Here is a 72089-nt window from a genome sequence, read left to right as displayed (position 1 = left end):
GCACAGTTGTCATGGTTGCCAAACTGATTCTAGTAGTAATCATTTAAGTTTGACTAAAAGAAGCCGTGTATCAAAGGGTGACGTCATACCCTGTATGCTATAATTACACATTCTGTAATTTGGCACATACTATTAATTTTAGGGCAGATGGCTTGAATGTTGATGAAGTCATATCTGTCGCCCCTCAGGTCTTTCTCAATCTATATCAATTCGAGAATGAATTATTTCCATTCTGAGTTGAGATTAGTAAAATTATGGTATTAATTGATTTCGTATCAAATTCATCCATTTCCTATGAGTTTTTCACCTCAAAATCACATGCCTGTTCATGTTTTAGAGGGATTGTATAGTTTTGGTTGAGACCTCATTTCAGGTTCCTAACATTTTTTTTGGTGAGATAGTGAGAAACCTTCTATGAAATATGAAAGAGCATGTAATTTAATGAGGAATTCAACGTTTATTTGATGAAAATTGGTTTTGAAATGCCTGAGAGAGCCAAAACAGAGTGATTCTAATAAAGTGTGGGAATCACCTTTTATTACGATTGCTTTCTTTTACTTTTTTTTTTGATGTTTCAATCATTCCGAACCCGATTTTCATCAAATAAACGTTAAATTCCTCTTAAAATGGTATGCTATGTACTATTAATAAGTGTCTTCTTGGTATCTCGCAAAGAGTGAAAAGCCCAGTTCTCATCTCCAATACTGTACCATCCCTTTAAGCCTTATTCTATTGTCGACAGTTACTTTTCTCTACTTTTCATTAATGCTTGCTCTATTAGAAATCACTTGTAATGCACCGAGTGAAGTGTGTGAGAACTTTGTCACGTGACTTGGCGGAGGGTATGTGTTTCAGCCGTGCACTGCGTAAAGTAAGACTGTGGAACTCACAATTTCACGTGGAATTCTACAGGATCCTCGGCACAGAGGCTTTAAATTGTCAGGTATGACACTATCACGATAGTCCCACAACACGTACCTTACGATAATATACAGACAAGACATGTAGTATTACTATAAAAAAAAAACAAACGTTATTTCAAAGACGCAATATATTAAACTATTGAATGATAAAATCCTTAACATCGAAACAATATGCCATTGCCTCTGTAAATTATACAGGAGCAAGGAAAAGATTCGGTTTTATATTATTTAGAAATGTTAGTAAGAAACATAATCATTTAAAGGAAAAGCAATGCTTTACTCTGGAAAATACTTCTCAAACAGATAATCAATAATTTATCTGAAAATATATGGACACCATCAAAATGTTTAATTTGCCTTTTGTGTCCATGACCACTGTGAAGTTACGCTTAAGAAGAAGATCTTAATCCAGACTTCAAGTGGTTACAGAGAACATAATTGTGGCGAACCTAATGTATTATGCAAGTTTGAGGCTATTTTATTGATGTCAATTACACGGCATTTCATGTGCCTTAGCATGGTCTTCAATGAAGAAAAAAAAGAAGAAGAAATCACCTCACAAAGCAACTACTGTACTTTGATTACTAAGTAGCCAGTAGTCTTACTAAGTACGTTAGGCGCTCTACATGTACACAGTACTAGACAAGTAACTTTCAGTGAAACATGCTGTGCAGCCGATCGACAATTTGCGACCCTACAGACAGCGATGAATAGTGAACCTGGATGGACACGACTAAAATCATAATCATGAATGACACTGGAGCGGCGGTGCGACACATGGGTTCAAAGGGATTTTTATCCAGTACCCTCTCCTTCCCTTGAAGCTCAACGTTTCTTCAGAGGATTAACTGTGCAGATAAGCTGTTAAGCTGGCAAGACAAAAAGGTGACCTAAAACCGAGTTAGGTAGTGTCTTACTCGGGATATCTAGAAGGACTGAATTCATAACCTAGGTCAAATTAGTTTGTCCGTCAAAGCACAAGCCGAGGAGAAAACACTGTCTTGTCAAGCGTTTTGACGTCATTGAAGAGGAATGATCTCAACGCTAATAGATGATCACGTGTTGTTAGGGTTAGAGGAAATTGAGAAGTATTACTACAATGGTCTCTGCCTTGGATGCACTTGTGGCACATTATGGGCATTACTTATCTTGTTTTTTTTTTCCTTTCTTTTCGTTAACAAAAGGAAATAATACACATTTCATGTCAGTACCCAGTCTGAACATCTAGCATTTCTCTCTCTTTATTTTATTTTGATTTTTTTTTTTTGGTGTCAATAAGGGAAACTGGGACCGTATTTTCAACAGCGCTATGCAATAAATCCGTGGATTCTCTGTTTGCGACATAGCTACATTACAAGTTTATCATGTAGGTTCCTTAATTGAAATTTCCAGCCCGTCCTGCAACATAACCCTCTCACCTTAGAAGCCAGATCTGACAAACATTAATTCCCACGAACACCTGTACTTGTGAGAATGCCTTTATCTTTTCAATACAATAGTTTCACTCTTCTAAGTACTCGTAAGAGTCTGAAAAACAATGTTTGAACGATCATCTTGTAATGCTGGTTCTTGCCCCCTACCCCCCCCCCCCCTTTTTTTTTTTGTCCATTAGGGCCATCTTTACTCTTTGAGCAATTTTACCCTCTTTTTTTTTGCACACGTGGGTAATATTATTCTGGCAATATCTGAAAATAAAACACCAAGAACTTAAGAATAGCAGATTAGCCTACTCTGAAGTATGATGGTCAAGGAGGGGAATGATAAAAAAGAAATGTGATAGTTTCCTTTTACCACTAGCTCACCCAACTAGATGGGTCTGTATGAATACACCCTTTTCCCCTATATAAAACAAAAGTAAATTTTGTGCTATTATCAATAATTTTTTTATAACGTCATTATTACTATTATCGCTACACAATCATGTAAGTATGTTAAATGTGATATAACCTACATGCCTCCTCTCTGAGCCTGGTCGAGCTACCATATTGCCACTGCCACATTGGCATCCCGTTTTCCCCCTATATAAAACAAGAGTAACTTGTTTGCGACTATAATAATTCTATAACGTCATTATTACTCTTATCGCTACACAATCATGTAAGTATGTTGAATGTGATATAACCTACATACCCCCTCTCTGAGCCTGGTCGAGCTACCATATTGCCACTGCCACATGGGCATCAGTTCCTTACAGAAAAGTATTATACGGCATTGTTTTTTCAAGACATGATCAAAATTTACAAAGGTAAAATAATATATTATCCTACATTACAAAACTAATAATAGGAACTTACGATATATACATACATATATTTTATTTTTATTTATTTATTTATTTTTTTTTTTTGGGGGGGGGGTTGTGGTGTTCGGTCCCCTGGTTTGATTTTATGTGATATTGGCTTTAAAATGCCAATTTTACATGACACATTCAAGCCTTCCACCTTTACATTGCTTGCCCCTATTTCTATTTCTTCTCTATCTTGCCATTTTCACACCTCACCTTTTTTTTTTCTTTTCAGGTCTTTAGTTTTCTTAACATTTTGTCCCTCCCCCCTACAGATTGAAGAGCTTGACTTGACTTTTGACAGCTTTGATAGCGATTCCCTAAATCAGTCATCGGTGGGAGAAGACTTGGCCCGGTGGGTTTGTACTTTGCCATGTCTTTCGATGTTCACCATGATGTGCCCCTGCTTACCCGATAGTTTCCTTTCAACAGCCGCCGCCTTAGCATCATCCTGCCAGGTATGTAATGTTTATATATTGATATGAGTCATAATTATGAGTCATTAATCAATTATATAGAAATCATTTTCACTTTATCGGATAAAAAAGTAATCTGTCAAACATAAATCCTCTTCAGATTTTACTTTTTTTGTACCGTATAACAGTGTGTTTATTCTCTCCTTTTTGTATATTTACCCTATCCTTCGTAATATAAATATAGGGTGCGTCTTATCATTACACTTGAATCATGAAATCCAGTTTGCTTGTATCCACGATGGCTCGTGTACATTGTAGTTTCATTTTTCTTTATCTTTTGTCTTCTTTCTCCTAGTTTTTTCTTTGCTTCCTAAGTTGATTTCATGTCAGGTGACATTGGTTTCTTTGATTTTGTTTCATATATCTGTTTGTAGCTTCATTAAGTCGTTATTCGTTCTCTTGTGTATATTCTGAGGGTCTCATACCGTATACAAGCTTTGCTTTTTAGTGGGACCCTCCATTTCCATTCCACTCCTTGTATTATGCATATGTATAATTATACCTTAAAAAATGAATGTATGTTGTTACTCGTGATCACATGTATTTTGTTAATTTACATTTGTCAAATTATTCCAAATGTGTTCTGTTAATACATTGTATAATGTGAAAAAAAAAATCCCTGTTTATTCAATGGTGGGATAAAATCTCACTGTAGGCATACCCACTTGCGCAAATATGACGACAAGTGCCTCCGCTACGGTTGTCGTGTCGATATTAGGCAACGCTGTTGCCACTTGATACCGTGGTGCGCAATCTACATCAGTCAAGATATATTTTCATGCGTGTCGTGATAAGATGGATTGGCCCTACTAGATCTATTGCTAGTGTCTTCAATGGTCTATCAATGAAATGCATCTTACTTAGTGGGAATCGAGGTACCCTACCTCTGGGGAGAATCCATATCTGGCAAGTATCACACGATTGGCATAATCTAGTGACGGCTTACACCAGGCCAATAGAAATTGAACAACACTTTGTCACAGGTTTTCTTACTACCCGATGTCCTCCCATCAATTCTTCGTGAGCTAGTTTCATGACAAGTTTATGGTGTGGATGTGGGATAACAAGTTGTGTAACTGTTTTATCTCGACCGACACATTTTGGTTCAAACTTCCGATTTCATTCTTAATTTAAAAAAAAAAAGTGCGACTCACTTCTATGGTCACTGTCAGGACTATCCGTACGTGATTCATCTTGCTGCGGTTCAGCCGTGGGAAACTTGCGATGAAAATCGCTAGCCGACATCTGAAATCTCTTCAAAAGAGCCTCTTTCAAGATACTATAAACATGGGCATCATCTACTGTACACTTCCCTCGGTTCCCTCTGTCTATCCTCTTCCTGCGTTAGCCCTATCTTCCCTGACTATTTTTCCTCTTTCATTCACAAAATTTAGCAATGCCTTGCCTGTTAGGCTTACTTCCGGACCTAAATCAATCAATTGTTTAGTTGAATCCATGATAGTTCAATATTTTCATAGCCAAAACCGGGGGATTGGCAAAATAATGCCAACCGCAAATATGTAACAATGTAAAGCACACCACGTACCACAACCAGATATCTATCATAGCGACAGGAAACCAGATTTGTCTTGCCTGTATTTGTCACAGAACAAACTCGTCGTCAGATTTTACAGTATTGCATACAGGTTTAACTATTTAGAGTACAATGTCTGAAGCCATGCATTCAATCAGTGCAATTCCCGGACAAGCCCCCAAATTCCACAGCCGAGAAAAGGGTGTCATTGCTTGTTGGTCCAGTATTGACCAGATAGATACAGTTCTCAGACAAAGTAGCACAAAACACAATGATCTGAAAATATGAGTTTTCTTCCGGTCTTCCAAAGTCAAAAATCCTGAGCTACCACTAACAAACAAACAAACAGAATTATCGTCACCTTGATAGGAACATATTATGCCTGTGTATAGAAATCTGGGGAAGCAACAACACATTTCTGAAATACCAAAATGCAAGACCGCCAGTGAAGAGCAGCACTGTGCTGCAAAAGCTAAGTACATTATGTATATACATAGAATAATGCTAATCATACCCCAGTCTATGAAATACATAGGGACAATAACAACTTATTCGGACGTCATGACAGTGACCTCCGTGGCAGCACAATATGAATATGAATAAAGAGCAGGCGAGTTATAACCTCTAACAACAATAACATTGCATTTTTGCCCATAATGTAATGACATACATCGTTAGTTTATGTCAGGAGTTTTGCATCTTTACGGTAAAATTATTCTTAAAAATAGTGCGGACGCTGTGGAATAAAGTGATAAGACTACTGACTCCAAATCAGAGGGCGCGATTGCGATTCCCGCCCACTGCGCGTAGGTCCTTGAACAAGATGTTTCTACCCACCACGTCCCTCTCGACCAAGGTGTATAGATTGGTACCTGGCAACTCTAGGGTAGAAATAGTAGCAGGGCCCTCTGGTACAGCAGTGTCAACACTGAAGAGGCTATACCCTTGGTAAAGAAGACCTTGTTATTCGTAATGTTCAAGGTTGTGAAAGAAGACCTTATTATTATTAATGTTCTGTTAATGTATTGTATATTAAATTTCTTATTCAATAGACACGATAGAAATGTAGATAAAGTTTAACATTGAACATTATTTAAAGCAACCAAGGACGTCAATCATTATCATCATTTAAAACAACCAATGGCGTCAATTGAATAAAAGTGCATTTAGCCTAGAAAAACGGGCAAAACTCGTTTTCAATGAGATGCTCGCCACCACGAAATTCTTCTTGTGGAACTAAATCTTGGATGCTCCCAAACTACGTAGAATGTGTACCAATGTGTACGACTATAGTCTTGCCGCACAATAAGTCCCACTTTATCGATGAAATGCAATAGATTTTGAGAGTAAAGATACTAACATTCTGACCTGGAATGACGCTGGACCAGTCTTTATGTCATATTTGAGATGGGTGTTTGTGATCACTTCCTCACTCACAAAGACCGGAATAAGCAAGGTGGTGAAGTATTCATTTGCAGTCATAAGTCACAAATCACTATAAGTAGACGGAGACGCAAACGGCACACTAAGCTTACTATCTATGTCTTTAAGGGGACGCCGAGTCATCAGTATCAATAATAATCGAGAGTGCAAACGTACCAATGTGGTACCTTCCTGTTATCTTTCAAACAGTGTATTCTCTACAGAATTTACAATTATTTCATGTCATTGACCAGACAAAGAGAATGTCATATTTGGTACAGCTTTATGTCGAGTAGCCTCACTCCATTTACTAATTCAGTAATTCAATGTCGTTCTTTCTGATAAGTGACGATTCCTTTCTGACTGGAAAATGATAATTGTTTAATTGCTGCAATGTGTTTTACCGCAAAGAGCGTAACAAATACATGATTTATGCAATTTATTTTGTTTTCTTCTTCAACAGGACATCGCTTTACTTAATTTGTAACATAATTGCACAGAACATTGTTATAATTATGATACATTATCCATACTCAAAAAGTTACAAAATGAACTTGAGTCAGAAAAAAACAAAACCGAAAAATATAGGTATGCTTGTGCTTAAACGTTTGTAAGTGATTTATTTTTTTATTCTTCCTTTTGCAGATCCGCGAATTTCACATATTTCCTGTCATGCCAGAGGAGATATTTATTTCAGAGTCAGCAGCAGCAAGTTTGGCTGAATTTCTGTGTCGTATGCCTCACCTGGAACGTGCCGATCTCAATTGTGAAAAGCTACCAAGGGCATTCGTCGCGACGATTACCTCGCAGGCTTCACGCAGAAATGTAAGAATCAGTGTTATTGTCATCACAGTGGTCAAAACTTGTTCAACATAGCGGAGGGGAGAGGAGGGAAGTTTCACATTAATAGCCGAGAGGACGATATCAACATTTATCGCGCCATATAATGCATTCTATAATGTCTGATGAAGGAATATCACATGACAAGAAATCAAATGACAAGAAAAGATAAAAACGTATTGGCATTACACTTAGAGTGGAAATGCTATATTCCTTCCCAATAATCTTAAATCAATGTATGTTTTTTTTTTTCTTTAAGGAAAATAACATTATCCATCAAAATGCAATGGAGGTGTCTGTGTTAGTCCTTATTAGCAAGAACAGTTGATGCAATTCCTGTACAGTCAGTTGCCATGAAGCAGTTTTGTTCAGATAAAATAAGTATTGATTTATTCTGATACACTGTATAAGATGTATTTTTTTTTTTCGTTTTGTGTTCATCGTGCTACAGGTGGGATGCATCACCATTAATGACAAGCCGTTAAACGAGTTGCTCAGTGAGTATCTAAGGCACACAGGTATAGGTCTACGTTTTGTTCTTGAAAAAAAAATATTATATTTTATCATAGTGTAATAAGTCATGACGCAAGGGAGTAAAAATCGCTATGGTTCAGCCACCATAACCTAGTATGACAAGAGCTGGCGACCACTCAATTTACCCCATCAAGCCCAAAAAGGTTTAATCCCTCATTACCGCAGCCGCCACCCTCATTAACAAAATGCGCGTTAGCCTGACCCTTGAGGCTGGCCGGGTTCGTCCCCAAGGAAAAGGGCCCTCAGCGGGTATAATTTACCCAGTGGAACCAATGGGCCAAACTTGGTCTAAAAGAACGTCTTATTGGTGTACGTCATAAAAAATGTATATAAAAAAGAACTGACAAAATATCTGGTCGGGAAAGTGGTTGCCAGACCGCTAGTTTGCAGGCACAAACTCTCGTTGGTCGTTAAGGGAGTCTTCGCCAAGACTTCACTTTCCCATAGGCCCTGTGCTGTAGCGTCTCCCAACAGTCTGAGGACAGTGCCAGTTTAATTCATCTACTTAGTAGTTTCGGCGCAGACACCTTTATTCCCAACATGGATTTATACCTGCAAACTACCCGGTATACCCTGGGACCTATGGTACAGTGTAGGTTGCATCCGCAAATTGACCAGGTAAAATAGAACGCGCACACACACACATACATACTCACTCACACACGGGTTAATAGCAATCATAATCTATGTTTGCAGTATGTTACATCATAGATTGAGTTGTGTTTGTGTGGAACTGGAGAACTGAAGTTGATGTATCTCTCTAAATAAGGAGTTGGCAAAATTGGTGATATAAAGAGAAGACATCAAGTTAACACTATCTGCCTGCATGCTATATTTAAATTGAGTTAGCACTTAATCAAAGTGATGTTTCAATGTTTCAACTTGGTGTGTCAGGGTCAGTGACAGTATTTGCAGTATGTGATACCATTAAGTTTCGTTTGTATGAGGCTGGGAACTATTTTAAAGTTAAAGTATCTTCAGAAACAAAAACTTGACAGAAGTTGTGAAATAAGCATTCGATTGTGAACCTTGTTATTTGCTGTTTCAAGGAAGTTCAGCAATATGTGTACCCAGTTTATATGGAACGCCATGATTGGTTTCATTACTCTTGTAGATATTCAGATAGTTATTTAGTCCAAAACTAAGAGGTGACATGCACTACTGAATAATGATTGTTGGAATATTAATGAATATCATTTCTGAAACCATTTCGATTTTTTTTTTCATGTTATGCACCTTATTCTGATTTTGGATTTATTAGAGTGAAATAGATGAAATATTGACGTGAATGTTGTAATCCTTGTCTTATCTATACATAAATGGTGGTTTTCATCAGCACAAAAGCTATATAAAAAAAAATTTACATTTTGAGGTTTTCAAAAGAATAATGTAGGGATTGAGACTGGGTTTTAACATTTTAAGCGCAAAAGCATGAGAACAAGAATTATTCCAAGCTATATCCGACTTTCCTTTCTTGACATGAACTTTATTAATGCTATATTGAATGCACTGTTGATGATATCGTGTACTTTAATGTGTTATACAACATTACTGATCTTCATAGTGCCTCTGTGGTTGGTCTGAAACTGAAGTCTCCTCATCCACAACAAGGGTATAGTGCAGCATTTTCTGAAAAACTATATTTTTGTCTCATAAGAAAAACACACAATAAAGGATAAATAGATGTTAGGGCCAGTATACCATAATAAAACTTCACACAAATTTTAAGTAATCTTTAATGTTAATACTTAAATGTCCATTCATAGCATCCATTTAAAACATTCATAAAGTTTGAACTTCTTATAGCTCTGACCAGGGAGGTGGGAAAGGACCTCCCTGCTCTGACATTTATTATGTGTAAGGTATCATGGCTGTAGAAACCTATGTGACATGTTTTGTGTACCGGTATGTATAGGTACACGAAGGATTGTGTGAACGTTTGTGTGTGTGTGTGTGTGTGTGTGTGTGTGTGTGTGTTTGTGTGTGTGTGTGCTTGTGTGCTATATTGGGCCTGGTCACAATGTGCCTGCAAACTATCCTGGGCCCCACGGTATACCGGGAAGTTTGCAGACCGTACAAACCCTTGTAGTAAAGGAGTAAAGGAGTCTGCGCCAAGACCATACGTGCACTGAACTGGCACTGTCCCTCAGACTGTTGGTCCATGGGCGAAGACCCCCAAAATGGGTTATCAGTACCACCTGAGGTGGCTAGTTCTAGTTATGCATTTTGAAATGACATTATATCAAATGATTATTTTTTTTTTGTTACTATGATTGCATTCCTAGAGTAGTAGCTTATTCATAGATTTCAGCCATTAACCCGGACAATGCCATATATTTTTGACCTACCGTGACCAAAGACAGGCACAGTTTGCCCCATGATAATTTCCAGATTTTCAAAACCAATCCATATAAAATTTGGCGAATATGTACAGTTTATAACGTTCTTCTAATGTCACCATCAAATTTCACTAAACACACCGGACAGTCAAAATACGCTGAAACAAAGATCATTTTCAATATGATATTCAATTGATATATTCTAAATGATGGATTGTGCATGTGGAGTAAAAACGAATCAAATCGTGGTGTTATTTCAAATCTAAAAATACGACGGAACATATCTTTAGCCTTGTTTGACAGATTTAGCGCATTTAGATATCCAAAGCTTACAAGAAAATAGTGCTTACCATATCATTAGAAATAAAGACAAACATCAATAGGGCGCAACATCCTTTAAAACAATCCTTGTTATGGTTAGGCTGTACATACAATATTGTTCTGAAAGAGATTAGCAGGTGGTATAACAACATTTATGGAGAGGCTTCTTAAAATAATATTGATTAGGCAAAAAAAAAATCACTTCGAAAAATGTAAAACAAAAGCACAAAACTTTCATTGATTGATTGATTGAGGCCTATTTAGGCCAATTATTCGGCAAAATAAAACACAAAGACATATAATAGTGGCGTTCACAATAAGAGCCAGGTAGCCTTGAATCATCTTCTGCTTGTGTTTAGGTTGCTTACACATGAAAATACTATACTCTACAATGCAACATATATTACAACTGATTCTATGTGAAATCACGTAAATAAACATTAACAAAACACCATCACATTAATACGTACATACGTGAGTCATATACACTCACACACACACACACACACACACACACATGCAATAAACTTAAGGATAGCAGACAGGAAAGATAAAAGAATATTGTCTATTCAGTCATGGCTAAGTGTTCGAAGAGAGAACGCTTCAGTAAGCACTTAAATCGAGAATGAGTTGTGCTGCATTTCACAACTTATCAAATTATGTTTCTTATTTGACGTGAAGAAATTGTATCGAGCCATGCTAGTGACTTTCCCAATTATACATAGGTTGGAAAAGCACTTTACAGTTTAATAATGACCACTTGCTTTTGTATGCTGGTTGCAGTGATAACCAGGATGTTTTAAGATAAACCCACTTTGTTTAAAATAATTTTGTAAGGACATTTTCCAATCTCATCTGACAAGAAATTTAGCAAAGGACGTATGTAGAAAGGGAGCCCCTGACTTCAGTCCCATTGGCTCAATAAGCATTTACACATTCTTTTAATTTCGCTTTTTAGCAAGCGACTGTCGTAGTACAAGATATCTAATTATATATCGATAAGCAAGAATGATTACCGTGTATGTCCAAGAAATTATTGACTGTAACTTTTGCTTTTCATCTAAGATTTCTTCCTCATGATCAGCAATAGTTGCTTTAATTATCCATTTTCTTTTTTGTCAAACAAGTCTTTTCACCATACAGTGTTGAATAATCTCATTTTTACATGTTATTCATATCTTTATTTTTTAATATTCATCTGTAATTGCATTGTGAAGTTCATAATTGTGTTTATAATCTGAAATGGCATCTTTAGTTTGATTCGGATAATCAAATGCCCTATTTGGCAGATTCATTGAACATACTTATTTGCATCATGTGTTATCCACGTGTAGACTTGTCAACATTCAATTTAAGTTTCAGTAATGCAATTTTGGATGGACAAGTTTAATGTGAATACTCTTTTTAAGAATATTTTTTTCACGCATATGCAAAATGGAATACTCGGATATAAGTGTGGACAGGTGCAGAATGAGTTACGTAACCTTTGCCGAAAATTTACGAGCATTATGCCTCCAATAATTTAGAGTGCTCAAATCGGATAACAAATAATAAGTTGATTTGAACGACGACAAACGATTTTGAATGACGATACTTTTTATACTTCAGCAAAAGTAGCAACATTGAATGCTCAGTCTAATATGAAGTGGAATGACAAAACAGTGAAATTAGCCACAAAAAATAACAAACAAACAAACCTATGTCATAAAGGAAATTTACTACCAGCTCATTTATCCTCACTGAAATAGGTTTAACATAAAACTTCCCTGTCAGCAAATGTTGTCCTTGAATTAGCTGTAAAACATTTAAACTATTTTCTGAAATCATTATTGAATTATGATATCTGGCATAAATGATATGAACCAAACATACAGTGAAATGTACCAACCTCGTCTTATCTCGGGGACGACTCCTATACATGCCGTTCGGCCTTGATGTACTCATTTTTTAGGACCCCTTTACCCTTTACTAGCAAATTAGCTGAATTCCAACCAGAAAGTGTTAAAAAATAATTAAAAAATCAGTTCGGTTTCAAAAGGCACTACACCCATTTTAGTTCGGTTTAAAAAGGTGCTATGTTCACTACAATGACAATTATTGGGACAATGACCAATCGGGTTTCAGTATTCACTTGACCCTCTACCAATGTCTACTGACTTAATCTGTAAACAATAGAAGTTGGTTTTGTGGTTTTTGGATTTCTGTTAAAATCACCACGCAAATCTGACAACTATCTTGAAAAAAAAAAAAAGTACATCACATTTTCGCCAAGCATTGGAGGTTAATAAAGAAGAACTCATTGACAACACAAACCATCCCTGAAAAAAAAAAAAAAAAAACTATAATGCAAAATGAAAATGTGCATAATTGCGTTTCATATTAATGAAAAACTGGAAATTTCAAAAATTTATGAAAATCCTTTTAGGAAAAATGTGAGGGAATGACATGCTCAGTTTGTCATCCCTATATTCATACTGACTGTTCAAGAAATAGCGAAACTGCAAAATGTCAGAACGTCCTTATTTTTTATCCGATTTCGATCAAAATCATACCGTTGAACTCGTAATATTTTACTCTTTCTTATCAGACTACCTTATATTGGGACTAGATTTACCATTTAGAGGCATACACTGAACACACTGAGACCGCGTCTTCGGGAATATAATTCCGCATAATCTATATCGACTATGTAGACAAAAAAAGTACTTCCTCAAATATGATATCCAATCTAGTATACAGTTTTTCACTCTTCATTTAATGGCCACCAGTTCTTTTACCACTGCTACGACACAACATGACAAACTTAGTGTTCAGTACCCTTATATACACGCTGAATTAGTCGGTTTACTTCAATTTTGGATTGTGCAGGCAGCGTACATATGGCAAAGAGTTGTTCTGTGAGCAAAAGTAAGTGATACCGCAATACGCACGTAGCGCAGTGTGTAGCCGCAGGACCTCCTTGGCTGAATTGAGGTATTGACAGGTAAGCTTCTAGTGGACACCAATTCTCAGGATAAGTTTTTGTGTAACCAAGGTAACATAGTTAGGTCTCAAGAGAATTAACCAGTCCTGCTATTGCCTGACAAAACTTCAAAGTTGTCAATAATTCAATTTATTCTTACTCTAGACAATCAGTAACACGTACACATCGGAAGGCAAGGGAAATCGCGAAGCAAGCCAAGGTTCTATACAAGAAAACGTACAGGCTCTGGACGAATCTGAGACCAACAGCTATGGAATAATGTTTGTATTCTAGGAGTTGGTTTCTTGAACGGACCAGGAAAACAAAGGACAGAAGCACTCGGAGAAAGAGAACAAACAAGAAAACGAAATCAAGGCAGGAGATGAGAGCAACCACGGCTAGACGTTATCAAAAGAATAGTCACATAATTCTTCAGAGATTGATAAACAAGACACGAAGGAGGGGTGAGTTAAAGAAGTGGTCAGAGAAGGAAACGGAAACAAAACATGGAGGAGAAGGAAAAATGCACTAGAAGAAACAGGTTCAAAGTTACGGACAGCAAACAAGAGTATAAAGCATGGAACAGGTATAACTCCATAGTAAAAAGTACACTAAGAAACAATGCTTCATGCACACACAAACAAACACGCGCTCACACAAAGCAATGTACCTAACAATTTCATTGTGAATAAGTTAGTGTAATACCTTGGATGGAAACAACGGTACGTCATCAATAGATTTGCTTCGGTTGAGGTTGATGTCCCCGATTTCACTGTGTTCGCACGTGTCAATCCGTACGTAGTTACGTAATTGATTGTAAAACTATCTATCTTAATAGCAATGTCTTATTTACCCAGGCTAGACTCTTTAGTGTTGCAACTGCTCTACCAGACGTCCCTGCCATTATCATTACCCTAGCGTTGGTAGGTACCCGTTTATTCACCTGGGTCGAGAAGGACATGGTGGGTAATACATCTTGTCCAAGGACGTTCGAACTCGAGTCGACCGATCGGGAGGCGGGAGTCTTATCCACTATGCCATAGCACCCCCACATTTACACTAACATCAAACAGCCATGCCAATATCCTTTCAAAGTTTGTATATATATATATATATATATATATATATATATATATATTTATAATATATATATATATATATATATATATATATATTATTTATGAGAATTTTGAACGATGTACAATTGGCAATTTTATGAAACTCAATTATGACACTCTTTCCCTTAGAACACACCAGGATGATCTAAGAAACCAGATTCTTCCATGTCATCTCAAAGCCTGGTAAATTTCCTTTCAGGAAATGTATGATTTGGTTGACTTTCGACTAATACTTTGCATTTGACAAGGACTTAAGGCGTAAAAATACTGACAAACGCTATTTTCACATTAATTTCTGTTTTTCAAAACAATGATGTGCCTTTTTTTATGGCACGTGACATCTAATATCTGACCGTGTTCTGGATCTGACCTATCATGGGTATGTACCACAAAATTACAAGAACTTTATGAGCACGTACAAAATTACAGAGAACAATTGAAATATCAAAGTCCTAAACAGACGAAAGTCCGTGATGCTTTTATTTCTATCGCTGCTGCAAGTTGTTGTCCCAACTGTAATGTATACGAAAATTTGGTGTTCCACCTAATGTACATATCCTGCAAAAATTGTACGTCTGCTGGCTGTACATGGGACGTAACATTCTTTTCTGCAAGATTATACTCAGTTTTCGTCACGGACGTGCGTCCGCTATTTACTAATAGGGAGCTTTAGATTTTAGACGAGCGGACGTTCAGAGAGAAAAAAACATGATCTGAGCGTGCGCAGTAGCGCGGATCAGGTTACTGCGCACGCTCAGATCATGTTTTTTTTTTTCTCTTTGAACGTCCGCCCGTCTAAAATCTGAAGCTCCCTATTATCGTAGCCCGTTTAACGTTATTGGCGATATTGTTCTGAGTCGTAATCATCTCAGATCTGGCCACACGGTAGTATGTATGTTTTGAGTTTCTTTCCACCCCTTGTCAAATGCGAGGGATATTACATTTTTAGACGAACCTCCGAGAAAAAAAAAAAAAAAAGAACGTCCGTGATGATTAAAACGTTATCGATTGGGGCACCATCTTGCTTTGATGGCGAAAGTACATTTTACCTTTGGCTCTTTAGCGAGGAGCTGCATGTCATTTTTGGAGCGGACTGACGCTCGTCCACAGTTTTTGAACCATGCAATTCACCGAAAACCAAGCAAATAATTGATATTTTCTCTGAAAATTTACCTCCTGATCCCCCTCTGAGCAATACATATGTTGTAAGGGTGTCAAAATTTCGTATAATTTTCATTGAAAATACCTTTACAATTTTTGAAAGAGTTAGGAAGGCTACGTACTCTCTGTCGATTAGTTACCCGTCCTGGAACATGACCCTAGTAGTAGAACGAACGTCCATGACAATTTCAGCGGAAGTCCGTGACGTATGCAATCCGACCGATAGGGATAAATTGTCTCAAAAGTGTCTTTTTTACTTGAAAAAATTTAGCTCCAATAGCGGCAAGAAAAGTTTTACAAAGTAAACAAGGAGCTTAGAGCAGTAGTTTCAGAATTTTTAAGGCGGTATGTGATCATGATAAACAAACAGCTCAAAATTTACTCGCAATTTTACGCTTGTTTTCCCTCTAAATTATATAAAAACAGCTAAACACTGAAACCAAGTTATAGAAAAAAAGGAATTTTGCGTAATCTGTAATTTCTATGCATTTAAATTTCTTTCTAATGAGGTTTTGGAGACAATTTGCGCTGTTATAGGTTCTGAAAGTTTCGCTCACAGACGTTCGGTCCGAGAAAGGAAATTTCTGATAATTACAAATATATCACTGTACATTAGGTCAATGTTACTTGAAAATATTCCCAAATCACCAAGTCTCTCATACCCAAAAGTGAATAACGTTCAGCATTCAATTTACCTGTAATAACAAAAGGAAAACGTTTCGCTCACGGATGTTCGTTGGTAGATTAAGTCCATGGATTACATAGTAGGAGATAGAGGAACAGTGCCAATTTTTAAGGACAGAGGCTCTCCGTGTATATATTTTGAGTAAGGTAGAGCTGACATCTCAAATAGAACACATGCAGTTTTGGTCTCCATCGCGGACGTTTGCTGTAATTTTCACAATATTTCATGCCTTAATACATTCTTACTTTTCTCTTCACAACGATCTTTCTCTCATTCCCTAAGTAGCCTGAACGTGCTGCGACCAAACAGAGAGAGAGAGAGAGAGAGTAAAACAAAAAAAAAATCCAAAAATCACATTCAGAATATATTGAAACAAAAAGGATGAAATGACGGAAGAAGTCTGTTATGGGCATGTGTCATGAAGAAACATAAACGTTTCAAAAGGACGTGGAAGCAGTTGAATGAAAATGAGAAGAAACAGAGAAGGGATCGAGCTCCAACACACAGAGAAAAGAATTGCTAGTGCACTCCCGTTATACCGAATTCCTCTGGAGGAGCTTTTTTTATAATTTTTTTATTTATCGAAATGTCGTCATAAGCGAACAAAAATATCAGTATATTATTATCTAATGAAAACACGCAAAACCTCCATTTATCAGGACATGATGTTTTTATACTGATCAATGAAAAGCAACGTTGATATGTAGTTCTGTTTCATTTTTTTCTGATGATTAATTTAGTAATAGGTTTAAGGTCACACTTTGATACGTTCGCTCTTCCAAAGATTCGTTCCTCCGAATGTCCAAAGGTTTGTTATTCCGAAAATGAAAAAAAAAAAAAAAAAGGTTCGTAGTTAATTCAGGAAGTTTTTTATTAAAAACGTTCTTATTCCCAAAGTTTGTTAATCCGAAAATTAAATACTAAGGTTCACTATTCTTTAGGTCCTTTTCTTCTATAAGTAGATTGGGCCTGATATTCGTTTAGGTGAAAACGATTTTTATTAGATTTTGAAATCTGGAGGATTTGGTTGTTAATTTGTTTCTTCACATTTGGATAAACGAACCTGATTTTTCATATTCCAATTAACAAACCTTTCGATTAACCTTCGGAGATTCCTATCATTTACTGAATAAAATACTTCATGATTATACGAACCGTAATCAATTTACGGATTGACAAACCGTATGAATAACGAGCCTCCAAAATGACGGGCTACAAAATGTTTGTTATAACGAACCATATCGTATGATATCGAAGTCACAAACATCCGTCCAAGTTATATGAACTTACTGTGTCTTGCTATGACAAAATTTCGGAGTATCGAACCTTATATTATTTCTGACTAGTATGATAAAACAGATTATCCTCGGTAAGGGTGTGTAACAAAAGGAACAAACGCAGAGGGATTTCTTCCTATACACATTCGTTTGACCTCCCGAGCTAAACTTCGTATTTCGATAACGCAGGACATTTTTTTTTTCTATGTCAATTCTTTGTCATATTTAGTTGTCATGTTCGTTATAAGTAAATTTTGCATTGTAGACTTTAGCTAACAAATTTAGGACCTGAATCGTTACATCATGATTACGAAATTTCGATGAATATTCGTTCTCAAGGATGGACTACGCCACTGATATTACACGTACGTTTGTACATTCATTTACGAGAGATGGAAAAAGTTTCTTCTTTGATTCCTCAGCATGGAAAGATAAACAAGATTTATAAATGATAATTGGTAGTATTTATTTAGAATTTTGCAGAGGAGTATGTTCTGGACATGCAATCGTTGTTTGTTGTGAATAGAGTGCGTTTCCAACTCAAGAGAACTGCATTGTTCAGTATCTTGTTTGTTCCGAACGTCCGTGATGCTATGTTTGTTGCAATATAGAAACTGTGTAGATAAGATACATCTTATAAAAATATCTCATTATTTTGGAGTAAGGATTAAAGTATGAGATAAAAAAAAAACAAAACAATTATACAATACCTCATAGACCCTCCGAGGAGATGGAAGACCAGGGCATGCGACAAAGATTGCTGCATCGCATTGCAGACAGGACCTTCGGCACAACAATCGTTTGGCACAGGGATATAACATCATTATTCTACTCCTATATCCGACTCCGGTCGACCATACCATTCAGACTAATATTCGTCTCATCAAAATCAATTTGTAAAGGTAGATTTTGAAGATTGTTTGCAGCAATTGCCACTCAAGTATTGATTGCATTATAGTCAATGTATTGAAATTTGTATTATGTGTTATTGATCTGTTTTGCTGGATTTCGTGGCAAGACATTTCGACAGTTTGAGACATTTGTAATGGAGCTGCATAAACATGTAGAAACAAAAATACTGTTGTAAATATTAGACCGTCTTCCGCCGAATACTCTGTGTACAGTATAAAAAAAGTGTTCACTGCATCACCTCACAACTCTTTGAAAGTGCATAGTACACTGGTGTTTCGTCATCGGCTCTTCGTTTGTCATTCAACTATGGTTCAGAAGGTCATTTTCCGTTTGTGTATACTTCATGTTAAAATCCTTTTGATTAGTTTATCTGTCCTCAACGTTAACTGACACACATGTTGTATTTGATGGAGACTCGAGCTTCCGTTTATATACTTATAATATTGTACTAACACTCATTATGTATTTGGTGGAAACTGACTACGTGTTTGAGGGTCATAGGGGTGGCATCAGTTGTGATGAGCTTCCATTCCTGCTTTGGGATTAAACTCGCTATTTTATGACTGGATGACCACTCTTATGGGACAGTCAATTTGACTCGAATTCAATCAACCTGATAAAATCTGCGTGATTCATGGAACTGTGCACTCCTTATACTGTACATACTCTCTTCGCGTGTGTGTCTCTGTGCATGTTTGTGTGCGCGCGCCCGTGTGTGTGTGTGTGTGTGTGTGTGTGTGTGTGTGTGTGTGTGGGTGTGTGTGATTGTATGTGTGTATTTGTGTGTCTTTTTTTTTGGCAAATGCATACGTATTTTCTACTCGAATTTATTAATTAATTTATTTATTTATTTGACATTTCAACATACGATACAAGTATAGAAAAAGAGTCCTATTACATGGTTAAGAATGTGACAATTCGTTGTACATACCGCTGGTTGCCAGGGAAGGAAAGGGCAAACTTAATCCCTGATCAGTGCATGCACCCAGGATCAGCTATATCTGTGTTAAAAACAAACAAACAAACAAACAAACAAACAAGACACTACAAAACAAATTCAAACAATATTATAACGTAAAGCAGCCATTTACTTGGAGCACTTCGAGTAAAAAACACAAAATGAAATAGGAGTATACAATTCAATCAATGACTTCACCATCACTTCAAAAATACCTACTAAAAAGCAAAACTTGTCGAGTGTAGGTCCCAACAAAAGCCAAGTGTGGAGAACAGGATGAGGAGCACGGGTACAAGCGTTCGCTCAACTTCGAGTAGGGTTATTGGCGAGCTTTAGATTTGCAACGCGAATGCTAAGACGACGCTTTTTAGGTAAAAAGAAAAAAAAAACATATGATCAGCACATACGCGACACAGCTGTTTCCATTGTTCAACAGTTGAGGCGGAGTATGCGTCGTCTTTACTCAATAGATACATTTTGTGCATTATTGGTTCAAACTGACCATTGTGTGAAAAACATTTCTGCTTCAAATCAAATGGAATATAAAACTTGTACGAAATGTGGAATATGGAACGTGAATAAAAAAAAAAAAAATAGCGTTCGCGTCACAGATCTAAAGCTTGCTGTTTTCTCCGAGCTGTGTGATACGCTCACGACTAGTAATATACTAGTCGTAGTTTGTATATAACTGTTGTTCCTGATTTAAAGAGAGAAGAAAAATTTTTTTCTCTCTCTCTTTTCTTTCTTTAAATCAACAACAACAGTAATATACAGATTTATCGATATGGGTCTATCACCCAATTTAACAACAACAACAAAAACAACAACAACAACAACAATACTGCCTTGCAATGGCTATTGTTCTCAGCAGGTCATCCTTTATATGTATATATATATATAATTATATATATATCGTCACTGGGGCGACAAGACCTCGTATGTACAAAATGTCAATATTCAGGAGAGCCAAAAAACATGGCGGCCAAAGCACTGTGGCAAACGGGATAGCCTTTCCTTTGACATGCCGTGGTGGCTTTATTTTTGGAGTAAGACTCTTGGGATTTGGACAGGACATCACTTAACCCATTATTTGACCAATAATCCAAAAAAGTAATTTTCACCAAAATTGCAGATACAAGGTCTTGTCACCCCAGCGACGATATATATATGAAGAGTTTATTCACAAAAACCAATAAGTCCCTATTTGCCGAATGGAGATATTTGCGATTAAAGGTCAAGAAAAATAAAGAGAATGATAAGAAATTTTTTGCTTCTTTTGACCATAACTTCAAAAATGTACCTTTATATGTAGTGACCAATATATCATTTAAAAGGTATTATTTTGTACTTTATGACAGAGACTGTACTTCAAAATCTTCAATAATGGACTTATCATTTTTTTGCGAACAAACTCTTCATATATATATATATATATATATATATATATTAAAAACATGGTTGTATTAACCCGAAGCTATTATACTTTGTATTGGCGTATTCTACAGTATTTTTATGTCACTTAGTTCGACACAGTCAGAATGTATCAAATTCTCGCAATTACCCAGAATGGCCTCATTTCATCGGAGAGGGCGTCACAAACAACCAGAGAAGGAGGAAAAGAAAGACACGAATTTTTAGTTAAGACCATATTGTTAAAGAACAGACTTTAAGCTTTAAAATGATGTATAACTCAAATCAAATGGAGTTTCCTAACCTATCTAAATATTGGAAAGAAAGCACAAACTCAAGAAAAGTGTGAACTGAGAAAAGAGGCTCTGAAGTACAGTGTCTATTCAAGCGCTTAATCTTTTTCCCAAACCGGCTGGCTGTGCGATGAATGGGACAAAAAACAGGAAGTAAACCACCAGAGTAACAAAAATAAAGGGATTATCAGATTAAAGTGAAATTAAGCATGCTTCATTAACACATTCTGTCCATGATTAATGCCAACTTTCAAAGCAGTAGCACAATCCTTTCAAAAGTTATTAGAGTTGAAAGTGAAGAGTGTGTACAAGATTTTTCAGAAATGAAAAAGGGACTCTAAAGACACACCTACTCACACTATTCTACCAAAAATGTTCGAGATAAACTGCTAAAACACACACTTTCCCGCCCGTTTTATGACCCCAAATTTTAGCACAATGTAAAAGAAGACTTGCTCTTTCAGAAAATATGAAAAAAGTCAAGATCGGCTAGGTTGACCCATTTCCCTTATTTTCAGTCCTCACGCAAAATCAGTGTGTGCGACTTTTTGTTCGTTTTGTGGTGCACGGTCACATATGACCCTACCCTTGACATTGACTAGGAAGCACACATTGAATAAACCCAGCTCAGCCATCGTTTGTTATTCAAACAAATAAAGGATCTTATTTCTATTTTTTTATGAAATAAGATCAAGTATATAACGTGTGTGTCAACTAAAAAAAAAAAAAAATCGTTGCGACACTTCAAAAACATTTCTGAAGACAAGACACCACTCAAGCAAATGTCCTTTGTTTTAGCGTTACGATTGGTGTTCAAAAATAAAACAGACCTAAATTGTTGCAACAAAAAGAAAAAAAAAGCAGAGGTTGTATTAACAACATTTGGAAAAAAAGGAACACAAACCAAGAATATGATGCACCTAAAAACAAGAAGAAGAATGAGAAGAAAAGGATTTGTCCTGATAGGATACCGTGTGCATTTAGCAATAATTATAATGTCTATATTCATTGTCGAATCATTGTGTCATCTCGTGTACCCTTGCCACGTGCATACGTACATACACACAGATACCTTGTTCTTACCTCTATCTTTTAGTATAAGGAATGTAGTAATCTCTCTAAGTATATGCATTATGATGATTTCGAGAAGAAAAACAAATCAAGAGTGTAAGCTTGACTTGTCGGGGATATGAAACAGCTCCGCAAAGATTACATCTGGCTTCACGGAATACACTCCTATACCATGTATACAGACCGAAGACCGAAGTATGTCCTCCTGGTTCCTAGAAGTGTCCTGTAGGCCCGTTGTCGCGCGCGGATCAGATGATACCATAACCCCAAATTCACATACCTTTTTTTTTTTTTGTATTGTCTTGTTTTTGTTTGTTTGTTTGTTTGTTTTTGTTTGTTTGTTTTTTACATTCAATGACTTGGACATGTCGTGACACATTGTATGTATGCAGCAATCTTTGGGATAACTTTCCCTCATTATGCAACCAAAATACAAACAGTACCAGTGGATACTACAGATCACAAAATTTGTATCAATATGACAGCACCATCGTTCCCTGCCAGTAAGGCACCATTGAATATGTACGTGAAAAAGCCGTGGTCTTATATATTGGCCGAGTGAACATTAACGTTGCACGTACATCACATCTGATTGGCTAGGATTCACGTGTTGAAGAGCTGTACAGTTACGATCGTATCGACGGGATGGTAGTTGTGTGATTTACCATCAAAATTACTCTCAAAGCTTCGATATTTCAAGCATTTTTTTTTTTGTAATAATAGTCAGCAAATGCTCAAAATGGTGTTTATCAATCTGGATCGATATGATATTTGTATAATTGATTATATTTTTTCCTTTTTCTTCGGGGGAGGGGGTACACCATATGTCTGTCTTTTTTCTTATATCGTACATTGATTCGTATTTATTTTATTTATTTTTGTACCATACTTTTATATAACATGTACCTCTTTACTTGTTGGCTTCCAGTTGTGAATTGAAAATGAAAAAAAAATAACCAATCAAATTCCACTCATATTAGGATCACCGATCCCTCACCTATATTTGTTATGGGTATTAATTATCCACCCCTCTTCAAGCGTTAGTAAGAGCATACATATCTCACTTGGGGTAGAATTCGGGGTTTTTTTTTTTATATTCCTGTTTAATGTTAAGGTATAATTTTTTTCAAATAATGTGAGTTTGTGTATTATTATCGCCAAGGATTAAATTTGTATTCATTCATATATAGAGAGTATTGATATTGTGTTAATGTTATGATATAAAAAGGAATGTCCTTGATGTGTTATTTTGTGTTTGTTGAACTGTTATATTCTGTCATTCTGTTGCAGGGCCCCCTAGGATAACAGTGTGTAAACCAATGATGGGGCTACCCTGGGTAACGAAAACTGAATAAATAAATAAATGAATAAATAAATAGATAGATAAATAAATAAATAAATACATAAATAAATAAATAAATAAATAAATAAACAAATGAATAATAATGTTTGCAAAGCTTACAAAATCACATTGATATTAAATTTTAATTCACTCAGAGGATATGTTAGATTCGCTTCAAAAAGTAATATCAAATTCGAATCTCAAATTGAATTGAATGACTAAAACTGCACCGGTTATATACTCGAGACACAGATAACTTTTAGACCATTTTTATGTTACTTTGCATCTGCTATACATAACATAATTATTATTATTACTTTTTTTTAATTCTGTTCATTTCAGTTTATTTGTTATTATCATCAAGTAAAAAATTAAATGAATTAGAATACTATAAAAAGCATGCTTAAAACAATCATATAGTTTATTTAATTTCAATCAAGCAAAAGGAGGTGCAAAGCGAAATAAAAATTGCATAGTATAATATGTAAAGATATAATACATGTATAAGTAGAATAACTAACCATCAAACTTAACTCCACCCCAAAAAAAAAAACAACAACAAAAATACCAAAACAAACAAACAAACAAGCAAACAAACAAACAAACAAACAAACTAATCAAAACAAGCCAGATACAAAATATGATATGAAGTAGATCATGACTGGAAAATGTGTTGGCATAATGAACAAAAAAGATTGCCATGATAATTTGCGTTCAAACCCTTAAATGCTATACTGTAGAAGTATCTGTCTATATGTACCTTATCAGTATATGAAAAGTTTTATGATTGAAGAACGATAAAATGTCCTTGAACGTTGAATATGATACTAACGAGGAAGTGTGGCCCGTCCAAGTGAAATTATGAGTTTGTTTGCCGTGTAAACAAATTTGATACAGGGGAAATATCTTCGGTAAGCTTATCAATGACATCAAACATGTCAGAGACACTGGATAGAACCTTAAACGTTGTCAAACTTTTTTTCTGTTGTTTTTGAAAAGCAAAATGTTCCTATTTAAAAGAAGAGGATAATGGGTAAGTCGCAGATCATGATCAATGTTAGGAATTCTGTGGAGACGTTGAAGAAAATAACTACGAAAAACAGTGTTAAAGGGGCTGTACAGTACTGGTTGAGGTGGGGATTCATAGTTTTTACATTCCTAAGCGACATAATGAGGAACATCTTATGAAATATGAAGGAGCATGGATTCAATGTTCATTTGATGAAAATTGGTTTTCAAATGGCTGAGATATCCCAAAAAGTGATAATGATAAAAGACTAACATGCCCCAACTTTATTAGGATCTCTTTGTTTCACCTTGTTTTTTGGATATCTCGGCCACTTCGAAACAGATTTTCATCAACTTTTGATACCCCTTAGAATGCATGCTCTTTGACATCTCATAGAGTGGTTTCTGAATATCTCACAAAATGTTAAAAGCTAAATCTTCACCTCGACCAGAACTGAACACACCCTTTAATATCGGTTGACCCACTTTCGGTAGACCTCAGGGTTATATCTGATGACTCCATCACGGAGAATAGCAGTCTACCAACAAACATGCCTGGTCACATGATAATGATATGGGCAACCTTCCTAATGTCATTTCGTTTCATTTCACGTAATCACACCTTACAAAGAGACACAACAATATACGATGATGTTTCATTTCATGTATAGGATATAATTGCCCTCGCGGCTGAAGATGCGTGTAAATACAGTGTCTTTGAAACATACCAAGTAGCTATTGCTATAATGACGAAATTGTACTTATTTTCATCTTGTTGATCTTTTCGAACTGAGGGTATTTCTTTATCAGAATGACATGAACCTCATAGATCAGATCGCTAAACAAGGAAACGTTTCGATTCTCTACACTTCGCTTGACATTATTTTTTAAGCTAACGTTTGCTGTTAGTAAAGTAAATTGTATCTTTCATAAGCAAGACATACGTGGTCACATTACAACAGTCAACCATTGTGCTCTCCTGTTTATGTGTGTGTACTGTGTGTATGTGTGTGTGTGTGTGTGTGTGTGTATGTGTGTGTGTGTGTGTTTGTATTTTGTGTGAGTTTATATTGCAATCAGTGATAGCAGGTATAAACCGGGAAAATTAACTATTTCAAATAACACAAGAACAAACTGTTAACCGGGTGTCTGCAAGGAACTCGAAGGCAAGTATAATTCGTTGAAAACCCCTCTTTAGTTGGCAGTAGACTTGTTTGAACTGTCATTTTCTCCAGACAGTATCACTGCGCGAAAAAAAAAACAAAAAAAAACAAAAAAAAAACCAGTATCAGCCACCCTAGCGGCGCTTATTTCGCTTTGATGGCGGTAAGATGTTTCAATACGTGACTCTTCAATACGGCTCTTGGCGGAGTGATATTTCGTCGACGACCGGATTTACTGCTAAGCCTTTTTGCCAGCCCAAATGATCGCGGCCTGCCAAATCGGTCATACAATCCACTTCACAATGTCTAAAGCCTCTTGTAAGAGTCGACACCTTCTGCACTGATTCTGATCTAGACCTGTATCTCTGCTCATGGTAAGACTTAACAGGATTGATCGCATTTACACTGTAGTTTCCAGGAAGACAGTAAAAAAAGGCTGAAATTCAGACATGTGAGAGCATGTTATTGTTTCTTACGCTGAACTTTATTTGATATCTTTATCCCAAAAGGTGTTAGACACAAACAGACAAAAACTCATTCGCACAATGATTGCATGTGTATAATTTCATTATACATACAAATACGTCCACATACGTCTTTCTTTTGCAACCTCGCCAGTTGACATGCCTTCACATATTTTATGTTCTGCGTTATGGCTAATCGACTCAATCCAGTATTTGACTTCCTTGATGACATTGAACTTTTTGATTTGTTTAGACGCTCCCTTTCAGAATTTAGTCTGACCAATTCCCAATCTTCTGCATTTTTTGAAAACCTCTTAGCCAATACCGTTCATTATTTTTTTTTATGATTTGTTTAATGATTTTGATTTTGAATGATTCCACCTTGTTTTCTTTTAAATATATTATGGTTTTGTGAGCAATATGATATTATGTATGTTACATGTTATATAATTATTTGTTTCTGTTGATATTGTGATGTTTTGATGTTTAAGGATACATTGTATTGACCATGCTGTGTAGGGTCTCCATGAACAACAGTGTTTAACTAACTGGTTTAGCCACCCTATGAAAAAATTAAAGACTAATAAATAGATAAGTAAATGAATAAATAAATAAATACATAAATAAATAAATAGATAAATAAATACAAATACATAGATAAATAAATGATTTGATTATGCTGTTTATGTCGTCCATATCATTCTCCTTGCAGGGAGTCAAGATGTTCAAACAGACCAGGATTTGTTGCGGAGTTCTTCTCTACTTCGTGCACTCTTGTGGTATACTTTTTTAACATCTTCCTTCTCAATGATAATATGTCCGTATTTATGTACCAAGAAATTGATGAACAACAGTTTGCTAATTTTCTATTTCTGTTTTTCAACTCACAAGTAACATGTTGTGTTTAGGCATGGGAGTAGTACCTCCATGGTCAGGATTTTAATCGATATATATTGCTCACAACGTTCATAGTGAGGTAGCACAAGGACTGCACGTGACCCATATTTACTTCTTGGCTCGAAAGTCTGAGATCATACACTACTAAAACAAACAAACAAAAACATGAAATCCGGATTCGTCAATATGATATCATTAAAAATTTGTGATGTCTGAGTTCCTAATACATGTGTTGATCGTTTAAGTCGTTGGTTTCGTCATAATATCAAACTTCCCTTTCCTCTTTCTGTTTTGATTAATGTCTGCAGTCGGTATTTATCTGTCTGTACCAAGTAGCGTGACAGCCAACAGACAATTCACGGCGCGATGCTCTGCGAGTGACGTGTATGAAACGCGAAGTGTGAGATGGTATTTAGGTGGTGACTCTATTACCAGCCGTTCGAGCACGAGTGCAATCCTGTCTAGACAAGTCAGAAAGTGGGGTCGCCTTGGAAGCTCCCTTACGCATCGGCCTACTGATTCATACTTGATTGACCCAGGCCACAGGGGGTTATAGAGAAGACGAAAAGAATCGTTGCTATGGAAACACGCTAAATACAAACTGAGTGATAACAGAATCACATGAAGAAAAGTCAAACTATATGCTTTATGTTGGTATTAAACTTATGCATTTTCGCATAACTTTCTGTTTTATTGTCATTTTATGCCTGATTCATCTTCCCTGCCTCCGTAAACAGGAAACGCATCTCTCCAAAGCTCAGTTTTCATAAATGGCGATATCTGAACAACATTGTTGACAGACAACATTACTTCGTTACTGTAATTACAAAACAGTCTTGACCTGGTCGTTCTCTTGACCATTGGGTAGATTTTCTTTTTTAGAGGTGACAGAAATGACCTTTGATCACAGTTACTAACTTTGTAATCATTCTATTTTTATTCATGCCATCGGCAATTATAAATACCCAATTGTATGACCTGATAAGCCCTCAAAAATCACAAAATTCACCCGGATGCTCTGTATTATTTTTGTTCCGTTTGAACTACTGAAAATACACATAAAGAAGGAACCATTAATGCTTGGCGCAATATGAAGCCACTGGCAGAATTCAAGTTCGGCTTTGTCAGCCACTCTACTTTGTCAGTGCGAAGGTGTCCAAAGATGTTCCGATATGTGTTATTACCACGACACTTATTATGATGTCAGCAGTGTGTTGACCTTCACCCCTTCCTCTTATCACCACGGAAAGACGCTGCTGTGCATTATATCCGGTTCTCAACGATCAGCTACACTTTACGTGAAACGTATGTATTTAGTTGCTATGCATTGCATCTAATATTATAGTTTTCGTAACGTGTTCATTACGTCTGTGTGCGTATGTGTGTGCGTTCTGGTGTGTATCTGTGTGTTTGTAGTGGTGAATGCCCATGTACCACTTTGCTATTCTTACCTTTTTGTTGCCAGACGCGGACGAACAAATACAAATTATCATCATTAGCTTTGAGCAAAAGAAAGCCTGTATAAGTTCTACTAGTGTGCGATAGGCCCAGATTAGGATCTGCTGGAACTAAGGCTTTAATATATGGAAGTCTCGGCACTACCTGAAAAAAAAAATGAAGATGATAAATAGTAGTTACATTTTGCTAGGCAATAAATACATCACGTGGAATTAGGTATAGTACCATTTGAGAATCTACTGCATGCATACAAGGAAGAAGCGTTCCTGTATTCAACTTAAATAAAAAAACAACATCAACTTTATACCTTTAAACCGTCTTTATTTAATGGACGATCAAAAAATAACACTAACAAAGAAGAAAAAAATCGTATGAAAATTCAACAATACTGTCTTAACCCCTGCAACAGAATTAAACAGAATTTGAGTTGTATGACGGCACAAAGAAATTATGCTAATTTTGAAATGTTACTGATAAAGGTAATCCATGGGCTAGAATGTATGGCCCTATAAAAGCTTTAAAAAAGTTATTATACAAATTAATAGGAGATTAAGAAGAGATAATGTTTTTTACAAGAAAACATCTAAACATACACGCATATAATTATGGAAAGGGATGGGCATCAGACACTGTACTTAAAACTCGGGAGGTAGAGGAGACATTGGTGGCCGGATATAATATGCTATTTGCTGCTGCTCATCGGGGTAGTGATACATTCAAAACCAGGTCTTAGCGCCCGCTAGTTGAGCATGGTCAGCGAATATGTGCATTGAAGGGTACGCGTATCGCTTGGTTCCAGTAGAGATTCTTCGGCTATAAGTGGACTTAAAGGCCGTGTCACACCTTTCCGGGCAAGCTAGCCGGTCTTGTTGCGAGGAGGGATTTTCCGCACGCAGGAAAATTTTCCGCGGGCGGACAAGAATGTTTGCGAGTTTCGCACCTGTTTCTTACCTACTAGACACGTATTACTTACTTTCTACTTGCGTGTATTCCGTGTGAAGTGCGTGAGAGCTTTGAAACCGATCCGTTTTCTGTTACGAGCAACTGCTCAGACGTACCTGCGTTGGAGTTGCCTGCGAGGTGCTGCTGGTAAGGGTCTCATACTGGTGTTCTGCGTGCACCTCTGCGAGCAAACCCCCATGACTCACTCGGAACAAGTTTTGAGCATGCTCAAGGCCTTGTCATACCACATCTGGGGAAGTTTTGCGGCTTGACTTAAATACGGGGAAACGAATTTGCTATACCCGGAGCTCTCCGCAGTTGGTCCGCACCTGACAGTATCTAGCGCGTATCTCGCCTGTAGTTGCCCGGAGGTGCTAACACAAGTCCGATTTAACCGCAGCCAAGTTTTGAGCATGACCAAAACTTTTTCAGGGTGAGTCGCGGGAATACCCGAATAGGTCCACGCAGAACGCCAGTAGGAGGCCCTTAGCTGCAGCACCTCGCAGGCAACTCCAACGCAGGTACTTCGCAGTCCCGTATGCAGCCAAGATAATGACATTCTGTGGGACTTCGATATTCCTTCAAAGGAATTCCTTCGCTGAGTTGTCAGCCCCCACGCGACTGGTACAGAGGTTACACAGTATACTCGCAAGTAGAATTTAAGTAGAACGCGTCCAGCAAGTAACACATGCACTGACTCGCTCAAATCCTGTTCGCCCTCAGGAATGTCCGGTATGCTGAAAAAAAAAAAAAAAAATCCCTAAACTGAACAAGCCCGCGTAATTTGCCCGGAAAGGTGTGACAGGGCCTAAACATAGTGGCGGGTTAAAAAAATTACGTGCGCACCTCCGGGCGACTACGGATGAGATACGTGCTAGGAACTGTCATGTGCGGGTAATCACCGCACATGACAGTACCTAGCACGTATCTCAACCGTAGTCGCCCGGAGGTGCGCACGCATATATTTTTACCCGCAACCGTGTTTAGGCCCTGTCACACCTTTCCGGGCAAGCTACTCGGGCTTGTTACGTGTAGGGATTTTCTTGGGATCAGAAATTTCCATCAGTTGACAATTCAGAAGACATCCATTTCATTCTTGGGTATTGAATGCAATAACATTATACTTCCTTTTATATTGCGAAATACCATTCTTGCTTTCAGGTGGATGTGCTGGCAAGTACCACTTTAGATAAGGATCACATGAATAACCGTCGTATCACAGATGCTTATCTCAGTGAATTTACAAACCAAAATGCCTGTTGGTACAAATGACCTTTTTCTGATCATGCGCAAAGTGGAACTACGAACTAGTCTATTGTAAATTATTCGCTGAATTGATTCCCTACTTTGCGCTGACCTAACGCATTTCGAACATCCCATGGCAATCTCCAGGCAACCCCTGAACATGCCCAATCGGCTTCCATGCGCTCGATCAGAATTTCATTGATATTAGAGGGTGTAATAGCCATCTGTTTATCGGAGGTCCAGTGCATTGTTGTTGTTGTTGTTGTTGCTGTTGGTGAGTATTACTTTTCTGTTGTTGATTTGAAATCGGACAAGTGTTTGCTTATGTGTGACCAATGTGGAAAAGTTTGTATTTGGAAAAAAAAAAATGTATTCGTTTTTATAATTTCGTGAAAATTGTTCCAATTGTCCCTATATCCAATGGCAAGAAACATAACACAGAGGCAAAAATAATTGTAATGATAACGCCATAGCTAATGCAAGCCAGCTTGCTTTCATCCTATTAAAAACAGACATAAAGTTCAAAATAATGCTAAATGTTAAATGTAGTATATCCTTGACCATTATTATACTATAATAATGGTCAAGGAAATACTACATTTAACATTTTGCTGTCCTTTGAATAAACATATAAAATCTATAAAGTATTATCGATGTTAGAAGGAAAATTAAATAATTTTTCCCTGTTCTCGTCCTTCTCATGTTTAAATATAGATGGTCCTGACAGTAACGTAATCAATACCAAGGCACTGGTTCAGGGATCTTACCTTCGAATTGAATGTCACGTGATAAAACAACCATATCCGTCCATCAATAATTACGTGATTAAAGCGAATAACGTCGTAATTTCGCGATCATCTTCTAACTATGCGCGCCTGTCTTCCCGGCCTCAGTGGTGCATTGAACTGGTGTGCACGGGAAGCAACGGATACGGGTCGACATCGACTGTAGCCACCTATTGTCCGGCAGGTATTTTGTCTTTTCACCTATTTAGTTACTAAGACTTTTGGCCAGCCATAAATAACCTAAGGTAACTTACTGTCTATTCACATTGTTTTGGTTTGTTTGTTTTTTGTTTTTTGTTTTTGGTTTTTTAATGGGTAAGTGTGTTTATTTTCATTGAATATCTTGTCCGAATTGGACTGGAATTGCAATGGCCATTTTGTTAATATTTCGTCTCTTTGGAAATACATGATAAAAAGATTCAAAATTGACGTTAGACCCCGGACTCCTTTCCCTTTACTCGTGGCAGGGCGTCCTTCGAGTGGAGGTATACAGGTTGATTTCCAGGAATCTGGGGATCTTACCTACTACAGGGGACGCGTTAATCTAAGGGTGTCCTGTATCGTACCACCCTCTTGTCAATCGTTTCCTGAAATCAACTACTACATCATCAAAAGAGGATCACAGACGGTCCTGTCGTCAAGCTCTCGAACTTACGTCACAATATCGCCCCGCCCATCGAGCTGTACCAGTATGACGTGCATTGTTCGAAATTCGTATGGTTCGGCAACCGCCGTGAAGACGTACTGTCCAAAAAGTAAGATTATGATCCCAAATTATATACACGTACACTTTATTCAATGTCGTAGTGTCATTTAGTACGCAAAGGGAAGAAGCTTTTAGAGGGTGGCAAATGCACAATGTATTGCATAGATTGTCTTTCATTATTGTCACTAATATTCTCTTGTAAGAAATATTAAATTCTTTCCCAGCAATGATAACATCATCAGGCAATAAATTAAAGCAATTAGGAACTCCACTTCTTTATGTTAGTCTAGAAAACGTCTGGTCTCACGCTGCGCAAATATGTATGGCCTTATATGTATCTATATATTTCTTTTTTTTTTTCAGTGATGGCTAATAGATACCAGAACACTGAATAGCAAAGCCTTATTTTTGTCAATAAAGGGCAAATTGCCAATCAGTTGGAAAATTAGGAATTGTGAAACGTTATTTTCTCTTTATCGGTGTTATTATTATAAATATATATATATATATATATATATATATATATATATATATATATATACTTATTTGTTCTTTTCACATCTGACTCGTGCGCTCTTTTTTATATGTTACGTGGTGTCGACTTTACATGTCTAATTGGTGATTTATTATATCAGGTCCACCACGCGATGGTACAATCAACGTTGAATTTGAAGAGCGACTGGGCGGCGCTGACCAACCTGTGCTCAGAATTAATTGTTTCGTGAATTCGGAAGACCAACCTGATCCCCCTATCCAGAGTTATAGAATTCAGGTTGGCAACGTGGTTGTGTCAGACTCGAGCATCCCGTCGTTCAGGCTCTCACCACGTCCCGAAGACTGCAGAGATGTCACTTGTACGGCCTCAAATGCTCTGGGTGTGTCATCGAGGGTTAGACGATTCTGCCCCGCAGGTTCGTCCCTTTTGGTCTTGAATGTGTTATAAATGTACGTCTTCATAATCTAGCATCATGATCTCATTTTGAATGTTGATGAAAAGTCCTAACCAAACTTTCAAGTGCACATCCCAAATTATTGTGTACACTGTTTATTTCATGTAGGGTTGTTTACCTTAATCTCTTTTACCAAAGAAAGTGATAAGTATATATTCCGGTAAAAAGTAAAATGGAGTAAAATGTGAATTGAATTTAGTTGAATGCTATTTGAATATAAATGTAGACTTTAATACTAATCCGTCTCTCTTCAATGCAGTGCCAAGTATGAGCCATGAACCGTAACCTATGAAAGTGTAAACGTTAAAGGGACTGTACAGTACTGGTTGAGGTGAGGATTCAGGTTTATAACATTACAAAGTGAGATAATGAGAAACTCCTTATGAAATATGAAAGACCATGTAATTTTAAGAAGAATTCAGTTTTTAGATGAAAATTCCTTTTCAAATGGCTGAGATATCAAAACAAAAGTGATGATACTAAAAGGCTACAGGCCACGACTTTTATTAAAATGTCTTTGTTTCACCTTATTTTTGAATATCTTAGGCATTTCAAAACCGACTCTCATCAAATAAACTTTTGATTTCCTTAGAATTCCCTGCTCTTTGACATCTCATAGATTAGTTTCTGAACATCTCGCAAAACGTTAAAAGCTAAACTCTCACCTCATCCAAGAGTGTAGAGCACCTGTAACCATTTAATTAGGAGAATTTGACCTCTGGCCTTTACGCAGGACATTTATACTTGTGATTTTTTTATTTGTTTTTTTTTTTTACCTTTCGCCTGTTTCCGTTTCAAACGTCCGATTGAACCTTCATTCTTTTTGATAACATACCAATACACATCAATTACGTGTTACAATTTTTGAGATGTCTCAAACGATATTTCATGCAGATCCTCCAAAGCAAAACATCATGAAATTACGATTTGAGGAGCAGATAGCTGGAAACGAGGTTAATCTGTGGATCAAGTGCCACATTAAACCACGTGACGAACCAACACCGCCACTTGACTCGTATGAAATCTTTGTTAATGGTGAGCCAGTTTCCTCATCACGTGATCCATCTACAATCCTGGGACCTCGCCCCGAAAAGTGTCTCTACGTCATGTGTAAAGGAAAGAATAGAGTCGGGACAACGAACTCCTCTGACCTTTTCTGTTACACAGGTAAGAATTCCAAGCAGCAATGACTCTTTAGATCCCCATAGGGACAATTTTGAAAAAAAAAATAATGAAAGACATATTTTATTAACGTGCAGTATTTTGGCTTAATCTCGAATTGGTATTTCCATCAGATTTGTTTTTATAATGATTTTTCTTTTTTTTTACTGAATGACATGACATGAGAGTGGATGAGAATTATGTATAGTGTTCATTTGCAATCTTAGTAATACTATAAATTTGAATATCAATTTTGAACTCACGGTTTCTGTTTTACAATACCATTTGATGGCCTACTCCATATTGATATCTGTGAAAAAAGTTTGACAATTCAATCACTTGAATTTTCAAAATATTGGCACAAATTAATCCCCATAGCCGTCTGTGTTCGTGAATTCCGTCATCTTTATACATTTTTTGTTCATTTCCATTTAATTCAATTAACTTTAATTCAATTTATTTCCACAAATATGATAAAAACAATTATATGCATTAATGGATAAATACATGCAAAACACGCAAAGCAGGTGCTAAAAAGGGAAATGATGTTTACAAACTGGGTGAGAACTTACAGGCTTTCCAAAGTCAATCCCCAAGAAATGTATTGAAATGATTATAAATATAGTCAAAAAAAAGATAAAATTCATTTCAGAGTAAGACATAAACGGAAGACAAAACAAGGTACAGAATATGCAAAAGACAAAAGAAAAACAAGTTCAGAATACAATTTGATAATTGCAATAAAAAGTAATCGTATCTATAGTAATATGAAGCAGATTCATTTCTTTAATTTAAGAATTTAACGCATTTTATATCTTCCCGTTAATAAGTTCACATTGTTGTACATTTATGTCATAGTACAAGTATTTCATACTCGTATTCATAAAAAGAACAGCATAACGCTTAATTCCCCCAGAATGATTATAATGTGTCATTTGGAATATACAAGTTGTGAATTCGTCTAGTATTGAATATATTTCTAGCATAAAGATGATCCACTGTTTAAAGAGAAGTAAAGGTCAAAAAACATTATCTTAAGACATGCAGCTTTATCAGATGCAGTTTTATTGATTGTTAGTGCTTTTTGTTTTACGAAACGTCATATTTATCACGGTATTATGTCCTGTCGTGGGCGTAGGTATGCAATAAGCAATGTGCAAGGGGAGAATATTAACTAATTTCAAACCATTCTCTCACAATGCAGGTCCTCCCTCCGATGACATCATATCCATCAAATTCCAGAATGACCAATCGTTCTTAGAAATCGAATGCTCCGTGATTCCACAAAACCAACCAGTCCCCGACATCGATTCTTATGAGATCAAAGCTAATAATGTTACAATCGTTCAATCGTCGTCTCCGATCGGCCGCCTCTCTCCAAGGCCTCATCGATGCGTTGAAGTGTCATGTATGGGGAGCAATGTCCTGGGTAATACGTCGACTGTAGCGACGTATTGTCCAAAAGGTATATGTCATGTTCTTCTTTTTCCCCGTTACCCACTACGTAACTTATACTATTTAAAGATCACAACTTTATTTTTTTGGAGTCACGCATATGCAAATTGAAGGCAAAATTATTGGACATATTGATACTCTGTATGAAAAAAATTTAACAAATTACAAAATCACATTTTATCATATGTGACCATGCACCTCAAAACGAACATAAAGTCGCACACACTGATTTTGCATGAGGACTGAAAATAAGTGAAACGGGTCAATCTAGCCGAACTTGACTTTTTCATATTTTCTGAAAGAGCGGGTCTTCTTTTACATTATGCTAAAATTTGGTATAATAAAACGGGCAGGAAAGTGTGTTTTTATAGCAGTTTATCTCGAACATTTTTGGTAGGATAGTGTGGTTATGTGTGTCTTTAGAATCCCTTTTTCATTTCTGAAAAACCTTGTCCACACTCTTCACTTTCAACTCTAATAGCTTTTGAAAAGATAGTGCTACTGCTTTGAAAGTTGGCATTAATTATGGACAGAATGTGTTAATGAGGCACGCTTAATTTCAGTTTAATCGGATAATCCCTCATTGTTGTTACTCTGGTGGTTTAGTTCCTGTTTTTTGTCCCATTCATCGCACAGCCAGCATGGTTTGGTAAAGATTAAGCGCTTAAATAGACACTGTACTTTAAAGCCTCTTTTCTCAGTTCACACTTCTCCTGAGTTTGTGCTTTCTTTCCAATATTTAGATAGGTTAGGAGAGTCCATTTGATTTGAGTTATACATCATTTTTAAGCTTAAAGTCTGCTCTTTCAGAATATGATCTTAACTACAAATGCATGTCTGGCGACTTTTTGTTTGTTTTGAGGTGCAGGGTCACATATGACATCAAATATCTGATCAGGAAAGGAATAGCTGATGCATGATGTAATACCACAATTTTTTTTTTTTTAAAGTTGGTTTTGTGATGCCAAGACAATTATATACAAGATTATACATAGAGGATCGTGCAGATTTGGTGCAACGAACAAACAACAAAATATGAATCTTCTATTAATATCATATGCATGTATATATTGGTTATTTCAAATGCACTTCCCACTTTTGATCCTTAACAATTATATCAGATAACAGTATCATCATTATGAGAGAGAGAGCTGGATTTTTTACAGTTTAGTTTTATTTTCAACCCTCTGTTTAAAACAAATGCACCTGGGTTAACTGGTCTGTATGGGAGTGAGTGGTTAGCACCGAGACAATGTCCTGGGCAATGGTAAGAGCTTTAATGCGTTTATTTTTGTTATTTTATCATTCATGGAGAATTCTGCTATGAAATAAAGCTTACCACTATTAAACTATAAAAGCCTTGTCTTGAGATTTCTGTTGGTTTTGTGATGCAAGGTCTCTTTTATTTCGTGAATGATTATGATTTTATATAACTATGTATAGGCCTATAAGTTAATTCTATCCTTCTCCCTATCTCTCTACATATAACGCGCTTTCAAATGACATCATGTCAATACCTTCTTCAATCAGTATCACTTATTTGACGAGATGTTTTAAATCTAATTTGCTGCAGATCCCCCCGGCAAAAATATCATATCACTGAAATTTGAGGTAAATGAAGCTGAGAACGAGGTGTATTTGTTGATTACGTGTTACATTCAACCACGTGACCAACCAACACCTCCCATTGACACGTATGAGATCTCTGTTAATGGAAAGACCATTTCGTCGTCACGTGATCCCTCCACTAGACTGAAATCTCATCCTGACGAATGCGTCAACATCACGTGTAAAGGGATGAATACACATGGCTCAACGAATTCTTCTGAACACGTATGTTATAAAGGTAAGGATATGAAAATTGACTGTTGATCCCCATTGACGACTTTTTTCTTGTCAACAGTTCGTGAAAAGATCGTTTTATGATATATCATGCAAAATTTTGTATTAATTTGATATAACACTGTGGTTTTTTTTTCTCTGAGAAGCATAGAATTTGCTTAAAAAGATGAAAGGAACAGATTATTGAATGAGACGTAATTATGATAATCAATGCACAATTCCATTACGTTGTCTGCATATCATTATTAGTTTTTTTATTATTAATTTTTTGTACAATTTAGGCCAATTTATGTACAAGTATTGTAATGATTTGCTTCCATCTATTTTTTATTATATGTTCCTAAAAAAAACCCAATCATGTTATGAATATCCCACTTGGCGTTCCAATGAATTTCATTTACCCCTCTTACGCACGATCCTTGCTAAAAATACACGTATTTATATAGGCCAAAATTATTGGAATTCTCTGAATCATGATATAAAAAATGCCACATCCATACATTCTGTAAAGAGGAGACTGAAGTCCTTTCTATTGCAGTCGTATGACTCTACAGTACAGAATTTGGCCTTTTTATCACATACAGACTTACTCACTTTTTCTCCTCTGAAGAATAACTTGCAATCTTTTGGATGTCTCCTGCCATCTACGCTTTCGCCAAAGGAGTCAAAGACTTGAATTTCTGTCTTATTCCTGTTCACACGTCCCTTCATTTCTTTGCTTTTCTCCTTTCAGACGCTACAATATCACTTTTTTTTTCTCCACAACTATCATCTGTTTCTCTTGACACGCTTCTGTCGAAGATCGCTGTCTCTGTTGTGCATTTTCGTTTGCTATTTTGTCTTCTATTTGTTAATCGTGTCCATTCCGTTTTGTCCCGTATAGCCTTTTCTTCAGTAGTTGTTTTGTTGTCTAGTCTTGTCCTATGTTATTCACGTGTATGATAGTACGTGTATTTATCTTTGAATCTCATTCTCAGTGGGCTTCCAGACTTCTTCCTCTTTTTTTTCTCTCCTTTTGTATTTGTGATGCTTCAATTAATCTATCCATTGATGTTATTATTCCAGAGGGGCCCACATCCTACAAGCTCTGTCTTTTTAGTGGGTCTTTCCATTTTTCGCACTTTGAGCAAAGTTATACATGTACTTTATTTCGATCACTTCTGTGTGTTTTTTTTTTAACTACAATGTATGATTACTATAAGGTCCTCCTCAATTGTTTTACATTCTTTTCGATCCGTAATGTTCTGTATACCTTTCTCTCTGTTGTCAAAAAAGTGTAACTTATATGTTTTGTCGAAAAATGAAATAAACTTTGAATTCAATTGAATTGAATTATAATAATCAAGCTTGAAGAACAAGAAAACAGAAAAAGTGAATTATTTTCTTCTAATTTTTCTTGACCTATTATCATATCATTGAATGATTGAGAATTAAAATAAAATGAAAAGGTTGTCTTTTAATTTGCCGTAAAAGAACTTCAATGTTTCTAGGGAAGGAACATACAACTGTAGCTGAATCTAGTTCGATCATACAGCTGGTTTTATATCTGTAAAAGCTACAAATTATCCATCCAAGTAGGTAGAAATGGAGATTTGATATCATTCGTATGTGTACTACATACCTTCAGAATATCAAATTCATTTACGATATGTCGATGTCTATTGTCTGCATTATGAGACATAATAATTATATTTTCTTCTTCAATGTCTTCCCTAAACTATCCTTTAAACGTTCTTTGTGATGCAATCATATGGCATCGTGGTGTTTGTTGTGAAGGGTCTATTGATCCTCATACGTTGTTTTCTTGATCAGCCTAAGGCAGGGTGTCACGATAGCTTCTATTATATGTTAGTTTCAGATATATAAAATCGATTTAATGTAATAACTATATACAACCGAATTGCAATGGATTACTAACACATTCGTTCAGTATAGATCATAAAAAGAAAACCAAACGCATCCAATCGTTAATCTGCTTTATCACTTCACAGGCCCTCCTTCCGATGATATTTTATCTATTAAGCTTCATGACGAGCAGTCGTCCATAGAAATCGTGTGTCACGTGATTCCATCAAACCAACCAGCTCCCGCCATCAATTTGTACGAGATTAAAGTTGATAACGTCACAGTCGTCAGATCGTCGTCTCCGCGAGGTCGCCTTTCCCCACGGCCTCGATTTTGTGTCGAAGTGTCATGTACTGGAAGCAACGGACTTGGGGAGACATCGAGCCTCACAACTTATTGTCCAGAGGGTAATTTTTTTTTCCTTCTTCTTCTTTTTTTATTTTGCAGCAAATGTGACCGTGCATAACAACACGAACAAAAAAAAAAAAGAGATTAAAAAAATGAAACGAGTAAAGCATTTTCACTCGTGAAACGGAGAGTCCTTGTTGGACATCATCCTTTCCCATACTCACGAAAACCCAAGAGGAAGAAGAAGAAGAAAAAAAGAAACAGATTTCTTTGGCATAAATAAGAATAAATGGTGATCATGATGTTCAATTTGTATTTTCGTCAATTTTTCCATTGTAATGCCGGCATCTAGTTCATCTTTTCCCAGTAGAATAGTACTTTATTGGACGTCTCCAAAATAACCTTCATTTTATGAATAAACCACTTCTTGTATACTATCCTGTAACTGCTTCTTATCAATGTATACGTATTGTATATATTCTTGGCTATATGAGATGTACTTGCATACATTTGTATGCATTCCTATTTTGTGAACACGCATGAAATCTTGAATAAATATAAATATATGTATATGTAATATGTACGGATCATTTTATGTGTGACACAAGCCTTTCGTTAGTTAGTATTCATATCAATAATTAAGATTATGATAAATATATGCTTTCCATGTCTTATTTCTCATTGACAGAACCCCCTTTAAGTAACATCATAGACATACAATTTCAGGAGTATAAACACCCACCGAAATGTCTCGATGATATTTCGGAGGGGAGTGATGACACAATACTGGACGGTAGTGGTGAAGGCAGCGGTGAAATCATGGACGGCCTTGGCACGAACGACTTATTCTATGGCAATGGAACAGTCTCCTCAAACAATGATACTCTTACCAACGGCAATAACACTGTAAACTACGTCAATGGTACTCTAACCTACAGCAATTACAGTTTAGCTATTTCCGGCAATAGTTCAGATTTTTACTACAATCGTGCGGCGACTGACGGCAATGGAACCCTCGGCTTTGGATATAGTGCAGACACCTACGGCAGCGACACGGAAGCCTATGAGTATGACTCTTTTACAGAATATAATTATACAACCAGAGACGTCAGAAGCGTCACCACGCCAGGTAAAGATCGACTGTTTTTTCATACTAATTGTTTAAACTTTTTTTTTCGTAAATATGACATTATGGTTGTACCCCTTTATGATACACCCCCTTATACTTGCAATGAATTAACACAGTTTGCTCTGTTTGAAACTGTTTTGCTCTGGTCGCAATAAATATGCTTTTGGGAAAAATGAATCTTCGGGTAGAATCAACATAATCCGTCAAAGAAAAGTGTCATCATGTTCAATTCAGCGAAAGATTGGAAGCAAAGACAGTTCTAGCTTAAAAGTATTCATGCAAGACCCCCCCCCCCATAAAACAATAACACCAACAAAGAAACAAACAAAAGATATGCGATTTTTTCTTTCTTCACAGAACATTCTTTAAATGGGACCGCAGACTTTGAAATTCTTGAATCAGGATTTTTAGAAGTTGGTGATAATGAGACGAGTGAAGGCAGTGGCGACATTGTCGAATCCAGTGCCGAGTTATTTGAAGGCAGTGGCGAGTTTACGGAGGGCAGTGGAGAGTCCACGGAGGGAAGTGGTAAATTCCCGGAATGTGGCGGAGAAGTGTTTCAACAAATTGACCTAACAATAACATGTCACGTGGCCTCAAATCATCAGCCGTTCCCTCCTATCGACTCTTACGTAATCAAGACAGACAATGAAACAATCTCTTCGTCACGCTCGGCATCCGTCACATTGGCACCCCGACCTGAATCGTGCACGAACATAACGTGCGTTGGAGTGAACAGTTACGGAACCACAACGGCTATGAGAACCTACTGCCCAAAAAGTAAGGATATACGTTTGTTTTTATTGTAAAGAGAAGAATGGATGATAGAGATAAGAAAATTGAAGCGGTCTTTTTTTAGTGGCGTCTGTGCACTAGATATGATTGTGTGTTTTGTTTGTTTATTTGCAGAGATAAAAAAAAAGATTATTTTAATAGTACATGATTATTCGTGTGTACATTTTTGAGGATGACGATGATGATAATAATGATTGTTATCAGTATTATCATTATCACTATTACTATCATCATTATTATCATAATTATCAATATTATTATTTTCAATGGCAAGTCATTCAGGCAAATTTTCATAGTACAAGACAAGAGCGAAGAATCCACTCTATCTAATTATCGGCCGCCCCATTCCCAATATAATCGACTGCAAACCTCTGCGATCGCAGTATATTTTTTAATTCCAAATGTTGAAGACCATCATCAACCAGTGTTTCTACTTATTATGACCAGGCAGTTATTAGCATCGGTCAACGCCCTAGCACGTGACATGTATAAATCGTTCTTCTAATATTTTCACGCTCCTAATCATACCAAGCTAAACCATCCGATGAAATCATCGAAGTCGTGCTCGACGAGCATTTGGACAACTACGGTCAACCCTCTGTCACCGTGTCCTGCCTCGTGAATGAAACTGACCAACCCTATCCACCTCTTCGCAGCTTTGACACCATCGTTGGGGGTGTGCTTCTCTCGAAAGCAAGCTCTTCGCCATCATTTACGATATCGCCACGCCCTGCGGGCTGCACAAATATCACCTGCAGAGGAGAAAATGACATGGGATCAACGACGACCGTGGCAGAATTTTGCCCAAGAGGTGACACATTTCGAAGACCTCATTTAAATTTACTCCTTTTTAGCATACTCGATTAACTATAACCTTAATAATACTCAACACAACAATTATCCCAGGTTGATATGCTTCTGGTACAAAATTCAAACACAGTACTTGATTGCGGTTAAGTGGACATTATGATAGACACGTACATCACAAAAACAAAATAAGGTACATCGTTGTATTTCGAAATTCTAAATTCAGCAGAGCCATTGAATACTGTCTGTTTACCTATCTAGAAAGAATGCAGTGTCCCACATTGTGAAACACAATGTGAAACACAGTGTGAGCACAGTGTTAACATAGTGTAAAATCTTTTCACACAGTTTAATTCGAGCGTTTTCACTTTAATAGGGAGCTTTAGATTTTAGACGCGCGGACGTTCAGAGGGAAAAAAAGACATGTTCTGAGCGTGCGCAGAAGCGTGCATAAACCTGACCCGCGCTTCTGCGCACGCTCAGAACATGTTTTTTTTTTTCCCTTTGAACGTCCGCGCGTCTAAAATCTAAAGTTCCCTAATAGCCGACTGTGCTGACATATTGTGAACACGCTCTGGGACACTGTGTTATTTTCTTTCCCGCAGGATATACATTACACATGTGCGTATAAAGTGAGTGTGCGCTTACCTGATGCGTGAGACACAACCCCCCCCCCCTCCCTAAATTCACGGAATTTCGGAAGTGATAGTCTCCTTTCATATCCGGGTCATTTGAAAATATTTTTTATAAAGATTTCGCACACAATATAACATGTTACTATCAGATAATAACCCTTCATTTACATTCCCACCACCTACTAATAACCCACATTTAATGTAGGCCCACATCAATAAACCCACATCTTTTTGCTCGTGTGTCAGCACACTAGCAAAAAGACAGACATTGTCTTGCACAGTGTATTGAAATTTCCCACAAGTCATTACGACAGCGTATCACTCAACCATTAAATTACAAACAATTTTATTTTATACTATTTCCTTTTATTTAATTTCGAACAACAGCAAAATTACAGCGTGGCATTTGAAGTAAACAAATACAGAATCAAACAAAAAAACAAAAGAACAACGCAATTATACGTAAAGTGGCTGGTTTCTTAGAAATAAAGGTTCGTTTCTTAAAATTACACTATACTGTCGTAATTTTGGTTGGTCAAATTTTCGACATTTCAGCAAACTATGACCGTCATCGAGGAGTTCTTCGTCAACCATCGACATCCTACGCTCTGATAGCCGTTCTCTTCGTCCTCGCCATCACCGTGTGCGTTTTGTATGCAGGACGACGACGATTTCTTTGTTTAAACAAGGTATATTAAAACATTCTGAAGATAAAAATTATATACGTCGGTAATATGTACTACGCACTTGACTTTAATTATACAGTTGTATTACATTTAGATATGTTTATTTCATTTATTACATTCTAAATATCACACTATTTTTTTTTTGTAAAGAGTATAATAAAACGAGCATTTAGTGTAGATGATATGCTGCGTAATAACTGAGAAAGAACGTAAAGTAGTGACGTACTGTAACTAATAATTTCATCTAATATTCTTTATGTCATTTTATATTTACAATACACTTCTTAACATATCACTGGAGGCATTGTGTACCTGAAAGGGCTATCGCGTACACAGGATCTCTATGAAAATGATGAAAAGAAAAACGGATCATTTTTTCACACTGTTTTAGATATCCTCATTGTAAATGTGTAATGTCAATGAACGTTTCATTAACACCAGCGTCCTAAAGGACACTTTCTCTAACTACTGTAAACATTTATCTTAATAAGATAACAACATGCACCACTAAAACATCTGACTGCAGAAAAAAAATAAATACATAATTTCGTTATTACAATGTTTTATCAAATGCAAATCATGCATATTTAAGTCTGTCTTTTTTTTTTCCTTCCACGTTTTATTCTTCTTTTTTTTTAGGTTTTCGGCAATTAATCCTTTGACTATGCACCTAGTCATAGCAGTCAATCTATATCATTGTCAGTTTATAAGTATGCTCATCTTAGCGGCCAAAGTATGCATTTCATCTCAATGATAAACGTAATTGTAAAATGACATTCAATTCAATTCAATTCAATTCAATTCAATTCAAACTTTACATTACATTATATACAGCTGATGCAAATTTAAGATTTTACGAAATTGTATGTCCTACGAGAGATACTAGTGTATCGTATGTCCTACGAGAAATATTAGTGTATTGTTATTCTTAAGACTTAACCCTTACAAGACTTTTTAGCATTCAATTTTACCCTAGATAAAACGCACATGCATTATAAATTCATGCCAGTTACGCAGCAACAAATAGATACTCAGAGCGAAAGAAAATCGGAAAGCATTTTATGCCATTGTTTCATGAATGTTTCAATTTTGAAATATTATTCTTGTTCAAAACACAATTCTTTCCTAAGATTCTGCAGCTGTTTAGGATGAACAACTTCGATAATTATGACGAGACTATAACCTGTGTACACAACCAATCGGAATCGCACATGATTCTATGTGAAACTATTCTCGATGACAGGTATATCATTGCATTCAGTTATGCCACTTATGCACTAAACTATAGAAAGGAAAGGGAAGTACTAGCAAAACTACCGAAAGACGGATATTTGCCTCAAGTCTTATCAAAACAAGATGACTAGCACGACATAGATATACCAATACTTGTTTGCTCATCTTTGTGTTGAAGGGTGCAACATACATAATACTATGATCTTGCTGTATACTTCAAGTAAGACAAAAATGTATGTAAATAACAATTTATGATTTGCTATGAACGATGGATTCATCATTCATCGCTGCTGACATGATTGTAATCAGATCACTGTGGTGTATTATGTAGAAATAACACGATTTAGTGTAGACACGCATTGAAATTCCTGGGAACGTAAAAGTGTTACAAACAGTTTATGGTTATGACTTAATATTTCATATTAACTTCTCCATTTCATACTTCATCTCCTTTCCTTCTTAGTCATATCTATTGTTCCATGGTTCGCAAAGTGCATACTCCGTGCAAACATTAATAAACTGTGCATGGTAGCTTTATGTAAGGATTTTCTTGTTATCTGATTTTATCATGTATATTGCATTTCCTTCTATCATCTATTAGAAATATGAAAATGAATTGAACTTCACCAGTAAAACCAGATTTTTTTTCTTCAGGTTCATTATACAGCGTTATGGGCAAACAACAAATACAATTTTCTTTAATGTGACGCTTCCATGTGTATACATGATTACATATACTCGCATGCATGTGTATAATAACAAAATAGCTATTCAGGAACATTTACATAGAGAAACATTCATGAAGTGATTCATTTTTTCCCTGTCAATCATTCCACTGCAGAGCAACATATTAAACCAAGGGAGTATACCCCAACTTTCCTGTAGACAGATTGCAGGCAAATATCACCCAAACCTACAGGCAGTATCGCTGTTGCCAGAGGAAAACTTAACTGTTGAGAGTCTAGCATAGTGTTGAATGGTGCTGAATAATATGTTCATCACATTACAAAGTTTGTAAATGTCAGGGTACTAACGCCGTCAAACAGTAGTCCTTCTTCCTTTTACTTGAAAGCTGCCTAAATGTTGCCCCCAAAATGTTCATTAGATGGCTTAATTACTCTTTTGAGAACTTAAAGGTTCTCTTCTGTTGGCGGCGATCATCCCCTTTCCACCCCCTTCCTTTCTCTCCATCTCCATAGACTTAGGGTACAATACAAATACACAGCGGACACGTATACGTTATAATTTGACAATTTTCAAATGATCTACCAGAAAAGTGTAAACTAGACCGTTTTAACTTATAACAAGAAACCTTTAGGTTCAAACTTCAATTCACTTTTTTTTTTTCCAGACCACCACCTAGAAATGAATTAATAAATAAAGAAATACAAATTACAGTGAAGAAGGTGGGGGCAGATTGCCCATTTGTACAAGTATAATATCACCCCGGGATATTGGTTGCATTCCACAGAAGTAAAAGTAATGAGATGCAAGCCATTCTTATTCCTATTCCAATATAACCAAACAACCAAACAGTGTTGCGCCGAAGCTATTGGGTGCAATGTGCTGCATCATTTATGTATCACACCTCATTATTCATCATCTCCGTTGAGACTGCATGACGTATTGTAAGCTTTGTTACTTAAAAACATTATATACGTCTCATCAAGTGAAATTCGATTACCGCAGTTCTTATGTTACATATTTTAGAGTTCTTGGTGTCTACGTAAAAAGTTTTACTATGATGTTGTATGTACAAAGTGATAATTAGGGTACATCAATGTCGATCGAAGTATTGATTTTTTACTGATATGTACATTTTTTTTTCTCAAAACACGTCGCCCTTCTTCACAATACAATCATGATGTGCTTATCTTGTATGTAGGGCGTATTTGTGTGTGTGTGTGTGTGTGTGTGTGTGTGTGCGTGTGTGCGCGCGTTTCTTTGTAGCATGCTTCTCAGTGCAGTACTTAATTTCGAAAAAGCAATAACAATGGACAGAGTTACAAAGCTGCACTACACTACAAAGGAGACAAGTATAACTATAGCAAAACGAACAATCAAAACCGAAATAAGAATATTCAGTACATCGAGAAAAAAAAATACAGGAACACATCATTAAAGGTTATATACTGTATAAATTCGAAGAAGTATTTCCAGATTAGCACACACACACACAGCTAAACGGAAGTGAAAACGTTTTTAGTGATATAACCATACAATCACCGAAACCATTCACAATATATATATATATATATATATATATATATATATATATATATATATATAAATTGAAACAAGAAAGGGATCCCGATGAAAACCCATTTTCTTTGCTCAAAGTTTTCGCTATATATATATATATATATATATATATGAAACAATCAAAAGCAAGGTACGTGTATCTTATGAAATAATCGACACAATTTAAAGAACATAAAATCATATCCATGAGCTGTAACAATAAAGAAAGAATGCAGTGTCCCACATTGTGAAACACAATGTGAAACACAGTGTGAGCACAGTGTTAACATAGTGTAAAATCTTTTCACACAGTTTAATTCGAGCGTTTTCACTTTAATAGGGAGCTTTAGATTTTAGACGCGCGGACGTTCAGAGGGAAAAAAAGACATGTTCTGAGCGTGCGCAGAAGCGTGCATAAACCTGACCCGCGCTTCTGCGCACGCTCAGAACATGTTTTTTTTTTTTCCCTTTGAACGTCCGCGCGTCTAAAATCTAAAGTTCCCTAATAGCCGACTGTGCTGACATATTGTGAACACGCTCTGGGACACTGTGTTATTTTCTTTCCCGCAGGATATACATTACACATGTGCGTATAAAGTGAGTGTGCGCTTACCTGATGCGTGAGACACAACCCCCCCCCCCTCCCTAAATTCACGGAATTTCGGAAGTGATAGTCTCCTTTCATATCCGGGTCATTTGAAAATATTTTTTATAAAGATTTCGCACACAATATAACATGTTACTATCAGATAATAACCCTTCATTTACATTCCCACCACCTACTAATAACCCACATTTAATGTAGGCCCACATCAATAAACCCACATCTTTTTGCTCGTGTGTCAGCACACTAGCAAAAAGACAGACATTGTCTTGCACAGTGTATTGAAATTTCCCACAAGTCATTACGACAGCGTATCACTCAACCATTAAATTACAAACAATTTTATTTTATACTATTTCCTTTTATTTAATTTCGAACAACAGCAAAATTACAGCGTGGCATTTGAAGTAAACAAATACAGAATCAAACAAAAAAACAAAAGAACAACGCAATTATACGTAAAGTGGCTGGTTTCTTAGAAATAAAGGTTCGTTTCTTAAAATTACACTATACTGTCGTAATTTTGGTTGGTCAAATTTTCGACATTTCAGCAAACTATGACCGTCATCGAGGAGTTCTTCGTCAACCATCGACATCCTACGCTCTGATAGCCGTTCTCTTCGTCCTCGCCATCACCGTGTGCGTTTTGTATGCAGGACGACGACGATTTCTTTGTTTAAACAAGGTATATTAAAACATTCTGAAGATAAAAATTATATACGTCGGTAATATGTACTACGCACTTGACTTTAATTATACAGTTGTATTACATTTAGATATGTTTATTTCATTTATTACATTCTAAATATCACACTATTTTTTTTGTAAAGAGTATAATAAAACGAGCATTTAGTGTAGATGATATGCTGCGTAATAACTGAGAAAGAACGTAAAGTAGTGACGTACTGTAACTAATAATTTCATCTAATATTCTTTATGTCATTTTATATTTACAATACACTTCTTAACATATCACTGGAGGCATTGTGTACCTGAAAGGGCTATCGCGTACACAGGATCTCTATGAAAATGATGAAAAGAAAAACGGATGATTTTTTTCACACTGTTTTAGATATCCTCATTGTAAATGTGTAATGTCAATGAACGTTTCATTAACACCAGCGTCCTAAAGGACACTTTCTCTAACTACTGTAAACATTTATCTTAATAAGATAACAACATGCACCACTAAAACATCTGACTGCAGAAAAAAAATAAATACATAATTTCGTTATTACAATGTTTTATCAAATGCAAATCATGCATATTTAAGTCTGTCTTTTTTTTTTTCCTTCCACGTTTTATTCTTCTTTTTTTTTAGGTTTTCGGCAATTAATCCTTTGACTATGCACCTAGTCATAGCAGTCAATCTATATCATTGTCAGTTTATAAGTATGCTCATCTTAGCGGCCAAAGTATGCATTTCATCTCAATGATAAACGTAATTGTAAAATGACATTCAATTCAATTCAATTCAATTCAATTCAATTCAATTCAAACTTTACATTACATTATATACAGCTGATGCAAATTTAAGATTTTACGAAATTGTATGTCCTACGAGAGATACTAGTGTATCGTATGTCCTACGAGAAATATTAGTGTATTGTTATTCTTAAGACTTAACCCTTACAAGACTTTTTAGCATTCAATTTTACCCTAGATAAAACGCACATGCATTATAAATTCATGCCAGTTACGCAGCAACAAATAGATACTCAGAGCAAAAGAAAATCGGAAAGCATTTTATGCCATTGTTTCATGAATGTTTCAATTTTGAAATATTATTCTTGTTCAAAACACAATTCTTTCCTAAGATTCTGCAGCTGTTTAGGATGAACAACTTCGATAATTATGACGAGACTATAACCTGTGTACACAACCAATCGGAATCGCACATGATTCTATGTGAAACTATTCTCGATGACAGGTATATCATTGCATTCAGTTATGCCACTTATGCACTAAACTATAGAAAGGAAAGGGAAGTACTAGCAAAACTACCGAAAGACGGATATTTGCCTCAAGTCTTATCAAAACAAGATGACTAGCACGACATAGATATACCAATACTTGTTTGCTCATCTTTGTGTTGAAGGGTGCAACATACATAATACTATGATCTTGCTGTATACTTCAAGTAAGACAAAAATGTATGTAAATAACAATTTATGATTTGCTATGAACGATGGATTCATCATTCATCGCTGCTGACATGATTGTAATCAGATCACTGTGGTGTATTATGTAGAAATAACACGATTTAGTGTAGACACGCATTGAAATTCCTGGGAACGTAAAAGTGTTACAAACAGTTTATGGTTATGACTTAATATTTCATATTAACTTCTCCATTTCATACTTCATCTCCTTTCCTTCTTAGTCATATCTATTGTTCCATGGTTCGCAAAGTGCATACTCCGTGCAAACATTAATAAACTGTGCATGGTAGCTTTATGTAAGGATTTTCTTGTTATCTGATTTTATCATGTATATTGCATTTCCTTCTATCATCTGTTAGAAATATGAAAATGAATTGAACTTCACCAGTAAAACCAGATTTTTTTTCTTCAGGTTCATTATACAGCGTTATGGGCAAACAACAAATACAATTTTCTTTAATGTGACGCTTCCATGTGTATACATGATTACATATACTCGCATGCATGTGTATAATAACAAAATAGCTATTCAGGAACATTTACATAGAGAAACATTCATGAAGTGATTCATTTTTTCCCTGTCAATCATTCCACTGCAGAGCAACATATTAAACCAAGGGAGTATACCCCAACTTTCCTGTAGACAGATTGCAGGCAAATATCACCCAAACCTACAGGCAGTATCGCTGTTGCCAGAGGAAAACTTAACTGTTGAGAGTCTAGCATAGTGTTGAATGGTGCTGAATAATATGTTCATCACATTACAAAGTTTGTAAATGTCAGGGTACTAACGCCGTCAAACAGTAGTCCTTCTTCCTTTTACTTGAAAGCTGCCTAAATGTTGCCCCCAAAATGTTCATTAGATGGCTTAATTACTCTTTTGAGAACTTAAAGGTTCTCTTCTGTTGGCGGCGATCATCCCCTTTCCACCCCCTTCCTTTCTCTCCATCTCCATAGACTTAGGGTACAATACAAATACACAGCGGACACGTATACGTTATAATTTGACAATTTTCAAATGATCTACCAGAAAAGTGTAAACTAGACCGTTTTAACTTATAACAAGAAACCTTTAGGTTCAAACTTCAATTCACTTTTTTTTTTCCAGACCACCACCTAGAAATGAATTAATAAATAAAGAAATACAAATTACAGTGAAGAAGGTGGGGGCAGATTGCCCATTTGTACAAGTATAATATCACCCCGGGATATTGGTTGCATTCCACAGAAGTAAAAGTAATGAGATGCAAGCCATTCTTATTCCTATTCCAATATAACCAAACAACCAAACAGTGTTGCGCCGAAGCTATTGGGTGCAATGTGCTGCATCATTTATGTATCACACCTCATTATTCATCATCTCCGTTGAGACTGCATGACGTATTGTAAGCTTTGTTACTTAAAAACATTATATACGTCTCATCAAGTGAAATTCGATTACCGCAGTTCTTATGTTACATATTTTAGAGTTCTTGGTGTCTACGTAAAAAGTTTTACTATGATGTTGTATGTACAAAGTGATAATTAGGGTACATCAATGTCGATCGAAGTATTGATTTTTTACTGATATGTACATTTTTTTTTCTCAAAACACGTCGCCCTTCTTCACAATACAATCATGATGTGCTTATCTTGTATGTAGGGCGTATTTGTGTGTGTGTGTGTGTGTGTGTGTGTGTGTGTGTGTGCGTGTGTGCGCGCGTTTCTTTGTAGCATGCTTCTCAGTGCAGTACTTAATTTCGAAAAAGCAATAACAATGGACAGAGTTACAAAGCTGCACTACACTACAAAGGAGACAAGTATAACTATAGCAAAACGAACAATCAAAACCGAAATAAGAATATTCAGTACATCGAGAAACAAAAAATACAGGAACACATCATTAAAGGTTATATACTGTATAAATTCGAAGAAGTATTTCCAGATTAGCACACACACACAGCTAAACGGAAGTGAAAACGTTTTTAGTGATATAACCATACAATCACCGAAACCATTCACAATATATATATATATATATATATATATATATATATATATATATATATATAAATTGAAACAAGAAAGGGATCCCGATGAAAACCCATTTTCTTTGCTCAAAGTTTTCGCTATATATATATATATATATATATATATATATGAAACAATCAAAAGCAAGGTACGTGTATCTTATGAAATAATCGACACAATTTAAAGAACATAAAATCATATCCATGAGCTGTAACAATAAACAGCAAACAAAACACACACACACACACACACCTGGATTTGTACTTGTTTCATGTTCATGTATGTAAAACGGTGTGTGTGTGTGTGTTTGTTGTTATTGTTGTTGTGTGGTTGTTTTTTTTTTCCTTACTCGGTGTTCTTATAATCTTGCTCACTGTTCTTAATCCTAAAATAACAAGCTGATAAACCATGACGACCGAGCTTAACATACTCAATCCAAAGTCATTACGTTAACTTGGTTGCCTACGTATTAAGTCCATGAGCATTTCGGAATTCCGTATGAAACGAACTAAATGAAATGTAAGACAATATAACGTGGCATAGAATATGTCAAGTGGAGAACACACACGGATCACACGTGGTTTCTCAAGACCAGTCATTCAGGTATCTTTCAGTCACGAAAAAAAAAAAAGAAATATCCATATTTAGGTATTGTCACAACGTTGGAAAAGTGTCTTAAAGGGGTATCTTTGGTAATGAAGTACACGTACGTGAGGGTTTTCTGCGTGCTTTTGAACGTTTGGTAGTATACAGGCGCATACATCGATCAAATCAATAGAGCTCTCACATTTCTATTGCTAATGGTTTAGTTCATTCGTAGCTCGATATCTGAAAACTGATGTTGCCTCATACATTGCGGGTTTCCCTTTTAGAAAGTACTTGTTTCTCTCATTTTCTTTTCTTTTCTTTTCAACACAGTCAGTGTTCTCGTCCCCTCCTCCGTCGTACTCCATCCTGCCCCTTTTCGCTTTCTTTCCAAATTTTGTCTTAGTTTTTGTCAAGTGCGTTTTCGTTTTCGTCAATGCTCTTAGCCTCTTTCTTCCCTCACATCTTGCCCCCCACCCCCCCCCCCTTCGGTCATTACTTTCCAATTTCTGAAGAACGTTATGTCTCTTCTTTATCACGTTTGGTCTTGTTGAGTTCCCCTCTCCTGCCTCAATTTCTTTCTCTTGGTTGTTCCCTTCCTCCTCTTGTATATGATCCTTGATTTCCTGGTCCTCTGAAGAAGCCTGCTCCTCGAATAGTAACATACTACATTAGCTGTTTGTCTCATACTCGTCTGGAGCTTGTATGTTTTCTTGGGCAGAAACTTGGTCTGTCCCGTGGCTGCAAGAGTCTTCTGTGCGGCTGTCACGACTGGGTGTCTATTGGAGGGTGAGAGAAGATTGAATGGAATTACCAAGTTTTTTTTTTTTTTAAATTTCTACCAGGCTCTTTTACTATGCTATTTCTATCCATATTAAGCTACAATACTCTACAATAATGATAATAATGGTAATAATAATGATAAACTATCAATAATGATAATAATAATAATAATGATAAGAAGAAGAAGAAGAAGAACCTAAAATAATGTAAGCCGTAGTAAAAAATGCTACAATACTTCACGGCTGTATCATGGATTATGATGGACGAGACAAAAACAAATTTCCTGAAAAAAGAACGTATACCTGTGCATCTCGCTGATTCTCACTGAGCAACTCGTTTAACGGCTTGTCATTGATGAATATGTTTTCCATCTGTTTCACGATGAAGATAACATAGAAAACATAAAACATATTATATTAATATAAATCCTTTCTTGTTTTCTCTTATACAAACTGTTTCATGCCAATATACTATAGCACAGGAGTCCTTCACTTGTTCATGTTAACAATAAATGGCACAGTCACCTCCGTCTCAAAAATTCAACATTTCGATATTCAAATTTAATTGCCAAAATAAAAAAAGAAATAGCTATTTGATGTAATTTTGTCAATGCCTCTCATTAGAAGAATATGTGTGTGTTCTCTTCGTTTGATATTCAATATTATTTTCTAGCAATAATATCATGATAACGAAAAGAGCTAACTTGTGCAATTAATTTCGATAAATAAATATCAATGAGTGATTCTTACTCTACTGTGTGAAGCATGTGAGGCAATTGTCGAGAAGAATTCCCCTGGTAATTTCGACGAGTGGAGATCTGCACGCTTGAGATTGGGCAGACGACAAAGAAATTCAGCCAAACTTGCTGCTGCTGATTCTGAGAGGAATTCCTTGTACTTATTTGTAGAATATAAGGAAAGTTCTCTGATCTGTAAAATGACAAATCAACAACAGTAATCAATTACAAACTCTCATGGGTGGCAATTTCATCTAGTCCTGGTCTAATTACTTTTATTCTATGATATTATTGTTATACTTGTTATTATTTTATTATATACTCTATTCGATAAAACATACCTCAATGATGAAACAAAGAACAATTGATCACTTTCCAGGGTTGAAAGAACAAGAACAAAAAAAAAAAATCAATCGACCGAAAGAAAACAGAACGCCACATTATCAATTCATTTGATTAAAAGCAAAGCTCTTTCACATCATTACATTACGGAATGTTACTTTCTGTAGGATCGGTCAATCATAGGGGAAGCTGTATGATTGTCCTAAATCTTGCAGGGAATAAACTATTCTACGAGTATCATAAAGGGGTAAGAGTGTTTTTTTTTTTCTTTGCTCTCTCGTCACTGACTATGCTTCGATGTCTTGTTTGAATTACATGTATTGAGATAAACATACTTATCACGGTATGTGTCTCCGTCTACGATCAAATAGTTGATTAATTCGTGAGCAGGTGACAATTTTCTTTTCGTCATGAAATGTAACAACTCAGAAGTAAAATACTATAGGCACACCATAGCCAATCGTGAGTGTGATAGACACACTGTTCTTTGGAAGGAATGACCTTACAAATGCTTAATCCATGTCATCGAGTCATCACAATAAATGGCAGTTAATGATACATCATGCCATTCCGGTCTGTGCAAAGTGCGAACAATGGTTCCATTACTATGCCTATCCTAGTGTTTGCGATATTACAGACGATAATCGGAAACGTTACAACATCTAACACAAAACTATCCAGTACCATTCTACGTCATGATGTAAGTGTCTCTAAACTGAAACTCCGTTTCATCGTACAATTGGGGTGTAATGTGATTTTAGATAATAGTATGTAGTTTTGCATCCTATAAGGGATTCTGTAAATCTTGCACGTGATTCGGCAGTGTAGGGCCATTATATGTTTCATTAAAACGATAAAATAACTCGCATAATCGTACACAACAGTTGTTATAATTTGCATTTATGCTAGCCTAAAATATCCCTACCTTTGTTTAAAAAAAAAAAAACGTATAAAAAGAAAGAAAGACAATCGCTTTGGTCAAGGGTGGTGACTTTCTCTTCTTGATATTTTTGATGGCGTATTTCCTTTCTTCCAAACTGAAAAATTAATATCATTGAAATATTGGAGTAAAAAAAAAAGCACAGCCTTTTTTGCAGTTTTTTTTTTGTCGCATATGTGAAACGATTTTTTTTTTTTTTTGTTCTATCTCCCTAAAGGGATAGGACAGTTCCAGTTACGACGGGGCTTCAGGTTTTCTACCGCTTTTTGATTGTATATATATATATCTATATATATATATATATATATGTGTGACCCGCTACAACAAAATGGTCCAAAAGTCGCGCACGGTCGAAACCGTGAAAATCGAGTTTGAAGTCAGAGCATCAAAATTGGTCAAAACTTACGATTTTCTGAATATGAAGAGTTTGTTTGCAAAAACAGATAAGTCCATTTTTGAAGATTTAGAAGTACGGTCTCTGTCATAGAGTACAAAATAATACCTTTTAAATGATACATTGGTCACTACATAATAGGTACATTTTTGAAGTTTTTTTTGAAAAAAAAATGTGAAACGGGTAAATTGAGTCATTATTAAATTGTTCATATCTCCTGAAAGAACCACCCTTCTTCTATTGTATATTATTCTTAAGTTTGGGATCATAAAATGATTGTGAAAGTGCATTTTCAGCAATTTTTCCTACAACCCTTTTTTGTACAGTAGTGAGATCAGGTAAGTCTTAGAGAGGCCCCTTTTCATTTCTTGATAACCACTTGCACACTCTTCAATTTCAAGTCTGATAACTTTTGAAGCGATAAAGCTACTGCTTTGAAAGATGGCAATATTCATGGAAAAATGTGTTAATAGAGCATGCTCAATTTCAACTTAATCTGATAATCCCTTCGTTGTTGTTGCTCCAGTGGTTTACATCCGGGTTTTTTTTTTTTTTTTTTTTTTTGTCCCATTCATCGCACAGCTAGCAAGGCTTGGTAAAAATGAAACGCTTGAATAGACAGTTAGACCCTTTTCTTCAGAGCTTCTTTTCTCGCTTCACACTTTTACAGAATGTGACTGTGTTTCTGTCCAATATTTAGATAGGTTAGAAGAGTCCATTTCAATTGAAGTATACATCATTTTAAAGCTTACAGTCTGCCCTTTTAGAAACTGCCCTTAACTAAAAATCCATGTCTGGCGAATTTTTTTTGTTTTTTGTTTTGTGATGCAGGGTCACATATGAGTCCAATAGGAGTGAAATGTTTATTTGATGAAAGTTGGTTTTGAAATGACTGAGATATCTAAAAGCAATCGAATAAAGCAGTTTTAACGAAAGCTGGGATTCATTGTTTTATTACGAACACTTTGATACTCTCAACGATCGCGAACGATGCATGGCCAAAAAAATTACATACCTGACATGATGCTGCTGAGGCGGCAGCTGTTGAGAGGAAACTATCAAGCAAGTAGGGGCACACCAGTTTGAACTTCGAAAGACATGGCATAGTACACACCCACTGGGCCAAGGCACCTCCCACCGAAGAAATATAGCGGGAATCGTTAGTAAGGTCGTACAAACTCAGTTCTTCAATCTGTGAAAATACGAAAAATCGAAATGTTAAGAAAACTATAGAATAAATAAATGAATAAATAAACACAGAGGTAAATGAAAATCGTGTGAAACTGGTGTAAAAATAAACGGAAACAGAAAATGGACCAATGTTAAAGTGGAAACCTGGGACATGCTAGTATCTGCATTTCAAATAATTATGATTATAATCATAATTGTAATTATAACTATAATTATAACTATAATCATATTATAATTATAATCAGAATCATAAGTTATAATTACTTTTTATTCGAAAAAATGTATCAAAATCCATCACAAATGCGCGCCAGGTACAAATTTTAGTTCTATAAATCCAAAAGTTCCTGTTTTTGGTTGTACACGGTGTGTACACACCTCCTCCCACAATATCCCCTCCAATTTCCACCAGCATAAATTCAGTATTATTATTGTATACTACAATGAAAAAAAGACAGAAGACAACCATTCATATTGTCCTGCATAACTGTTTATTATCACCTTTTTGATAAAAAAAAAATCTGAATATTCTCCAATAGTGTTACACATAGCCCAATGTCAATTGTAAAAATGCAAAAAAGTTCTTCATGTAGACATGGGATACCCCCGTCCGTCTGACATCCCCCCCCCCCATCTGTTCATCTTAGTAAACTTAAGAACACGGTAACGGCGGGCAGGCAAAATACGAGATGACATAAAACCAGAGCGATAAAAGTGCACAAAAGCTCCCTCTACTCAGTTAAGGCGCACAAGCGGGGATAGTGGGGCAGATAAGTGAAAAAAGATGCTCACTTCCGGCGGAAACTATGACATTTTGCATGTAGGGTTATTTTGGGGCACTGATTTCAAAAATTGCCGGATGTAAGAGATCTGACCACGGGGTCGACTGCCATTTTGAATTCCAATATGGTCGCCATCAAAGAGATCTGTCTTCAACTCTAAATGACATAAGCCATTGATTTTTTTTTTTTTTTTACGTAAAAGCATGATGATATAATGACTTCAATAACAGACATATTTGATATGTCTGACAAGCTGCAAGGCGGCCAATTTGAATTTTCCGACATATCAGTGGCCATGTTGGAGTATTGAAAATCTCTATCTAGGGTTTGTAAATTAGGCTACCTGATTGTGCGCGCGTTTGTAACTGATTAAGTGCGCGCTGCTTTGCTTTATACACTATGACGTCAGTGAAAGGTGCATTATGTTTCAGTGTTGCTGCACTTTTTCGCATGCCCGTGAATGTTAGTCGTGATGTTTGCCTTCGCAGCCATATTGGAATTCAAAATAGCGGGCATAGCGTTTGTTTGACACATCATTATTTTTTACTCAGTATGTTAAAATACTTGTTTGCACTCAATTTCATCGTCACTTAGTAATTTTGGGATTTTGAACATTTCGTCAAGGCAGAAATTTTGGAATTCAAAATGGCGGTCATTCGATGTTTGTCAGACACTTCAAATTAATTTGTCATCAAATTCAATCTGTCAAAACAATCTTGTGTACCAAATGTTAGTGCCACAATCCATTGAGAACTAGAGATAGGGATCTTTACATTTGTACATTGTTAACTTTTAATTCTAACTTGGGGTTGAATAATCTCCAATTATTCCCCATAACCCTAAAGAGCGGGACGGCCTCTCGACGTTTCGCCCAATAATAATGCAACGCGAGAAGACCTCGTCGCGTGTTACCCCCCCCCCCCTCCCCCCCCCTCCCCCCCCCCCCCCCGTATGAGGACATGTCTACGACAGCATTCTTAGCGAAAGACCACTTTTTTAATAAAGGTATTTCCCTCGTATCGTAACCTTTCTAACTCTTTAAATCGGCGCGTGCTCTAGATTCATTCAAATTCGCCAGTACTGGCCGAATATTTCAGTCATTCAATTTCGCGGATGGGTAGTCGCATTCAGAACAGATTCATTCAAATGAAAGTCATGTGATTTCTATTTTGAAAAAAAAAAACATTAACCTGTGTATTTGAATGTGACTTTTTCTTTCTTCCACACACTGTTAAGCAAAGGAATTCTGAATAAATTTTACGTTTGATTATGCTCATATTCCAATACATTCTATAATCGCATAAATCCTGGTCATAGCTTTCCCACCGTTCATATTTGAAAGTTCATTTTATTTAGGAAGAAGTTACGAACAATGTCAAATTGTAAGAACGTGAGATTGATTGGAAAAGGAATCACTACTCAACAAAGTATGATTCATGACAAGTGGCTATTGATTTTTTGAAGAAAAATATTGTATTATGTAATACGTCCAGAACCCTACCTGAGTGACTCACATCAATATCCAAAGACTACATACCTGACAGGACGATGGTGAGACAACGGGCGTTGACAGGAAACTATCGGGCCAAAAGGAATCTCCAAGACTGAACGTAGGAAGAAAAGATTGCACAATACTCTGCGATTGGGGCAAGCCTCCTCCCTTCGAGTTCTGATTTCCGGATTTGTATTTACGGTTGGAAAAATACAATTGAAGTTCTTCAATCTGTATGAGAAAAAGCGTATCAAAATAATCATGAGAGAAACAAGAAATGAGAAAGAGAAATGTCAACCACGTATAGAAGAGTCCAATGTAGAGGGGGAAGCCTGGAACATGATGCCATGTATGGTTGGTTGTCCAACACATTGACACCCTATTTTTTTTAAATCAATATAAATACTTAAAATATCTCACGATTTGCATGAAATTTTATTCAAATTTGCAGAAAATGTTCTGAATTCACAAGCGCGTAGTGGAAATGCTCCGAGATTACTGCTTCGAACGCGTGGGTTGTTACTTTGACGCGCTCACTTGCGCCGTATTTTGACATGCATGTGACATGCACGTAATCCTTTTCCTATGTGCATATATTTATATAAACTTTGGTATCATTTTTTTCCTGCTGATCATGTTTATTATTTTATGTTAAGTTATATTTGGACATCTGAAATCCCGAAGAAGAATGCAAAACCAGTGCGCGTAGCCGCATGCGTGAAAATTCGTTCTTCGCGGAAAACTTTAAATAGAGGGGTGTCGGTTTCAATGTACAGTAAACGATTTTTTTTTCTTCTCCCTAGATACCATTAGAGTAAAGAACGAAATAGATGTGTACAGTTCATGAAGGATTGTGTTGTCAGATCTCTTTGTTCAATGCGCGCTTACAATGTGTGGTCTGATGCAATTTGTCTTCGACTTTAATATTCTTTTTTGTTCGGCATCGATAAAGCATCATTGATAATAGACTTGCAAGTTAGATAACTGTTGGCTATTATGTTGAAGCATAGATATTATTGATATTGCTACCTTTCATCAAAATAATGAAAAATGCATAAATAACACTAAACAATTAAACAAACAAACAAACTTGATGTATGCTGTCTTATATAGGGATACTGTCATTATTATAGTTGCTGAATATATAATTATGGTGACCAGTTAACTCACTGACTCTTCTGATTGAGCACTTGATCAGGTATCTGGAGTAATAGAATAGTAATACTTGTTCACGTGTTCAGATTTTAGACAGACTAAGGAGTGTCCAGATCCAGAGCCAGTGACTGAAGTAAACCACTACGGTTACTTTTGACATTCAGTCAAGTATACGTTTCTAAATTGGTGATCAGGTGTTAATCAACCATTGCAAAACTCACGATTTGCAAGAATAAATACTAAAATGATTAATAAGAGCATGAACAAGAGAATGGGAGTCAGTTGATGTGCTTTTGTTCCGTCCGCAAAGTAGTAGTACAGACAGTAATACAGCTGATTATGTATAAAAGGACCCGCAAAGGCAAGAACGGATGCTCGTACATGACAGTGGCAATGGTAATTTGACTTGGCGGGGGTGGGGGAGGGAAGTGGGGGGTCAGTGTTAATGAAAAATGAAATTAGTTCAAATGTGTTCGATTGAAGCCAAGGCTAAAGTGGCATCATTTGTGCAGTTCCTTTGCTAATGGTTCCGTCATGGAGAGTCCCCGGATGCATTATGATTTCGGGTCGTCCCTTTGTGGACAGGGAATCTGAAGCATCGTTTAATGTAACCAAACGAAACTTGGCGTAATAAGTCATTCACTGAGTATGCATACATGAAAGTACAAAGCTGCGCCTGTGAACATTTTGACAGACACGCTACTTGTCACTCGTCATAGGTCGAGGTCAAATTCCACAATCTCACCATTTCCACCTACATTTCCTCAGTGTCTGAGGGCATTTTATGCTACTCTTTTATATGTATTTGGCACGCACAATTTGTACTTCCAGATTATAGAAGTACAATGGCACAAGCACAATGCCTCATTCATTTCATAGAGCTCTCTCTCTCTCCCTCTCTCTTCCATGTACTCTCCATCTCCCCTCCTATTTACTCTCTCTCCCTCTCTCCTTCTCTCTCTTCCTTTCTCTCTCTCGGCTTTCTATTATCTTTATCTGTCTCTTGATCTAACCATGCTCGTGCATTATCTTCCTTATAGCAGAATTAACAAGCCTCAATTAAAAGTAAAACGTTGTATGGTCAGAAAGGTTTGAATACTATGTAGAGCCGACCTGGATTAAACGCTAATTGTGTTTTGCACTTTGTTTTCCTCGTATTATTTCTAAACATTTTCATTGCAAGAAATGTCGATGCCACTCCTACCGTCCACACACTTTGGTCAATTATATGTGAGAAAGACTAGCGTTGCACACAGTGTATGGTAACAGCATGATGTTGATTTGTAAAGGAAATACTAATCAATAGAAAATATACATGACAAGTGGATGAATATTATACACTACATTACTGAAAATAATAGTCAAAGACAACGTGCCTGACAGGATGATGCTGAGGCGGCGGCTGTTGAGAAGAAACCATCAACCACGTAAAGGCAGTCCAGACTGAGCTTAGTAAGACGTGACATACCACACACCCATCTGGCCAAGCCTCCTCCCACTGAGGACTTATAGCGAGAATCAGCGTGACGACTGCCAAGATACAAATCAAGATCTTCAATCTGTGAAAACGGAAAACAAGATGATAGGAATGATTATGAATTATAAAAAATAAAAAGCAATATACACACGTTTATATAATGAAATAAAAATATATACAAGAATAAAAAACATGAAATTATATAATGATAATATAATTTAAGAACACTTCAGTGAAAATGGTGAGAACGAATATTAAGCACAAATAGAAGAGAACAACATGTAACGCTGGAAGTCAGTGACATGTTAGCCTTTTGCAAAGACAGCTCGCAATGTACTCGCAGAGAGCAAGCAGTGTACTCGCACGCACACAGTTATTGGATCCAGGGAGGTGAGTAAATCGGACTCGCAGCTCGCCACTCGCCCACTGCGTGTGCAAGTACATTGCTCGCTGCGTCTGTGTCTTCAAATTTATAGCGATCTGCCTTTGCAAAAGGCTAGTCACATGTATGTCTCGTACAATCATTTCAGGCCGAACAGATCAAACTTTTTCTACGGTCAGTCTCATTTCAAGATACCATATATCTGAGTGGAGACAGGAGAGTATGGTCAGATTCAGTAGTTCAACGATCTTCAAAATATGTTTGATTCCCGATAGAATGCCGTCACTGCGTTTGCTAAGTTTATGATGAACTCGAAACTTTTTCTAATTGACCAAATACTGCAGTTTCTGGATCAAGAAAAATGAGATGAATATATTTTGAAAGGAAGACAAAGTAGCACCAATGCTCATTAAGAGTTATAGGCTATCATTACGTTCAAAACTTAGTATAAAAATCAGCCTGGTCTGCGGCCGGGCGGAGATTTTTTAGCCTAATTCGTTCGGACAAAGACCCACGATCGACCGGCGACCGACCGTCGACGAACCTTGCACACCTCTTTATTATTTACATTTTATTTGTAACTTTCCGATAGAAAGATGATTATCCAAAACTCTTCCCAAGAGTGTGCACGTGATCTTTCATTCCAGTTTTAGAAATGGAAGTGCTCCACATCCTCCCCTTTGGTCCTGTTGCCATAAAATTTGCATCGTACTTGTTATTGATTTTACCTAGTTTTAGATTAAAACTGTTTCAAATAGCCCTCCGCACTAGGAAGATTGAAATCTTTGTGATTATGTCCATATTCTTAACGGGTTTTTTTTTTGTCACTGCATGGAATTTCATGCCGATCCTAACGTTCATACATAACAAGTCATAATATTGAGGAAGACTAAGATAAAAAAAAAAAATTGAAGTGAAGCAGAATGAGGTTTGTTAGTAAAGGACTTACTACATATGCAAACAATAACATATAGCATGACAAATGGCTGGGTATCTTCTTTTTTTTTTCGAAGAAGAAGACATCATATGACACTCTCAACACTATAATGATAACGATTCACATCGATAGTCAAAGACTATCTACCTGGCAGGATGATACTGAGGCGACGGCTGTTGAGAAGAAACTGTCGGGCAAAAAGGGGCATCCTAGACCGAACTTGGAAAGACGTGGCATAGCACACAACCACTTGGCTAAACCTCTCCCACCGAGGACTGATTTAGGATATCATCAACTCCTTTAAAATCCAAGTCCAGATCTTCAATCTGTAAAAAAAAAATTAAAAAAAAAATTAAAAAAAATGACTTGATGAATTACTGCATACTTAAACCAAAATTGGGGTTAAAAAGAAATGAAATCCAGGGTGCCCTTACCAATGAAAAGAAAACTGTATCAGGTTTGCTCGGAACTTTTAAGCGGGAAGTCGTTTCGGGGTCTGGGGGAGGATGATCACAGATTGACTACATGATCTTCCCCGCACGCTGATTAACATGACCTATTTTCTATCGTGTTTACGACCGAAGATTTCCCAGGTAGTCAACCTTCCTCAACCGTGTATCACAAAGGTCATCTTTCCACTTCTCATATACATATATATAAATATATATATATATATATATATATATATATATATAATATATTATTGTATATATATATATATATATATATATATATATTGTATATATTTGTGCTATTTTGTCTCTATTCGTGCATTACTAGTAGTGTGGGTTGTTTACTGGCCATATGCAGCAAGTCCCGTTGGTGTTCGCAAGACAGTTTAACAATATATTGTAGTACTATCGTTAGGGCATTTTAGAAAATCTCTGGACCGTCTGTGAAAAAAGTGATTTCCAATAGCTTTCTTCACCAGTGTGTTTATAAAGGTGTCTACTAACACCTCTCAATTAGTTCCAACCCAAATCCTTGTGGAAAATTCTGGGGAGCCAATCAAATTTGGGCATCCGGAGGGGGGCGGGGCAAAAATGGGAAAATATTTTTGTTTTCCAATAATAGGCGTGTGAGATGTCTAACTAGGGGTTTCTGGGGATGCTGAATCGAATCCAACCATTAGTTTTGAGTAAAAACTACTATTTGACAGTAAAATACGCCACGCCTCCTTTTTGCCCCCGCCAAAATGCGTAAATATTGATATTTTTATACATATCTCATTGGGTTGATATGCTGGATTTTTTAGGGTGCACTGAAAACATTTATGTGCGATGGGAAGTAGTCGTTCCCCTCTCTCTTATATCCATTACACCAAATATAATCCTATTACTGCTGTAAATACTTATCAAATGTTTGATTCTCAATAAGTTCGAACCAACATCCGTGTGGAAAAAAAAGAAAAACGGGGGGGGGGGACAGATAAACCTTGGCAACAAAGGGGGGGGGGGGGGTCAAACAATGGGAATTTTTTTTCAGTATTAGCATGTGAGATGTCTAATTGGCGGTTTCTGGGGGTGCTGAATGGATTCGAAACATTAGTTTTGAATAAAAGCTACTACTACCTGGCCATTAAAACAGGCCACACCTACTTTTTGCACCCGCCGAACCATATATTATTGATGTTCTATACGTATCTCAATGGTTTATAATTATAATGAGCTCTTTAGAATGCTGAATTGAAGTCTATCATTGAATTTGAGCTATACCCACTCTAAAAACAGTGTGCAAAACACTGCAACATAAGTATGCAATTGGAAGTAGTCGTTCCCACTTCTCTTACTTCCATTATGCCTCATTATAATCCAACAGAAATGTATCTCAATATTGAAACCATGGTACTTTACCCTACTCCCCGACATCTCCCTTACTGCTCTCATCAGCTATTTGGTTGATATTCTGGCAAGAGTTGCCACGACATTTGCCGCAAGCAGAAATACACTTGACTCCTCGCTTTTTACAACAGCACCTAAGTGTGCTACAGTCCCTTCAAGTTGCCGCTGACAAACTTCAGAAGATAGTCCTTTGCGATGGGATCTGTTGAAGGGACCGGTGCGTAACCTTGGTCACTGAGCTTCCATCCGTACTCCAAGATATCCAATGATGGAGTTTGCAACATTAGCCAATCTCTGGTTTGGAGATAAGCTCGTAGAGAATGCTACGCTGCAGCTTCTGTTGTCAGGGGCAGTTTCTCAGGTTTGATGCTCCCAGCAGCAGCCCGCTCGCTGAAGATGTCAATTGTCAAGTCTCCCAAGTCTTTGGGTGGTTTTCCACGGAACATGAGCTTAAATAAACCACAGCCAACTTTAATGATATCATCTTTCTTGGCTCGGATGTCCAGAAACACATCCATGGCCCTTTTCACCTTGTCAGTCTCGCAGAGCTTGTTTACCAAAGTTGATTTGCTGAACCCAGAAATCGCTGACCGTCTGTATCGCAGCCGGAGAAGCTGTGCAAGAAGATCAAATACTTCCGGTAACTCTCTTGGAGGGCCTCCCTGATCTTTGCGATATAAGATGTTTCTTTGGCTGTTGTGAGGAAGATGGGGTGGTCTGCAGCATGATGAATCAGTAAAACCATGATGTCAATGTCCTCAACCCTCACCTCAACAGGAGAATATTTTGCCTCATCTAGAGCTGCCCGGACTATAGCAGTGTCTGCATCATCGTGGCATTGCTCTACACTGATCCCATTTCTACTGAATGTCTCAGCAAGCAGCAGAATGAGCTGGGCCTTGTTGCTCTAAATTGTTGTCGAGGAACTTTTCTCTTGGAACGAGGCTTTTGATGTCTGGGCGAATCAGAAAGTCGCAGCATGCATTCTTTGTTCGTCTCAGTGACCATGGTCCTTAGTGGAGCTGCCGCATCCGTCAAAGACCACAGTGATTTGGAGAAACTGGCTCCCCATGGACTTCACAAACTTTAGGTAGCTCTCGACAATGCCCTTCCAGGTGAGGTTACCCCCCCCCCCCCCCGCACTTGAAGTTGTGCAGGAGCAACCAACCATCAATCACCAGACTCGTGCAGGGGGTTTGTTCAACGGGTTCCACAAATGCCTTCAGAAATCTTGCTGGGGCAGCCTTGTCTGGCTTTCGCAACTTCTGGTCTTTGTCAAATAGAGACATTGGTGGTGCCGTCAACTCAAATCACAGAGCTTCTTTGGTCTTGACTTCACGCTTACTGATGATGATCAGACTGTTGAAGAGCTTGAGTGAGTCAATAATCAGCTTCTTTCAATTGACTTTGGGTCCACTTCTGAGGCTCTCTAATGACTTCACCTTGTGCTACGTTTCCATTGAATCAAGAACCGTTCGACCATTCATCTTGGCCTGCATGGCTCTGCCAACCTCCTCTGCCTGATCAGCGTTGACTGGGTCCTCTGGAGTGCTGCTGAAGTGCTATCCAAGATGAATGGACGAACGGTTCTGGATTTAAGCTGACGCCAACACCAATGTCTCTATTAAAGTCCATGGGGAGCCAGTCTCTCCAAATCACTGTGGTCTTTGATGGATACGGCAGCTCCGCTAAGGACCATGGTCACCTGAGACAAACAAAGAATGCATGCTGCGACATTCTGATTCGCCCAGACATCAAAAGCCTCGTTCCAAGAGAAAAGTTCCCCGGCAACAAGAACAACAAGGCCCAGCTCACTCTGCTGCTTGCTGAGACATTTAGTAGAAATGGGATCAGTGTACAGCAATGTCACGATGATGCAGACACTGCTATAGTCCGGGCAGCTCTAGATGAGGCAAAAGATTCTCCTGTTGAGGTGAGGGTTGAGGACACCGACATCATGGTTTTACTGATTCATCATGCTGCAAACCACCCCATCTTCCTCACAACAGCCAAAGACACATCTTATCTAATGATATCGCAAAGATCATTCTCTTTCCAGAGAGATACCAAAAGTATTTGATCTTCTTGCACAGCTACTCCGGCTTCGATGCAGTGTCAGCGATTTCTGGGTTCAGCAAATCAACTTTGGTAAACAAAGTCTGCGAGACTGACAAGGCGGAAAGGGCCATGGATGTGTTTCTGGACATCATGTTCCATGGAAAACCACCCAATGACTTGGGAGACTTGACATTTGACATCTTCAGCAAGTAGGCTGCTGCTGGGAGTATCAAACCTGAGAAACTGCCCCTGACAACAGAGGCTGCAACGCAGCATTCTCTACGAGCTTATCTCCAGACCAGAGATTGGCTAATGTTGCAAACTCCATCATTGGGTGTCTTGGAGTACGGATGGAAGCTCGGGGACCAAGGTTACCACCGGTCCCTTCAACAGACTTCATCGCAAAGGACTATCTTCTGAGATTGTCAGCTGCTGAGGGGACTGCAGCACACTTAGGTGCTGTTGTGAAAAGCGAGGAGTCAAGTATTTTTCTGCTCGCGGCACATGTCATGGTAACTCTTGCCAGAATATCAACCAAACAGCTGATGAGAGCAGTGAGGGAGATGTCGGGGAGTAGGGTAAAGTACCATGGCTTTAACATTGAGATACATTTCTGTTGGATTATAATGAGGCATAATGGAAGGAAGAGAAGTGGGGATGACTACTTCCAATTGCACACTTATGTTGCAGTGTTTTGCACTTTGTTTTTAGAGTGGGTATAGCTCAAATTCAATGATAGACCTCAATTCAGCATTCTAAAGAACTCACTACAATTACAAACTCATTGAGATACGTAAAAAATACCAATAATACATGATTCGGCTGGTGCAAGAAATAGGCATGGCCTATTTTAATGGTCAGGTACTAATAGTAGTTTTTACTCAAAACTAATGTTTGGAATCCATTGAGCACCCCCAGAAACCCCTAATTAGACATCTCACTTACTAACACTGGAAACAAATGGAATATATTTGCTGTAATGGATATAAGAGAAATGGGAACGACTACTTCCCATCGCACATAAATGTTTTCAGTGCACTCTAAAAAACCCAGCATATCAACCCAATGAGATATGTATAAAAATACCAATATTCACGTATTTCCGCGGGGGCAAAAAGGAGGTGTGGCCTATTTTATTGTCAAATAGTAGTTTTTACTCAAAACTAATGATTGGAATTGATTCAGCATCCCCAGAAACCCCTAGTTAGACATCTCACACGCCTATATTGGGGAAAAATATTTTTCCATTTTTGCCCCGCCCCCTCCGGGTGCCCAACTTTGATTGGCTCCCCATAATTTTCCACAAGGATTCGGGTTGGAACTAATTGAGAGGTGTTAGTAGACACCTTTATAAACACACTGGTGAAGAAAGCTATCGGTAAGCAATTTTTTTTTTTTCACAGATGGTCCAGAGATTTTCTAAAATGCCCTAACTAGCTGAAAGGACGAAGTGTTTATACGACAAGTCAAGTTGCTCTATCCTCGACCAGGTCCCAAGGGGAGACGGACACCCACCACTCATGCAGCTGACGAATTATACAGCCTACAAGTCAGACAGCTAAAGGGACCCGCTTGTTATACAGACCACGAGTTCGACATAGGCTCACGAGACATGCCTCACTACGCAAAGCCCACGAGACCGACACTACGAAAAAGAGGTTCACGAGACCGACACTACACAAAGGAGACTCACGAGACAGAAAGGATGAACTGGAAAGGTTGCCCTCTCTCTCACTCCCTTGAATTTTCATGATCTTTTATTTTGTGACCCTGGATCACAAAACCAACAAAAATTCGCACCTCTTGCGCATGTTGCAGGTGTCTTGATTATACGCGAGGACTCCAAAAAGGTGAAACGGGTCAACCTAGTAAATCTTGAGTTTTGTATAAAATTTGAAAGAGCTATTCTTCTACAACATTCTTAAGTTCAGGGTCATAAAATGGATGGGAAGTTGTGTTTTCAGCACTTTCTCTACAACCTTTTTGTAGAGTATTGTGATCATGTATATCTTTAGAGGTCTCTTTTCATTTCTTGAGAATCCTCTGCACACTCTTCATTTTCAGTTCAAATAACTCTTGAAAGGAGAGTGCTAACGCCTTGAAGTTTGGCATTGATTATGAACAAAATGTGTAAGTAGAACATGTTCAATTTCAGCTTAATTTTCATAATCCCTTCATTATTGTAGCGACTGTGGTTTATATCATAATTTTATGTCGTTCATAGCACAGCCAGCAAGGATTGGTATAGATTAAATGTTTGGCTAGACCCTGTACTTCACGGCCTCTTTTCTCAGCTCACACGATTCTAAAAGGGGTGCTTTCTTTCCGATATTTCAATAGGTTAGCAGAGTCCACATAAATTGAATTGTACATCATTAAAGCTTAGAGTCTTACCTTTCAGAATCTACCCTAAACTAAAAATCAATGTCTTACCTGACATTTCGAAGCCTCTGGGCCAAGGGTCTCGAAAAAGTCCGTGTGTAATTGTGATCTGAATATCTGTACTTTACCCAGTTCACTGCTGGAACACATGCCATCCGCCAAGGCACGTGACACAGATCTTCCGCACTTCACTCGGTCCAAAATTAGCGATTGCTAATGAGAACGAGCATTGATTTACAGGAGAGAAATGTAATTTAATATTCACAATAGAATAATGCTGAGAATAAGAATTCACACAGTTGGTTTGGAGGGGGGGGGGAATCTTATGAGCTAATTGAAAATTCATGTTCAATTCATAATTATTGCAATTTCAAAAATTACAACTGGGGAAGGGAATAATCCATTCTCAATCTGATATATTATGACAAAATGCTGACGGATGCGACTTTATCAGCACTTACGGACCGTGTCTATGATATAGAATACCGAATATATTATGACATCCCCCTTCCATACACAGCGTACTTAGTGTGATCATATTTCAGTGATTACTACTAGCATCAGTTTGGCAATGGTATCTTTCAGTTTCATTTGCACTTGCAGCAAAATCCAATCATTTTACCTTTACATATATTGTAACTCATCACAGCTGTCCTTTTTAAGCACTGGTAGCATGAAAACACATTTACCAACAAACATTCTGATTAATAGCAAAACATAGAACCATCTGCACGACGCTTAAATCGGAAATCCAGTCCAAATGTAAGTTTGTCTGATGAAAAAGAGTAAAATATTACGAGTTCAACGATTAAAATTGGACTGAAATCTGGTGAATTAGGAAGTTATGACATTTTAAGCTTGAAGTATGTAAATACTAAACTAGGCAAATAATACATCAATAGAAAGCTAAGAGTATGAACAATGTCAAAGTGTTGATACACATAGGCTATCCATGACATTATCAGGCGCAATTAAAACGCAATGTTCTCTTTGATTTTCTGAGTGTGAGACCATAACGATTTCCACTCTCTTTTGTATCTGGTTTCATGCGTGTATTATTAATGTATTCATGGTCCTTTGTTAACTGGTTAACAATGTCTGTAATTCAGCCTGCGGGCTACGATTGATATAGATCAATGAAATACCTTTTCACTTCACTTCATTTCAATTCAATTCCTTTCTGTGGGCAGCGTACCGACGCGGCCAAACACCGAGTTGAGAAATAGCTTTGCGCGCAATTTGGTGAGTGCATAAAATCAGCCAAAAGCTCAGACAGCGTATTGGTATAATGATGTCCACAAAATTGATTACGGACAACCCAAAACATAATGCCCCCGGCGACACTTTGTGACGGAGGCATAAAAATGCAATAGCTTCGTTAACCCCCCCCCCCCTACATTACTAGATCTAGTAGGGTCTACACAAAGGATGCACTTAAGGAATAAGAGCTGGACTTTTATGATTTAGCCATTAACACTTCCCTGAAATGGTAATGTTCCCTTATCTTTTATTTCATTTTGTTTATTTTGCTGAAAAAACCCACATTCATCAAATTATTTCACCTGAGATTTGCACCGCATCGCTGAATGTCAGGTCATGTGTGAGATGAGGAATATCCCCTCCTACGCCCTCGTTTTCAATTTTATTTGATTGTTTAACAGACAGCGGTCACGAATGTTTTGAACAAATAAATACAAACCCTTTTTATGGGCAAATTGTTAAACTGAATTTACATCAAGACCACTTCTACCTTATTTTAACCACTGTTTCATGTATATAAAACACGCAAAAACATGGACTACATTATTCACACACACCAGGGGCGTCACCAGCTTTTTTTCAAGGGGGTTGCGTTTTGACCCTAATGTAACGAGAATTTTTTTTTTTTTTTGACAGACATTTGGAATATAGGAAGCTCTCAATCCCTAGACTTTTACTGTTTTTGAGGGAAACCAAGCGGGGAAAGGGCACCGGCGTAGCTAGGATTTCATCGGGGGGGGGGGGGTGTTCTGGGGGGGGGGGGGTGTTAGTATGCGAGGGAGCGAGCAGGGGGGGGGGGAGGGTGTGGAAGTGCCTGTTGTCCCCCCCCCCCCTCCCACGGTGAGAACCTTTTGCATTTTGATGTTGTAAATGGTGCAATTTGATGTAGGCTCTTTGCGTGTTTTTATCGACTTGAAACAGT

The sequence above is a fragment of the Diadema setosum genome, chromosome 12 (genome assembly GCF_964275005.1).
Source record: "Diadema setosum chromosome 12, eeDiaSeto1, whole genome shotgun sequence".
Classification (NCBI taxonomy): Eukaryota; Metazoa; Echinodermata; class Echinoidea; order Diadematoida; family Diadematidae; genus Diadema; species Diadema setosum.
This window is presented reverse-complemented; position numbering follows the sequence as displayed.